Source organism: Electrophorus electricus, chromosome 21 (genome assembly GCF_013358815.1).
Source record: "Electrophorus electricus isolate fEleEle1 chromosome 21, fEleEle1.pri, whole genome shotgun sequence".
In the NCBI taxonomy this organism is placed as follows: Eukaryota; Metazoa; Chordata; class Actinopteri; order Gymnotiformes; family Gymnotidae; genus Electrophorus; species Electrophorus electricus.
The window spans coordinates 10,853,632-10,924,953 of NC_049555.1; the positions used below are offsets into that span (position 1 = coordinate 10,853,632).

At 41.2% G+C, this 71,322-nt stretch overlaps 5 protein-coding genes across 10 annotated transcripts; 3 read left to right on the top strand and 2 right to left on the bottom strand.

Moving 5' to 3' along the window:
• Positions 1-6,179: 6,179 nt before the first annotated feature.
• Positions 6,180-12,775, top strand: spi1b (Spi-1 proto-oncogene b). Of its 4 annotated transcripts, none has more exons than XM_027017680.2 (6): positions 6,180-6,521; positions 7,201-7,275; positions 7,385-7,463; positions 8,945-9,174; positions 11,538-11,688; positions 12,133-12,775. In XM_027017680.2, the coding sequence occupies exons 1-6, from the start codon at positions 6,480-6,482 to the stop codon at positions 12,444-12,446; spliced, it is 891 nt and encodes a 296-aa protein (XP_026873481.1). In that variant the 5' UTR covers positions 6,180-6,479; the 3' UTR covers positions 12,447-12,775. The 4 variants fall into 4 exon arrangements, with proteins under 4 accessions (XP_026873481.1, XP_026873482.1, XP_026873483.1 ...); XM_027017681.2 differs by having other exon boundaries at positions 8,984-9,174; XM_027017682.2 differs by lacking the exon at positions 7,201-7,275.
• A 627-nt stretch (positions 12,776-13,402) lies between these two features.
• Positions 13,403-17,871, bottom strand: si:ch73-314g15.3 (uncharacterized protein LOC368688 homolog). Of its 2 annotated transcripts, XM_027017679.2 has the most exons (13): positions 17,781-17,871; positions 17,313-17,458; positions 17,080-17,168; positions 16,751-16,869; positions 16,560-16,662; positions 16,378-16,475; positions 15,976-16,125; positions 15,450-15,617; positions 15,295-15,364; positions 15,106-15,184; positions 14,312-14,465; positions 13,984-14,088; positions 13,403-13,885 (listed from the first exon to the last, which is right to left on the bottom strand). In XM_027017679.2, exons 2-13 carry the CDS (start codon positions 17,417-17,419, stop codon positions 13,853-13,855), a joined length of 1,275 nt encoding a protein of 424 aa, XP_026873480.2. In that variant the 5' UTR covers positions 17,420-17,458; positions 17,781-17,871; the 3' UTR covers positions 13,403-13,852. The 2 variants fall into 2 exon arrangements, with proteins under 2 accessions (XP_026873480.2, XP_026873479.2); XM_027017678.2 differs by lacking the exon at positions 17,781-17,871 and having other exon boundaries at positions 17,313-17,689.
• Positions 17,872-17,898: 27 nt separating this feature from the next.
• arl14ep (ADP-ribosylation factor-like 14 effector protein) lies at positions 17,899-20,827 on the top strand. The gene is made up of 5 exons (XM_027017684.2): positions 17,899-17,988; positions 18,654-18,861; positions 19,319-19,444; positions 19,635-19,696; positions 19,921-20,827. Exons 1-5 carry the CDS (start codon positions 17,918-17,920, stop codon positions 20,147-20,149), a joined length of 696 nt encoding a protein of 231 aa, XP_026873485.2. The 5' UTR covers positions 17,899-17,917; the 3' UTR covers positions 20,150-20,827.
• Positions 20,828-21,174: 347 nt separating this feature from the next.
• fshb (follicle stimulating hormone subunit beta) lies at positions 21,175-22,914 on the bottom strand. The gene is made up of 3 exons (XM_027017695.2): positions 22,856-22,914; positions 22,447-22,620; positions 21,175-21,622 (listed from the first exon to the last, which is right to left on the bottom strand). The coding sequence occupies exons 1-3, from the start codon at positions 22,889-22,891 to the stop codon at positions 21,395-21,397; spliced, it is 438 nt and encodes a 145-aa protein (XP_026873496.1). The 5' UTR covers positions 22,892-22,914; the 3' UTR covers positions 21,175-21,394.
• Positions 22,915-27,600: 4,686 nt separating this feature from the next.
• Positions 27,601-54,984, top strand: kcna4 (potassium voltage-gated channel, shaker-related subfamily, member 4). Of its 2 annotated transcripts, XM_027017668.2 has the most exons (3): positions 27,601-30,904; positions 52,973-53,174; positions 54,459-54,984. In XM_027017668.2, the coding sequence occupies exon 1, from the start codon at positions 27,601-27,603 to the stop codon at positions 29,572-29,574; it is 1,974 nt and encodes a 657-aa protein (XP_026873469.1). In that variant the 3' UTR covers positions 29,575-30,904; positions 52,973-53,174; positions 54,459-54,984. The 2 variants fall into 2 exon arrangements, with proteins under 2 accessions (XP_026873469.1, XP_026873468.1); XM_027017667.2 differs by lacking the exon at positions 54,459-54,984 and having other exon boundaries at positions 52,973-53,885.
• The last annotated feature ends 16,338 nt before the right edge of the window (positions 54,985-71,322 follow it).

A 71,322-nucleotide genomic window follows, 5' to 3' on the forward strand; every position in this document is an offset into this window, starting at 1 on the left:
TCCTCTGACCTCTGGCCTCAACAATGCATTTTTGCCCAGAGAACTGCTGCTCTGACAGTTCCTCTTTATTCAACCCTTCTTAATAAACCCTAGAGATGGTTGTGTGTGAATATCCCTGTATATCTAAAGTTTCTGAAATACTCAGACCAGTCCGTCTAGCACCACCAACCAACAACTACACCACGTTCAAAGACACTCAAATCACATTTTCTTCCCCATTCTGCTGCTCAATTTGAAATTCAGCAGGTCATCGTGATCATGTCTATGTGGCTAAATGCTTTAAGTTGCTGCCATGTGATTGGCTGATTGGATATTTGCATTAACAAGCAGTTGAACAGGTGTACCTAATAAAGTGGCCAGTGAGTGTATGGTGAGTGTGTGTGAATATATATGTATGTGAGTGCGTGTGTGCTTTTGTGTGTGTGTGTGTGTGTGTGTGTGTGTGTGTGTGTGTGTAAGAGAGATAGATAGATAGATAGATAGATAGATAGATAGATAGATAGATAGATAGATAGATAGATAGATAGATAGATAGATAGATAGATAGATAGATAGATAGCAAAAGGAAATGTACCATAATGCACAGTTTAAAGAAAAAAAATTTGGTAACATTTAAACAGCAACCATCAGATGACTACTAGACACATGACTGGAACATCTGACTATCAGAAATAATCAATGCATGACGACTGGTGGGGATTTCAGAATTTCATCTGTCAGGAGGGTTGTGTTAATATGGATTGTTTTGATTACTGTACAACACACCACAGCTCTTTGTGATTACAGACCTAATGGATTACTGATCTCATATACATTTATTGGAATGTAATACTCTCACTTTTATTTTATGGCAATGCAGGTTTGAGCCTTATTTTGCACGTCTTTAAAGGTATAACAACAGGTAAAATGATACATCCTTAAAGATACAGTAAGCAATGGTTTTCGTTTTGGAAGTAGGTCCCATATAATTAGCTGAGCAGTAATCACATGACTGGTCATATGTTCAAAAGAGAGAAAACAGAAAACAAGGTTCACTGAGAAGACATTTGGTTTATGTGTCCAGAGCCTGCACTGGGTAAAATATTACAAAAAAGAAAGAAGAAAAGCAAACAAATCATGAGACAGATAAACAGACAATATTGTGATAATAACAGCATGCTGAAACCTTTCCCAAAATATCAACGGGTTTGCCATAAACACGACGAAGTCACAATCATAATGATCAGAGAGGAGCGCAAATTAATGGCGTGCCACACATGTTGATCTCCAGGCTTGTCTATGGTGTAAAGGCTCTCATTCACTCAGCCCTATCAGGAAGTGAATCTGAAACAGAGTACGCCACTTCTGCTTTTTTGCCGATACACAGGGCAGGCAGCTTTATTTGTGCTGGACCTACATGTGAGGCCTCTGTCATACTGAAGGTAAACAGGCAAAGCCTCCGGAGACACACAAGTTAAGAAGAGACCAGCAACGGTGGTAAAATGCAAAGATGTATGGAGATATACTAATGCTGTTTGGTTTTGGGCATATCAGGGCACTGGAGTTCCCTATTCATTGATTTGTATATCAAAACTTCATAATCTAAAGACGTTTCCTCCATGTGTATTCCCGTAACAAATTTTTGTAAAAGGTTACAATACCATTTCAGTGTATCTGATAAAGGTCTAATCTATGTCCAGGTCTGTAAAAGGATTTATGTCATTTTGGCTGGAAAAAACAAAACAAAAAAAACCTCTAACTCTTTATTTAGACATTTATTCAAACAGAGAAGTGAAAGCCCTCTCGTTTCTTTCTCTTTGTGTTCTTTGTTTTTTTTCCCTCCTCCCCGTCAGGGACACAATGAAAGCTGTTCATAGTTCTGTCTTCTTCCAAAGCCTGACAGGACTTGAAGGTCATAGTGCTTTGTTGCTTGTTTATAAAGCCTGAAATCCATTTAGTTTCATTATAAAATATTTATGACCTTTTGCTCCTGTGTTTCTACCTCAAGTGCCTTTGAGTCCTGTATGGTCCACACTCATTCCCAGACCAGTTCAATTATGTTTACCTTTAACATCTCAAGATTGCTATTATCAAATGCATTATTATGTGCATTTGAATGCTTGCTTGCATGGCATTAATGTGTATCATTAACAACAGTGAAAGGTATTAAACTTACATGCTGGACCTTGAAGTAGAATATATATTCAGTAGCTACTTATGGTGGCTACTTAATTGTTTACACTTTTCTTGTCGGTTCATTTTATAGGAACATGTACAAGCCTCAACTTGCTTGTTTGCATGTGCAATTTGTCAGCCGCCCTCGGCCTCACTCATTACTGGTCATTATCTGACCATAGGACCACCGTTGGCTGGATATTATCTGGGTGGGAGACCATTCACAGCACACCTGCATGATAGTGTCCTAATTGAGGATGTTCACCTGCTGTAAGTTTATCAGGTACAGAGTGGTCTGCCACTCAAAAAGTACCAGCCAGCAGTCGTTCTGTAATCAAAAACTAATCATTGATTAAAGGGATGAGACAAAAGTTACATGGAACCTGACAGGCTATGGACTCTATAGCCGACACTTACAAGGTGTTTTTAATAAAGTAGTTGGTAAGTGTAACTCAAACATATACCTGCTTCATTACCATTAATATTTGCCCACATAGCTTCTATTTATAATCACACTTCCTTAGAGATAAATCAACATATATGCAGCTAAATTTCCCAACTTTTGCTTTTGGTTTAATGCGTTTGAATAAAGCAAAAAAAACCCCCCCCAAAAAACGAGCAGTATGAGTGCAGCTAGCTGGCTTACGGAAAGGGCTGTACATGTTTAAGCAAGATGCGTGCCATCTTCCCACGATTGCGCCATTCCTGCACGATCTAGCAGAGACAGTGAAGCAAGAGCCAGCCAACCTGCCTGCAAACTGATGAGGCGAGGTCGTGTGGGAGGCCTGAGCCACTGTGGCTAAACATAGGATGCTTCACTCGGTATATGCTAATGAAAGCTCCTTGTCTGGGGGGGGGGGGGGGGGGGGGGTTGCTTGGCTTACAAAACTAATAAGAAATATTTGCTTATAACCATGCAAACTGTATCACCAAAAAGCTTTTCGTTATGCAAAGATGCTTCTTATATGCCAAGCTCTGTGTGGTACATGTAAATCTCAGTTGTGTCTGTGGTCCTCTTGAAATAACAGGAGGGGGCAAAATAGCTTGCATAGCACACATACAGTGTATTAATACTTTGGGAAAACTGTAAATGTCATCAGATTCCGTCCGGCTGTGCATGCAGCTGTGGCTTCGATTGTACGTGGTTACCGTAGCTTGCCAGAACCAGGACAATAGATGTTAACACAATTAAAACCTTTATTGTTTGGTACAGTTAACCCTTTTCCCAGCCAAAGAAAGGTTTTGTCATATAGATTAAATTATATTGACCAAAAATACACAAATAACCAAACTAGGAAGCAGCAGGCCGCACTCTAGTGTGCAACTGACTAAAGAAAAAAAATCTCACACACAAACGTGCGCATGCATGTGCAACTACTTACATGGAAATGGAAGAAATTTGTCAAGTCACCAGACTTTGTTAAGATGTTGGATATGTTATAGTATGTTCTGATCTATAACTGCCCTTGACCCTAGGTTCCTACAACAACATGGCCCTCCCTTGCTTTGATTTTGGTTCTTTTTTATTATAAAGAGTGACTTTGCAAGATTGAGATGAGCACAATTAACTATGAATGTGTTTGGACCCATTTATAGCCTCCAAGCACTGATAAGTTTGTCATGACCCCTCCTTATTTGGAATCATTTGAACCATTGAAGTTTGTTTGTCATATTTTCCTGTGTAAGCATGCAAGTATTTGTAAAAATAGAGTCTAAGCATTTTTAAAGTTCATCAGTATTCCTTGCATTCCTTGTTTATAATGCTAAGTTTGCTTAGCATTCATCATTTTTACACCAATCATCATATTTGCTTGACTCGTGATGTGGGTTTGGATGCTGAGATATATACTTTGCCATGCAAAACTGAAAGATCCAAAAATCTTTGCACACATAAGAACAAACGTAAGCGTGCGCACACAGAGAGAGAGAGAGAAAGAGAGAGAATTTTAATAGTAATGTTTACCCTTAGCACATGGTCAATCTCTATAAGTGGGAAATGTCTCGTATGTCCACCACTTTGTAAACAATCCTTAGTTGACATTATCTGCTTGGCCTGTTTCATAACTAAAATGACAAATTTACATAAATTCTTTATATGTTTGTGAACTGGTCAAAGAGGGATGGGGAAAATCTGTTACCTTTATCTCGCTCATTAAAACAAACCCAAAAATTAAGAGTGATGGCAAGAGATGAGAAGAGCAACCAAAGATTTAATTCATTTCCACAATAGCACAATGCTTGTCAGATTTTTAATCCTTTCAAGAGAAACCAACATTTCACAGGCATGGAAATCCTGATAACTTAGAAATTGTGATTTCTGAAGGCAAACCCTCACTCACTCTAACGTGAAAATTTTTGTCACCAAAGGCAAATTCGCTAAGTGCTAGGCCACGTATAAAATATAATTCATGCATTGATTACATATTATACAGGTTCACAAAGATTTAAAATATTCTGAAGAGAATTTAAAAAAATTAATAAGCATCTAATCTATTTCCAGGTTAGAAAACAACTTGAATGACAAAAATGTGTCTTTCTTTTTTAAGCCAATATTTTCCATCAGGCTTGTTCAATTGTATATACAGAGTTTGTGCTTTTACAACACTCCAAACACACCCTTAACACTTTAGCAGATTTTGTCAGATTTTGACAAAATGATGAGCACGATGAGCTGCCTTAGAGTCACTTTTCATTATCGTTATTTTTGTTTTGTGTTATTTAGGAAACATTTGAAATAGAAATGCTTGAAAGATAACATTTATGTGACAAAATTAGACAAAGTAACTATAGATGAATCATTTCCTATTACAGTTCCAAAAAATAAAATGGCCTTTGTTTTAGAAGCATCTGAAGTCCCTTGTACTGGTTTAATTACATTTCTCATTCCCTGGTAATTTCCGCAGTGCTGTGGAATCGTACCGTGGCTTCCATGAAAGTTCTGTTTCTGATGACCTTATGCTTTGTGCTTACCGCTGACACAGAGAAGCTCAGTCTCTTTTTCACCCGCTTGCAAGATTCTGAGAAAAAATTTCTTTATGTGATTATCATTTTAAAACCTATTTTTTAAATTGGTTATTCCATCACTGAAACGTAATTTAGCCCTGACATGTTAGGTATTTACCTGGAGTCTGCCAAAGATATATTATGAATTAAAAAATCTATAATGAGTCTGAGTTTGAACACATAAAGGTATAAGGTGCATGTCAGGTTTCATGATAGCCTTGTGAAATGACCTCATACCCAGTTGGTTTGGATTTGTGTCTACATTGCCTTTTTGCAGTACATTGGGTTGAGTAGCCAGGAAGTTGGGTCTCAAAAAAGACCCCCTACATTAAAAGACATGTTATCTGCTGTCCCTGCTTGCCTTAGTTGAACTGATATGAGTGGCCACTATCTTTGAGATAGTCCATCATCAGCAACCAAAAAAGGCAGTGGGTTCGAAATTCAGTTCCGGCTTGAAGCCAAAACTGACTTTACTTTTGGGAAGTGTGTTTTTGTCAAAAGTTACTGATAGGTCAACTAGCCCCTGATCATCTGGGTAGATTATTGTAAAATATGCAAAAATATGTTGTGCCTGATTAAGATTATTGATTATTTCCTTATTTGTGCTATAATGTCATCACATTTATGCTGATTTAAAGATTTTAAAATTCCTTTCCCACTGGCCCTAGTCATGAATAAATATATGTCATTAATAATTAATTTAATTTTGTTTTATTTTGAATTGTCTTGCAAAAAAAATCTAACAGACAAATTCTTAATAGATTGTGGCTTTCAAGATCCGTTTGAGGGTTACTTTGGGGAATGGTTTGCAAAATGGAGAAATTAGAGGAATCCTAAAGTAATCTAAAGTGGCACCAATTATTCCTTAATCCTGCATTAAGTTTATGGAATTGCAGGCAGTATGGAGGTGGACAGGAAGAGCGGGGTCGGCTGAGTCGTCTCTGATTGGCTATTGGGGGAGGTGACACTCAGTGTCTGTTCTAACTGAGTAGTTATAATCCCCACCTGACATCACCCTGAAATCAGGAACCAGCAGCAGGCACACACACAGCCAAAAATAAAGAGGTAACAAACAGAAAGCTCTATCCTTTTGTCACGGTCGCTGTTAGGCTAAGTTGCCACTTGCAGTGTATCCAGGCTTGGTTTCTTTCTTGGGCCCTGGGAAATAGCTGTGCGGCCCCCACTGGATAAGGTGTGTGTGATCTTTGGTTTCATTTGGTAAGAGGAAATTTAGAGTTGTGCAATGGCTCGGGGACAGTTTTGAAAGCCATTGAGAAAGCGTTAGCACAAAGAGCTAGAGTACGTGAAGCGGAGAAGACTCCATGTTGCCTTCATTCAGAATGGAGGGGTACATCATCCCACCTGTAAGTATTCCCCATCTTCAGTGTGTGTGTGTGTGTGTTGTATATGTGTATGTTTGTGTGTCTGTGTAATATCACGCCACCACCATGTTATATCGTAAAAATTCAAAGACTCAGGGTCTTGCGGGTTTCCTGAGAATGGCCATACTCGTCCATATGTGTTAATTTTACGGTCATAGTACAGTAATATTTCAAATATTAACTTTGAAAGATGATTAAAACAATCACTATTGCAATGGGAGGCCAATCATTTCTCCTGTACAGCATCATCAAGTTGGGAGTTTGGCTATTACTCCTAAACAATTAAAGAGCTCTTTCACCCTCAGTAAAACACAAAGTTGGGCTGAAGAGTTTAAACTTGACATGGGTATGTCATGTAGATTAATTTCATAATTATTTTAACCAACTGCAGACTTTAGATACATTTACCTTTACGTTTTTCTGGGTTTTCTGCTGCTGCTTTGACTCAAAATTTGATTTTGAAGTCTAAAGTCACAAATTTACTGTATCAACTTTAGTGGATTATGAGAAAATTAATAAATCAGGTAAAATGTATCATTTAGGATAGCATGGGTGGTGCCTCTGTGTAATTAAATTTACCACACACCACAATTGAATCCATTAATTGAATTGTTCTCCAAAATATATTGAATTACTGAAATATAATTTCTATGTGTAATAGAAAATAACCTGGACTGGCTGGATGTCACAGACACCTTCTGAATTTAAAGATTACTGGGCACTTGTAAACAAAGATGTGAGGCTTTTCTCATACTGCATACTGCATTCAAAATATTGCATTGAACTTTGGGGCTGACCTCAGTTTTCATTTAAATTGGTCAAACCTCTCTCTTGACAATTCACAGCCAACGGAAGAAATGATCTATGAACCTGACATCTATCGACCTGAATATCCTTACATTATTGAAGGAGAAGCCCAAAGTGGTGAGATGCTGTCTTTTTGAACATTGCTTCATCTGTGCATATGTATTGATCTACTGCCTAAATTATTACACGACTCAAAACTGCTCTATACCTTTGGAGATAACAAGATAATGTTTTTTGTTTTTAAACTGATTAAAACCCTTTCAAAATAGCATACTGCTTTGACACATTTTGAGGCCCTTATTGACACCATCTTGGTAGAATGAACTAACGGTTTGAAATCACACCCAGGGCAGCTGGGAATAAACTTGAAGGGGGCGTTAGAAAAGTTAGCGGGTGGAACCAGGCAAGTGACCCAGCACAAAGCAGGAAACAGATGCCTCTTTTTGACAGGCAAGAAAATTACAGACGTAGAACGGCAAATATCCCCAAGGGTCCATCGCCTAAAAGTGTCCAACTAGTCCACAGAGTGATCAGCCTGAGCAAACGCTGAAGATAAATAGCATCGATGTGTGGGTACGACTCAGGAGTGACATGAAGTGAATGATGGCCCAGTTCTCTGTGCGGTACATGATCATAGGGACATTGCTGCGTCTCATTGGTGGAGCTATGTGAGACTGATTTTGGTGTGTGTTTAGTAAATTGGGCACTTGTACCACCTGCATTTGTGCAGTGTTATGTAACTGAAAAAAAGACCTCATGTATTGCTTACTTTCTTTAAGTCTCAGATATGCTAACTGCAGCAACCAAAAAGCAAAACTACACCACATCAGTCACACCACATCACAGCAATAGATGGCATCTGCTGTACCCAAGGCTTGCATGCTTTGGAAGTCGTATCATTAGGGAGAAAGTTGATTTTCATTCACATCATTTAATTCTCTTGAATGAATTGGTATGCTGAAAAGTATGGTGTGCTGTCCCTAAATGTGACTGTATGATTACCGCCATTTTTGTGTCTGGCACAGTTATAATTCACTTATTATTTAGCACTGCTTTTCACTTGTTATTCAGCATTATACTTGTGCTTCATGTATGCAGTAACTATTTGACCAGCGCAGCTTGTGTTTACCTAAACATTTTAGCAAGTTTTCTTATTTAATTTTAAGGGGTTTCCTCCACAACGCGTCCTAGAGTTCAATCTGCTACAGACATTTAACAAATGTTTGAAGGTTCATTTTAATCCATCCAGTAGTTCTTTGCCAGATGAGTTGTTTGTCTTATTTTGCTTTTATGGTGACCATATTAATGTAGAGTGCAGTCTCAAAAGTACTCTCAAAAGCAGGAATTCTTGATTCCAGCTGTGGGAAAAACAAAAACAGAGACACAACTGGGCCATCTGTAGGATTGATACTATTCACAACTGCTGAAGGAAATGGTGGTGCGAACAGGAAACAAGAAAGTGTGATGCATGTAGGTTGGTTTTGTTAAAAAAAAAAAGTACATAGCATCTTTTTCACAATATAAAATGGATAACTGAATAAGCAGACATGGTTTGTACTATCTGGCTACTAGCAGCAACATTGTTTTGTATGTGATAGATAAGATGGCATTTGCTGACTCCGGACACTTGTATCTAGACCATGCTTGGGAGTATAACCCGCACCACGTCCACCCTGCGGACTTCGAGAATCTCACGGAGAGCCACTTCACGGAACTCCAGAGTGTGCAGCAGGTCCACCCATCTGGTATGCGACCCGGCGACATTGAATCCAACCACTTTTTCGACCCCAGTCTGCCCGGATCCCACCTGACCCTCACCAGTCCACAGGTGAGACTTTCCCGACCACTCCCATCCTCAAAAGCAAAGGACAGGGTTCCAGAGGAAGCAATGTAGCACATCACCATAAAGCAGGAAGCAGTAGCAAGGGCGAGTCATTAGATGGTTGGACTCCCAGTCCAGGGAGCAAGTGCTAATGTGAATACAAAAATGTCTCCATGTGTGAGTTGGCAGATGCTTCATGTAATTCAAAAGTTCAAAATTTTGTTAAAAAAAACCCCGCTATCACATGCTGATATTTTCCGTGGAAATACACAGTTAGGAATTTTCATAATTTAATGTGTGGGACTTTGACATAAGGGTGTTTGATGCAGTTGAACAGATTCCGTGGATCCAGTGCAGGCTGAAGCTTCACTGTGACTGAAACAGTTCAGTCGCTCAGCCGCACAGCTAGCGTGGAGGACAGAGAGTGCATCTGTAGACAGACTGTTTCTCAACGCAGGCTCATCCTGACCAGTGCTCACCACTGTCACCACAGGAGCAAGCCTGCGCACTCACCAACCGCCACTGCCCCCCCACCCTGCCCCCACTTACACAAACACAACCGCTCCTTATTGTGACACACGCAGATGTGCTTGGACACGCGGAGAAGCACATGTTCAGGAACGACCACACCATCAGACGACGCACACGTGAAATACGCACGCGCGCACACGCACACACACACACGCACACAACCTGAGCAGATAATTCAATTAATACTAAATTTAAATTACTGGATTAATATTTATATTATTTGGAGTTTCCTTTATGATTCTATTCAATCATCCTTGCCTCATAAATTACATGACTGCCAATTTGTATGATTGATATCAGATTCATAATATGTTAATGTTATAAACAAGAGTGTGACAGCAGAAAACAAACAAATGGAAGGTTTTTTTTTGGTGCTTTTGCCTAAACAGGAAACATGAAATGCACATAGTCAACTAACAGGCAAAATGCAGAGCAGCTAGTGAAAGTGAGCTCAGGGTTAGAATGGGAACCAGGTTAGAGAGTGACTGTGATTGGATCCTCTCTGTTTGAGTGGACGTCTTACTCTGGCCCTAACCACAGTACAGGCTATAGAAAAGAACACTTTTCCTCTCAGCAGGGCTGTGGGTCCACTGCAGGAAAGGGGAGGCTGATTTACTGTCTCCCATGTCACATGAGACCGCTCCTGCACACGGCCAAATCGGGCAGAAACAGCAACTCGCTCTGAAAATAATATTCTTTTGTTGGTCTTATCTGATCTCTGTTGTGGTCCAGAATACTGTGTGCCGTTGGCCAATGGACTCAGTTCAGCCCATTTGTGTGAATTCACAAAACTGTAAAGCACAAATTGAGTTTTCTATTTTTACCCCCTCCGTTTCTTTTTTTATGGGTGCTGTGTGGATATAAATGTAGCAGAAAAGGCAGGGCAAACGGTCGTCTGAGCTATCACATGATTCAACATATCAGTGTGAACTCAAGTCCCAGCTGGTGCTAAAACGGAGATGCCATTCCAGTTTGTCAGCCACAGATGCTGCTCAGCAACACCCAGAGGCCCAGTGTTTAGAAACCACTGGTTCCTACCATCACAATTTTGCATCTTCTCTTGCATGTTCACATGAAGATTACCTGACACAGGGATTTCCTTGACTTGGCTACAACACAGGCTGGGCTGCAGTTAGGTATGATGACTTCAGCTGAACTTGTACTGTCAGAACTGTCCACATAGCTGTGCCATCACTTAGGATGGTGTTTTCAGTCGCGTTCGGTGCAATTGACATGACATAAGAGGAAAATACAGTGATGTGACTGTCCTCATTTTTCCTTTCTGTATTTTTCCCCCATTGTTTTTAAAGCTCACACCCTGCTCTCATGTGCTGATATTTTCCCTGGAAATTCACAACTATGAATTTGCCTTATTCAAAGTGTGGGACTCCGGCTTAAGGGAGTTTGTTACAGTTCAAATAATCTTTGTTCATTTTAAGTTCTCACATTTTAAATGGAAGCAATACCAGATAAGCTCTGTGGCAAAACAGTAAGACTGAAATAGTATTTAGAGAAGATCATACTCTTCCTCAGTGGTCTATAGTGGTAAGAGAGAAACTTCCTCTTTTGCTATTTAGTATGCGTAAGATGTCTTGAAATAATGGCGCCTAGCCACCTGTTGATAGAAGCATAGTTGGTTTTTTTTGTACCACACTGACTCAGACTCCACTGAAGATGAGTCAAATGTCAAGTGCTGTTACAGTAAAGATTATAAATGAATGAGGAGGGTAAATGCAATGACTAGCTATCTTTATGCCCCACATACCAAACAGTTCCAATGCTTCAGCGTTTTAGATGACTCCCTTCCCCCAGGATAAAGTGCTGTTGCTATCCCGCAGATTCCGTACTTGCCCCGGCCACCGGTGTGCTACCCCCCGAGCATGCAGCCTTCGGATGATGATGACCCCGGTAGCCGCAGCCCGCCGCTGGAAGTGTCCGACGAGGAGTGCATGAGGGACCACATCTCCTCCACCACAGGAGCAGAGCACGGTGAGGAGCCTCCCTTGGTCACGGGGCAAGCAGGGAGGGCTGGAGCTGGTCATTCCCTTTTAACGCTCAGTGTGGTGTCAGTGCAGTGCCCTTTTGTGTGGTGCCCTTTGATCTCTACTGTGCTCACCAGCACAAACATGCAGAAAACCAATTACTGGAAAATGCCCCTGAATAACTTCCTCGTAAGGTGAATTCTTATAAATAATGATCATCCAAAAAATACCATGATGTGCATGCACATACACTATAAATGGTGCATTGCCTCCTCAAATATCAGTGTCACATTAATGGACAAAATACCTAATAACACCAAAAAAATAAAGAGGAACATTGTGAAAGATCACCTTTCTAATAAGCAACCATATCTCACACTGTGACCTTGCCAAACATTCCCCCCAAACATTTTTTTTTTCGTTTGTTTTTCTTTTCTTTCCTTTTGCCTAGGAAACAAGAAGAAGATTCGCCTGTATCAGTTCCTGCTGGACCTTCTGCGAAACGGAGACATGAAGGACAGCATCTGGTGGGTGGACAGAGAAAAGGGAACTTTCCAGTTCTCTTCCAAACACAAAGAGGCATTGGCCCACCGCTGGGGGGTGCAGAAGGGTAACCGTAAGAAGATGACCTACCAGAAGATGGCTAGGGCATTGAGAAACTACGGCAAGACTGGAGAGGTCAAGAAGATCAAGAAGAAGCTCACATACCAGTTCAGTGGCGAGGTGCTGGGAAAGACCCACCTAGAGAGGAAGGTGTACTTGTGAAGAGAAGAAAGAAAGAATGAAAAAGAGAAAGAAAAGAAAGAACAAAACATTTTGGCAAGAACGGATGGCCTCTGCTTTTCTCGTTTGGACTTGGAGCATTAGAAACTCTGGTTGACTGATTTTTAGAGTTTTTCTTTTTTATACTATCCTTGCATTAATGAATTGAACTTTCAGCCCTGAGGTCTTGTGTCCATTTCAGCATTTGCCACAGATGAAAACAGGGTCTGTACATACTCACGGGGCAGAGACATGAACGAAACGCACTGTACTAATTGATACTTTAACGTAAGCATCAGGTGGCTTCTAAAATTAAATGGACTGGATCCTGAGCAGGGGCAGTTGTTAACTTCTTTACCAAACACAGGGGGGAGAGAAAAATCACAAAAATACAAAAGCAGAAGTGAAAACAAATGACACAGGCTCACGCTGTATGGAAAATACGGCTGTCTCTCGTCTGGCCAACACACACACACACACACACACAGACATTTAGTCTCTTTCTTTACTCTCCCATCCAGGGTTGGGTTTTGAAAAAACAAAAACAAACAAAAAAAACTCTTAATAAAATGAAATCTAATAGGGACTGGATTTTATCTGAACAATGGTTTCATATTCATAATGTATTATCAGCCTTTTGGGATTTTGGCTCTGTATGGTATTGTATTGTATTGTCTTTGAGCTTTATAGCAGCAGTGAATGAGTTTCTATAGACATTCTGTTGCTTACTCCTGAACTTCATCTTGACAATCTGAAAAAAAAAACCCCATCATAGTCACACAGAAGAATAAACATCTTAATCATAAGAGCAGATAATCATTTGGGATAAAGTTCTTGGCACACCTACAATATGAAATCCAACTCTATTACAGCAATCTGCCATGTTAACTATAGACAGACGTTTTTCACGCTTGCTTGACTCACCAGCACCCCTGGCAGTACAAAGAATTAACTGAAAGTAATATTTTCCATAATCTTTATTTTGCCTGTATAGTGATCTTTGAGGGTATTTGGAAAACGGTTTGAAATCTACTTCACATTTCACAATGCCTAAAAACAATGAACACTATAACACTATAGTATTTATTAGACCATATTATATATTTTGCATACAATCGATAATCAATTTTTTTGAGAAAAAAAATATGGCTTTTCAAAAACGTCCATTGATAAGAAATTTCTCTGAATATCATGCATGCATTTGTTGTTTAAAAATATCCAAGATGATAAAATTTACATAGCATATTTAATGGGGAAAAAAATTGGGGGCACATAAATAAACAACAACAACCAGGCAAGTAAACAACATCACTGTAATGGAAATGATGGCAGAGTGAATGTACGCTGGACATGAGGGATGGAGTGAAGAAGCTCTGCGCTGCGGTTGAAGTGCTGGTGGAGGTCTTCAGTCAGTTGGAGGGCTTAACAAGTGGAACATACCACTGCAGACAAAAAAATCTGATAATTACCAATGCTCTAAAAAATCTGATCAAACGAAGTGGCCCATAAGAATAGTGAAGTACAGTAGTAACACTTTTACCTCCTCAGTCATCCCTGCTGACTTCCGCCCCTCTGCGTTGAACGGGGGCTTCAAATAACCTTTGAAGTGCAACTTAACCAGGTCATGGAAAGTCGTCAAGCAATCCTGGAAAAACCAGCACAGCAATAGCCAGGACTGATCTCGGCACGCTGTGGTGACAATCCACTCAAAATGTCCCTATGGCTCAACTGAAACGTATCAGTGGAAAACATTTTTATTTATCCAGCATGCAAGACTGGAACGCAGGCCGTGAACGCCACCGGCCTAGCCGAGGAGGACAGCCCCCCCACTGAGGCGAAACCCAGACGGGCACTAACGTGACTCCTACCCGCCCCTCGCTGGAGCAGATGTAGCTGAACCAGCGGAGTCCTGCAGCCACATGCGTGATCTCGTCGGCGTAGATCACCTCCAGAACCTTCACAGATGCTGTATCCCCCTGTGCAGCAAAGCGGGACAGCGTCTGAGGGTGTACGTCCAAGCCCCTTCAAAAAACAAAAAACAAAAACCTTTAAAAAACACCTAATTGGTTCACACAGAACCTTCATGGAACCACTAATAAATGAATATGAAAATCAAAAGTTTATTTTTAATTATTTTTGGTACACCTAATATTAATTTAACTATAAATGATTTATTACAAATGAGATGTATAATTACATACTTCAGCGCATCTGTTGACACCCTCCACCCTGTTCATCAATAGTCAGTTTCTGATCACAGCAGTAATGATCACAGCAGACATGGTAGTGGCATCGTTGTAGGTGCTGTGCTGGGTCAACTGCTGGGGTTTTTGCACCCGTTACTGTCACTGGTGGGTTGGCAGTGGTCCACTACCCAAAACTGCTAACAACTATCCTATGGTCAAAAACTGAACACTACTGAAGGGTTAGTTGAAGGATAACACAAAAGGTGCATGACAACAGATTGACTTTAGTCTGTAGCTATACACCTACAAAATGTTATTAATAAATAAATAATAAAAGCAGTGGTGTGTGTATATAGGCAGAGGTATTGCTAGACATCTGATATATTGAGGACTGGCTTGTCTTGAAGTGAAATACATTATTACTGACCAATTCCTCAGTACATTTATTCTGAATGCTAATGTGTTCTGTGCTATACCTAGCCTCGTGGACCATGTGCACTATTGCCAGTCTAGCCAGAACGTCCTGGGAAGTTTCTGTTGCCGACTGCCACAGACCTGTAGCGAAAAAATAAAAAAAATAAAATAAATAAATAAATAAAAAAGACAATAAAAATAGTCATTGTCGGCTTCACTGACCAAATATGGGGAATTAACATGAAACATACCGTTATGTACTGGAAGGGCACCAAAAGAACTACCAAGTTCCTCTATCCTTTGTTCTAATAAATCATAATGCTGTCAGAAGAAAAAAAAAAAAGATCATCATACTGTCATATACTAGTACATTATCATAATGTTTCAATAAAGCCAAGAGACAAACTTTGGCCTCATCCCCAGCTACTTTGACAAAGTCACTGAAGAACTGCCGTGGAAGTGAGTCACCAGAACCAAGTGTTACTGTAGAGAATCGAGCGATCACATCCCATGACAGATCAATAGCCCACTGCTCGATGTTGGCCAAAGAATGAAGCAAAGCGATCCTGCTTGCCTGTAAATGAGAGAGCAAAAATTACGAGGATTTTCAGTGTTTTGTAATATGAAGAGGTGGAGCTTAGCTGCCAGAGTTATAGAGTAACTGCATACAGGGTGAAAAGTGAACAGTCAGCTTTAAATGTCTGTACAGAATTGTTACAACTACAGGATAAAGGCAGTTTGTGAAGCAACAGAGTCCTGCAGTGAAGGTGAACCTACTAAACAGTTGGTTTAAATGTGTGTCCTATAACAACACTGACATGTGAAAAGGGAAGTTTTCACCTAATTAATCTACCCCCACATGCTCAGTGAGAGCATGTGTACCTGAGTGCCTAATAAAACTACCCCGCCATGCTCAGTGAGGGCAGGTATACCTGAGTGCCTCCTTTGCCACGTTTAATTTTGCCCGGCTCCACCACGGTCAGATTGTCCATCCTACTTGGCTGAGCTGGCGGAGTGCACTCACCGATCTCTGTTATTTTCCCAGTGTCCCACCAACCTTGCACTTGCCTGGTCAAGACCACCTGAGGTGCAGAAAGACAGAGCTGAGGGAATTACAGTACATGGTGATACTGACTGTCTGAGTGAAGCACTGAACATGTATGCATGCTTTTATATCTGTGGGAATTAAATAAACAAATAAACAAATAAATAAAAAATTAATAATAATTATATATATATATATATATATATATATATATATATATATATATATATAAATATGCATTAATGTTCTAAAAAACAAAACAAAACAACTACTAATGAAAAAATATAACCTTTTCTTGTGGGTCTGGAGTACACAGGACTTTTGTAGCCCAAAAACAGAGTGTATTTTCTGAAGATGCTGAATTTATTTCCACTGGTAATGAAGTATCTAGGAGAGGTTTGCAAACAAAGAAAAACTGGATAACATGAATCCATAGTCAAGGTATATTTTTACATGTTTGTTCTCACTCACCTTGGCTTGCTCCCTTCTTTGCTGGAATAGGGTAGAGGGTCAAGGTATGCTGAGTGTTAATATATATCTTTCCATCCGTTACTCTGACATTGTAGACGTGATTCTGAGGTCAAGAATACAAAACGAAAGAGGAAAGCACTTTGCAAACAGTTCACTACTGGTACACAGTGAGCTTCGTTACTGCACGATACCTGCAGTCCTGTGGAAGAGGAACCTGTCTCCAGGCTAAATTCAAAACAGTGCCAGGGACATATCAATGCCAGCCTGCCATTGCCCAGGTCCTCGATGTCTCCTTGATCAAGTGGCCCTCCTGTCCAAGCAAAGCAAACCAATAAACAAATGAAAATAAAACACAAACAAAAGACCTGCATCACGCAAGCTATGGCAGGACAAGACACACATTAACTACGTGTAGTAACACCCGTGATTTCCTTCTGTCAGTAACAAAATGTAGTTATACAACTACAATGACAATAGTCTTATCACTGCACACCCACCCCCTACCCTACCCTCGACAAACCTTCATGTGGGCATGATGAATCCATAGCCCAAAACCGTCCGTCGTCCGAGCGCACAAGAACGATGTGTTGTCCATCTTCTGAGTACAACCTTAAAGAGATTTTTCAGAGCATGAGAAAAAAAAAACAATACAGTATTTTTATGTTCCCTGTCCTATTTCGAAGATGACAAAATGAAAGATATGCACCCGCTCAAAACTGCATGCTTTTATTCATGTTTTCAAAAACATCTTACTTCGTGCATGGGGTCTTGAATTTCGATGCGTCTCCAATACACTGCCAGTTTCTGGCCCTTACAACGTCTTTAAGGGCCTCAACTAAATCTTCCTCAAAACGATCCATTAAGAACCTCAGAAGGTTACCATCTTAAGGTCCATACTCCTTATTATTTTAAAAATATAAAGTAAATGAAACAGTTCACGCATTCAGAATTTCTCACGTTTTACTTCCGCTCAAATGCATCCTCTCCTATTCCAAAATAAAAGTCGTTTACACACTTGTATTTATAGAAATACACATTTCTGCTTATATTTATAAGTTAGGCTAATGAAATATTGAAGCACTTTTGGAGTCATCTTGTGTTTATTTTTCTAGGCGCCAGGACATCTTGGCTAAACCATAACCCAGCTATCAATGCGAGCTTAATCTTTTGATATTAAGTCCAGCCGCTAGAGGGTATCCACTGTTTAAAAGAAACACCGACCTCATTTTGTTCATGCTGATAATGGGACATTTCGGTCCGCTTCTTCATTTGTATTAAAATATCTCCTTGATAAATGGATGTTTAACTGGACTGATCGCCTTCAGAATCCTCTGTCTTGAAAATAACGCCTTGACATCATGCCAATTGCTTGCTCAGCGCTTGGATGCACAAATCGATTTATTAAAGGCTCTGAGATCCGCTTTTACAGGTAAGTATTGCTTAGGAAATATAGACTAATAGTAATGAATAAGTCTGTAAATCTGCTAGTTTTTAGTTAGGGTTAGAGGAGACTGCTGTAAGAAGCTTATTATAAATATGTATTTAGCTAGCTATAGACTCTGCTAAACCTGATACAGTGTCGCAGTTTTATTACGTAGGCCGTCATAAGTTTTCTGCTAGCCAAAAAGATATCAGACGTCTATTACCCAGATAACCGGCTCGTATTACACGCGTAACCTCACAGAAAGAGATTTTTGTTCGCTACGAGCTCAGTTTGGGTAAATATATGGAACCAGTCAAGTCAACAGCCGTGCCCCAAATTTACTTTTTAGTTTTTCTGCTATTCAAGTTAGCCTGTTTAGATACCTGGCCAAACTGTTCATTAGATATGGCACGTTAATTGCTAAATAAGAAAAATGAAAACACCAAAGCTGCTTACAGTCCACTTTGTTCCCCCGCGATTTGGTTAAGAAACCTCACTAACGCTGTCATTTTCTACGTGCTTAACAGTGCTTAACATCATGCTCTATAGTCAATGCATTAACCTTAGTTGCAGAAATTAATAATCAAATAACAACAAAGTCTCCAATGGGTCGGCTTGCAGGAAAAGCATTTTTAAGGCCTAACCATGACCCTGTTGTTTATTTTCTGCAGATTCCCTATCAGCAAGCCCCAGTTAGCCGAGCAGTGGGTGCGAAGCCTTGGCAGAAAGAACTTTGCTCCAACTACCAACTCCTGTCTGTGCTCAGAGCACTTCCAGCCTGACTGCTTTCGTGATTACAATGGAAAACAGTTCTTGAGGGAGGACGCTGTGCCCACTATTTTCACGAACTGGCCCAAGGCAGGGGGAGATGGTGCTAAGGTTTGTGCCAGAACAGGCCATAATAAAACACCCACACATCACTGTGTATCATAGTGCTGTGAACTTGACTTGTTGTTATTGGTTCGCTACATATAAATGTCTTTTGTAACTTGTAAATGTAGGGTGCTCTGTTTTTGTGTTACAATTTACTTGGTAATAAGCTTCAGTGTTTACACTCAAGTAACAGTAAGGAAGTTTTGAAAGTAATTTCACGATTACTCTATTTAATCTCTATTTAGGAAGGATCTGGGCATCATATGTCAAATATTAGATGACTAAGAGCATTTTTACTGCTTTACTAAATAGAGGTTTATTAAATAGAGATTGCTATGCTTCTTTATCAGGCTGTATCTATTTATCTTGTTCTTCACATCATTCACAATTAACTTCATGATTACATGCTGTGAGAATTAATCTGTAGCTAAATGCTGTTGACAAGACTTGCATTTCCTTATAGATCGAGTTACGTAAGAACAGAGGATTGGGGACAAAAGAAGAATCTAATCGCCCTGCTTCAATTTCAGAGGGATCCAAACAATTACCAAAGGAGAGGAGACAAACCACAAGAGAGACCAGCCTTAAGGTATCATGCACTTGGCTCTCTAAGTAAATGTTTGAATTAACTTCGTTTGCTTGTAACATTACAACCTTTCACATGTTATTTATGCATTACAATATTTCAATAAAATCAATTTCAATAAAATTGATATTCAGTTCCTTAAAAAATCATGGGATTATAATCACATTTTGAAAGGTTAAGTGTGCTTTTACAGGGAAGAACCATAAATGATGGCTACAAGAGACGTGGAGGGGCAAAACTCTCATCTGGTGACAGGTATCAGACTTGAATTCATGTATTCACATAGTCTATATTTTTTATAAATAATCTTTTGGATCTAAACCATGCAGAAGAGTTGGGGTGCAGTACCTTCAGGATCATTTTTACCTTATTATGTAATCGCATCTGCACAAGGAGAATTGTTGCAGGTGGTATTTTTGGGTGGTTGCCACTACTGTGGAATGCAGCCCAGTGATGGTACATGTTCTCTCACCCTGCAGACAAAGCATGGCGGCTAAGAGCAAGGTGTACGACAGCCGCGGGCTCCTGATCTCATGTGGCCGGGACCTGTGCGACTGCCTGGACGTGGACTGCATGGGATGCTTCTACCCATGCCCCCACTGTACCTCCCGCAAGTGTGGCGTGGAGTGTCGCTGCGACCGCAAGTGGCTGTATGAGCAGGTGGAGGTGGAGGGTGGGGAGATCATCCGGAACAAGTTTGCTGGCTGACGGGGCGCTGATGATGTAGAGGCGTGTTTAGGGAGGGCGTGCTGACTGAGGACTAACTTCAAGAATGTAAATCTTGAGGTGCAACTCTCTTAGGTCATCAATTTAACCATCTGGATTATACAATGTCAACTTTTTTTGTTTTGTTTTGTTTTGTTTTATTATAGACTAAAAAGGTATGAAGTGACTGTAAAGCCCAAATGGTCATCAAGGGACACCGATGCTTTTTTCTATTATTGCTTGGACCTGAGCCAAGTTTCCCAAAGGTGTCTTGAAGCAAAGACCATCATAACATGGTAGAGGGAAATCACTTTAATACTCTGCATGTAATGAGATCTTAACACTATGATGCCATTGGGAGTCTGTTAATTCCTCATCGTACTGGATGGATTTGGATCTGGTCTTCCTGGCCTCACTTGCCTTTGAGCGAGAGCTGTTTCATTGACAGTGAGGAGATGATTATGCTTCATTATGTCCTTCATACCTGATAGACCAGCAGTTTGTAGTTTGTGATTGCTCTTTTAATGCCCATTCAAACATGCAGCAGTTACTGTGTTGTCCGGGTTGTAAAATCTGCTTTGTAACATTGAATGTGAAGTTCAGGGGTTATGCATTCAGGGAAGCCCAGTGCTTTTTCACTGAAATGTTTGTTCATTAAAGTTTTTTGTTTCATTATTATTACATTGTGTAGCTAATTGTGTTCACATGTATATTGCTGCTGGTCGTTCAGCTATACCACAGATACAGCATTTGAAATTCATGTTGATTCATTGCTAATTTGATTATGCAAAACAAGCTCAGTTCATGGGTTCTGTTCTTTGGAGTAAATCCAGTATGCTTGTGGAAAGGAATTTCATAATTGGTCTCCAAAGAACAATTATAAGCTGTGGTAAACACACACGGATTTCTCATGCAGTGCAAATTAATTTGTGTGTGCTCACAGGTCAGCATGCCTGCGTGTGTGCGTCTGTGTGTGTGTGTGTGTGTACTGGCTGGCAGCAGCTGGTGTGTTACAGAAACAAATGGGAAATGCAAATGCTGTTTTAATGAAGCAGGGTTTTTACATGCTTAGGTAACGCAGAGCCATGGCCTCCATGATGAGTACGGTCACACAGGCACAACACTACCTGCAGAACATTGCAGAAACTCAAGCGTAAGAGACATGCATCCTGTTTGCAGTCAGGGGTCTGAAGAGGACACTCGTCCTTTTAAATCATTACAAAGGTGTTTTCTAACTTGGCCAGCGGCTCAGTAGTGTGTGTGAGCGAGGCAGCTGCTGTGCTGTGTGCTGAGGGCACCGCAGTCAGTGCTGTCTGTATCGCATTGGCTGCACTCGCAGCTCACGGCCACAGGGTAGGTGAAGGACGAGTCCAGCCCCGGTGGGCAGCCTGGCAGCTCCACCGTCTCGTACCTCCACTCCCGGAAGTTGCACGTGTTCTGGAAGTATGGCGCCACAGGGCTACGGTATGCTCTCTCCTGCCGAACGAACAGCGGCACATGAAATGTTGTCAAGCAGTCCGGAAAAGAGTTCAACATGTATTTATTCTTAGTTATCATTGAATGTAATATTAGAATTACAAATCCCAAGGGTATGTTATGTATCTATCATTGAGTGTCTTTACTTGAATACTATTCTAATTGGTGCTTATGTGGTGCATCTGGTGGGGATTTGCTTAACCCAAAGGGCAGGGCATTTATGATTTATTAGCTGAACTAGAGCCATGCGTGCTCAAGTCTAAGCCTGGAGATTGATCACTGCAGAGTTTAGCTCCAATAAACCTGGGTCTAATATTATAGATCTAACGAAGACTTTGATGACTGAACTCTACAAACCATCAGATATCCAGATCCATAGCTGAGCACCTCTACTCTAAAGCATTTCATACTTAAATATACACTGGGTATAAATATACTGTGTATATTTTGCTTTCAGTTAAAGTAGAGAGCAAAAATACATCCCTGAAAAAAAGGTACCGGTTTTGTGAATGAATTCTACGTTTATGTTATTTGGCAGATGTTCCAAAGTGACTTACATATTTATCAGTATGACCCTCTGGGTATCAAATTCATAAACCTTAGAGTGTTGCAAGTACATTGCTCTATATAGTTTACCAGATAAGATGCAGGAGTAAATAATGGTAATTTATGCAAATATAATTACTGTAGTATTACAATAACAACATAAAGTTTTATAACTACTTTATGATGTTATTCTATACATTATCAGTATATTTCCAATCCAAGTTTAACTAGATTTTTTAGTATAGTGGCAAGCCCATAGGCTGAGGGCTGTATTCTACCTGTGTCTGGCAGAGGCCAGCGCAGGACATGGTGCTGATGGTGAAGCAGCTTCCACACTCCTCGCTCTCCACGGTGATGGAGATGTTGGTGAGGTCACAGCAGGCCTTGCATTCTGACTCCGCCCCCACCAGTACAGGCAACAACATCAACAGGGCAATTACAAGCATCCTCGCCTGAGAAATAGCAAACACATAAAATGCCAGTATACCAGTATATTCAGCAAATACTGTACATTTAACTAGTTTCTTAATCTTTCTAAATGTTCATACAAACTGACTGAAGCTGAGCTAGCTCAATCAGCAAATTTTAATACTTTAACCAATTAACTATCCTTCTAAGAAGAGCACATATTGCAAGCAAAATGACACATTAAAGTGAGACCAAAAGCTGTGCTGAGGTTAGCCTTACCTGCTGGAGATTCCGTCGTATTCTGTCTGTCTTCATTCCGCATCTTACTTATACTCTCCTGTCAAGCCAAACGCCCACTGGAGGCTCCAGCCTTATCTTCCTATCATATTCCATTTAGGTTGTGATGGCAGTGAACGTCCATTCTGTGGAGGTGGGCCTTAATCCCTAAATCCCCACAGCCTTGGCATTCAGCGTCTGGACTGATAAATGTTTAGTCTGAATCAGATTGGCAGGTCTGGGCTTCAAGGTCAAACCAACGCCACAATGGACAGGCCCATTTGATCCACAGTTACATTCTGTAAGATGGTGAATGCAGACAACATGATCGGGATGGGTGCCAGAGTAATCTTAAAGATGTGTATAGCTAGATAATGCAGTTTCATGCAGGTTAATTTCCATGCTTGATTGGAGCTGTCCAAAAAGCTGCTTCAGACACAGCGAGCATTTGGAATAAGCTCCTTAAGAAGGACCTGGTCAGTATAAATACTCAGCATTGATTTCAAAGACTTCCAGACACACTGCCCCACTAAACAGGCGCATCAAATGGCCACAGATTGACCTCCTGTCAGTCATGCCTTTTCCCAGGTTTATAGTGAACATCTGTAATCATACTCCCTCCAGTCAATTTCACAGTGAAATTGTATCAGATTCACATGGCCAGGCAGAACTCAATTTGATCACAATCAGAAGTTTATCTCTAAAGAAATTTTAAATAAGTAAAAACAAGTGAGTTCACACATTTCTCCAGCAATTGTAAAACTTCCCCTAAACCCAAATTAAACATAACTTCTTATTAATTATTCTAGGGCAGAGCAGTTTTTTTTAATTTTATGTATTTATTTTTTAAGCATTTCCAACTATTGAACGACCACATCAAGCAGCAACATCCAAACAAAGATATTCATCAGACTTTTTTCTATGAAATATATGTTACAACACCTTCAAACTTGCATTTTACATTTTAACAAAACTAAAAAATAGTCAACGAAGGCATTAGCAGTGAAGAGGCCAGCTCCTCTAGGCCTCTCTGTCCTCATTATCAGGTCTTAGCAGGTCTGGAACAGGAAGTGATGAGAATAGGATCAGCCAGTACGCTTGCTAAGAGAAACACTGCTCCAGGTTTAGTGGTTTGGAGGAAGATTTCAAGATAAACTCTTCAAGAATAAGAATGAAGAGGCTATGCTGGCAATTTCATAAAGGGCTCAGGGTTAGCAGGTTGCAACTGAGCACACATCTTTATTGAAAGTATGTATAAGACAATCCTTGTAAGACCTCAGAATGCTAATGAGTAATAATCTCTAGATTACTGCATTCTGACATCAGTTCTTACATCAAATGTTTATGTTGAAGCTTTAGAGTTTGATGCCTTGCCTTGCTAGTGGACTGCTGTGTTTGTCCCCACAATAATTCATATTCTACTGGTTTGTACTTATACTGGTTTGGCATGACTGTTTCATAACTATTGATACATTAAAAAAAGAATCTGTCACATATGTATGCAAGGTACACAAATATTTATTTTCCGAATTTGTAAAGATTCCAATTAGCTCTCAGTAATCATTGATAATGTGTCCATTTAGAGTGAAATACTGCCCCCTGTGTTTTGTTCAGTACACTGCAGCTCTTACGGTCCACCACAGGCCTATTATGGCCAAATCCAGCAGAAGCCCCCCCCCCCCCCCCCCCCCCCCCCGCTAAGGCCAAACGTATAATATTTATTGCTACTTTGCAGCAAGGAATATCCTGTTCAACTACAGTTATTAGTTCTACATGAACAGTGCTAAAATTACATGTCTGAAACAGTGTGATGTGCCACTGGAGACATATTTGGTATTGTAGAAGACTTAGTATTAAATCCTTCTCATTACCAAAGGCAATGTTTTTTATTTCATTATTTTTGCCATAACCATTAATAAGACTACTGAGCTACGTCTTTGTTCCTAGGCCATGGAGTATGAAATATTTACTGGGTGACAGAAAGATCATTCACTACTGTGAATAATTTCTCTGAGTGAATGTTTTGTATCTTAAATGGTATAGTCTCTTTGGTCGGTTCATCATCTTGCTCTGTGAACAGACAAGGCAGGCTGAGGGCATACTGGAATACGCTACCTGCAGTTTTTTTTCCCCCTAATTGAGCCAAAGATCATATAAAAACAAAGTAAACCTGCGCTTCCTAGCCTAGTGACAGAAACTATTGATATTTAGACAATATAGTATTGCCTTCAATATGACTTTTTTTTTTTTTTTTTTTTTTTTTAGATTTGCAACACATCAACTGAATTTCATGGTTTTATCAGACATACTTAATAGACAAAGAAGACTGATGAAGCCTCATTATTTAGCTCCGGGAATAGACATATTGGATTTTGATGACAACCCCATTATCCCTGTTGTATTACGGCACTGTTACAGACTACTTAGTTATAAACAAGACATAAGCAACAATGTAGCACTTATTTAATGAATATATAATTCATCTTCTAATGCTGCTTATAACATAAAACCCATACAAGTGTGCAGTAGACCAACAGATGCCCTTAAATGTAGTATTGTCCTTATTTATTTGTAATTAACAGTTCCTGGCCAGATAGTAAATGGGGTGTTTCATGCCACGAGTGTCTTCTTTTGAGAGACCACGAGTGTCTTCATTTTCACTATCAGGCTGTACATTTTGCATGCAAGTTTTTAAATAATATGCATATATACTGGCTTGTTTTTTTCATTAAGTATTAAACATATCGTTTAACATATTGGTTGGAAATGTTCGTTGCGGATGAAAATGTTCATATTTGGAATGACATCTTAAATATTAAAAGATATTAACACGCGGTCAAACAGTGAATATTTTTGTTTTAATATATATTATGTACCAGTATAACTTCTATCATGTAAGCGATGGTTTCATTTAAATGCTCTCGCAGACGTACAGAACCTGTCCGTTTGGAGCTATAGACCGGACTATTCCTCGCTTGACCGGTCCAGCCCTCCGGTGTCCGGTGGCGATGAACGGGATGTCAACAGATGCATGTGCTGATGTGCTAAAGTTTTCGGATTGCAGCATGACGGCGAAAGCGCAGTGACCTGCAGTAGCCACTGGGGGATGATCAAGGTCTGTCGGCGCTGCGCAACTTGCTCGTCGCGGCGGCGCGGAGCTGCTCAGCAACACACGCACAATGGTAAACGGGCGAGAGCGAGCGGCAGACAGATGCGTGGTGCGTTGACTTACCTAAGGCTATTTCACATGTCATCATTAAACTTTTATTCCTCGTGATTTCAAAGCTGCTCTTTTGATTTATCCAAGCCTGCTGTGTCCGCCGAGTGGCAACACCTGCTTTTTCGGCGTCAGTGAGTCTTTGCTTCCTGCAGCGGTGCATGGTTTTTGTGGAGGGGGTGATGTGCAGGTGATGAGAGATCCTGTTGAATTGAGACACCACGGCGAGACGCAGCCAGAAAGTGTCATCCCTCGAACGCGATAAAACTCGACTGCTAAGGTGACATGTTCTCCGGTTGGCTGCGTCGAGTGTTTTTAGGACTCCCGGAGCAAGCGGGAATTTTTTTTGGCAAACCTGGAATTTATATCCTCAGCTATCTCTTGCATATTGTGGTGGAGGTGGAAACTGAGAAGACATTCTCTCGTCTTTTCTCATGTAAGTCACCAGAACGAATAGGAGGTGGGGTGCGTGAGTGCGGGCTTGGAAATATTGCGTGTGAACGAGTGTTTATGATTTATTGCCTAGGGATTTTCGTTCAATAATAAGCGTTATCTAGCGTTCTCTCCTGTTGCCATGTGTGTGTGTGTGTGTGTGTATGTGTGTGTATGTGTGTGTGTGTGTGTGTGTGTGTGTGTATGTATGTATGTATATATATATATATATATATATATATGTATGTATATATATATATATATATATATATATATATATATATATATGTGTGTGTGTGTGTGTGTGTGTGTGTGTGTGTATTATTATTATTGCTGTTCTTGCAGAGAGCGTTTTAAAATCCTGATATGTGTTTATCGTATTTTATGATTACGTGTATTGACAATGGTGTCTTTATGTAGTGTCAATTCAAGTATCTTATTTTGGGGGGGGGGGTGGTGGTGGTGAATTGCCTACGAGGAGGACTCTGTTGAACGCGTGTTGTCTGTAACATGTACGTTTGTTTTCTGCCCTTTGCAGCTGTTGCTGGCGTCAAAAGAATTCAGTGATTCATTCATAGCCACTGGAGGGGCAGAGGACAGCGCGGCGGTCCCCCTCCCTCACTCCAAAGATGGAAACAACACATCTCTAACTGGCTTAACGTCTCTCCCTCCCGCCAGGGAGACGTTATCCGTGATCCACTGATTATCTTATGGAGAACTTTAAAGAAAGCCTGTGCTTTTTGACACCGAAGCAACACCAAAGGACGCAGGTTCCATAACCTCTGCGCACCTGAAACTGATGATGTCATTTGGTAGGTGTTAACACCTCATGGATCCATCAGCATACAACTCGGTTTAATGTACTTTATGTTTAAAGCAAAGACCATACAATGAAATTCCATCTGGAAAATCTCCGTGCATATTGTGAGTTCCTGCCTCTGTGGTTTTACAGCTTCCAAAAGTGTCACTAATGCTGTTATTCAAGCGCCACTACTGCACTTAACAAAAACTCACTTTTTTTTTTTTTTTTAAAGTAAGTGGTGTTTACCAAATAACCCTGTCGAACTATTCGGCCATAAACTACGAATAGTCATACAAAATGGAGTTTGCTATGGTTGGCGCGGATAGCAGCGGGTGCAACACCCACCTGCCATACGGATATGTCCAAGCTCGCGCCAGGGAGAGGGAGCGCGAAAGGGAAAGGCAGTCGCGAGCAGCGGCAGCGGCCGAAGCCGGAGCAGTTGGAGAAGGAGGTGGATCCAGTGGCCATCCGTACAACCAGCAGTGTCAGACTCGCACCGCCTCCTCCTCCAATGCCAACAACAGTAGCGGCGGAACCGTCTCGCGCCCCTCCTCCTCTCAGCAGCCGCAGCAGCAGCAGCACCACGAGCCACAGCAGCAACTTCTCCGAGAGCGGAAAAAGCAAAGAGACGCTGGGCGCTGGAGACGCAACCGCGCGGCTCTAGGCGGGGACCTGCGCCATTCGGAGTTGGCGCTTCTCGGGTCCGAGGAGGACATTATGTTAGAAGAAGACGAAGCGGAAGGCGAGGAGGAAGAGGACGACAGGGGAAGTAAGAGATCAAGTTTTGTCTATAACATGGATGATGAGGAGACAGTTTCTCTCACAGACAAACGTCCACAGTCTGGATATGAAAATGTTTACAGTGAGTATGGCTGCTCTGAAAGGGTTGTCATCAACGTGTCTGGCTTGAAGTTTGAAACTCAACTGAAGACTCTTGCCCAGTTCCCAGACACTCTTTTGGGGGATCCTGAAAAGCGAATCAGGTACTTCGACCCTCTACGGAACGAATACTTTTTTGACAGGAATAGACCAAGCTTTGACGCCATTCTATATTTCTACCAGTCAGGTGGACGCTTAAAGAGACCGGTCAATGTACCTTTTGACATTTTTTCCGAGGAGGTAAAGTTCTATGAACTTGGTGAAGAGGCAATGCTCAAGTTCCGAGAGGATGAGGGATTTGTGAAAGAGGAGGAAAAACCGCTGCCCGAAGACGAATTCAAACGTCAAATTTGGCTGTTGTTCGAGTATCCAGAAAGCTCAAGCCCAGCTAGAGGCATTGCAGTTGTGTCAGTCCTGGTTATTGTGATATCAATAGTCATCTTCTGTTTGGAGACACTACCAGAATTCAGGGACGAGAAAGAATTCCTCAGCCCAGGTAATAATTCGACACGTGCAGACAATGGGTTTACACCCTTCAACGACCCGTTCTTTATTGTGGAGACTGTGTGCATAATTTGGTTCTCTTTTGAGATAATTGTCCGTTTTTTTGCCAGCCCGAGCAAAGCTGCTTTCTTTAAAAACATTATGAACTCCATAGACATTGTTTCCATATTGCCTTATTTCATTACCCTCGGAACAGACCTTGCACAGCAACAAGGCAACGGGCAACAGGCAATGAGTTTTGCAATTCTGAGAATAATACGACTGGTGAGAGTATTCCGGATCTTTAAACTTTCCCGGCACTCAAAAGGACTCCAGATACTGGGACATACATTGCGCGCCAGCATGCGAGAACTGGCACTGCTCATTTTCTTCCTAGTCATCGGCGTCATCCTGTTCTCGAGCGCCGTGTACTTCGCAGAGGCAGACGAACCAACGTCCCACTTCACGAGCATTCCAGACGCTTTTTGGTGGGCTGTAGTAACCATGACCACGGTTGGTTACGGTGACATGAAGCCCATAACAGTCGGCGGAAAGATAGTGGGGTCGCTATGCGCCATAGCCGGGGTTCTTACCATTGCGCTTCCAGTTCCTGTTATCGTCTCCAACTTTAATTACTTCTACCACAGGGAGACCGACAACGAGGATCAGACTCCCGCTGTTGAATACCCGCCGCCAGGATGCCCATATTTCCCGGATTTCCTGAGAAAGTTCAAAGGATCTCCGTCCGGGTCCTCACTTGGTGACAAGGCTGCCGAGTATATGGAGATGGAGGAAGGTGTCACGGAATCTCTTTGTGGTGTTGACAAGCAGAGTCCGAGTAGAGGGAATGGTACTGACATAGGCAGGAGAAACAGCACACAATCAAGAACCCTACAGACAGATGTATGATTATAAATAACAAATTGTTAACCTTCTGTAGAGGTTTTCGTGAAGATGATTGCACAACTCACTTATCAGCACACATGCACGTACGAGTGCGCTCCTTGCGCATTTGGACACTATCTCTCACATACACCGCGCACACGTATAATTTCATACGGACCTAAGCTGAAACATTTTTGCAGTGTGGCTCCTTTTGTAGAGAAACATATCCTGTAATCAAGTGACAGGCAACGCAAAAATCACCAGCTTTACGTAACATGGGAAGGTGTGGCCCATCTATACTGTACACAGAATTTAACTATTCTCGGTTCTAGGAACGGAAAAATAAGTATTTCGCATAGGCACTTTATGAGTTACATTTGTCAGTAATTGTTGAAAGGAGAAGCGAACTGTTATCGTACGGCTGTTATGCAATAAAGTTTAAGTCATTTGCACTATCATCAAATATGTTAGTCTCCCAGTTTAAAGCAGAGTACCAGACACGCACCTTTGATGGAGAAAGCGAGGGAGAGAGAGAGAGAACTTAATAACTACTTAGTAACTTTGCTATGACCAACCATACAACTGTTACGAAATGAATGAACAGTTAAACCATTTCTCACATGCTAACTTTAGTCAGTAAACTAATTTCACAGTAGCATCCTGCGCCGCTGAAGGCTAGTACACCATTACGAAATGTATTAAGAGTACAGAAAACAAATATGCCTACAAATAGCTGTGGCAGCGTACCAGTGTGAGCTCTACACTCAGACCACGCTCAGTACCCACACATCGGTAAAACTACTACATAAGCATAGAGTTAATAAAGTCGGAGTTATTCACTTCTTTTCTGAGCGTTGAACAAATCAGTCATCTCGGCGTTTTAACATTACACTACAGTTTCTTTCCATCATCGAAACGACTACCATAACACGTCACACCAAGTATGGCATTATTAAGAGTTTTTATTAGCGTAGATGTCACACCCTGGAGAGCTAGGCCCCAAAATACCGGTTTTGCATTGTATCACAAAGTAAACATCGTGCACAACAGTGTCTCTGGCGCCATGGCTAAAAGAACAGTTCTGTCATTTGTGTTCAAGCGCTGTCATGGGAATATATTCTTTAAAAGGGAATGCTTCATGCACCTGTTTACTGTCCGTCCCTTTAACCAATTGACAATGCATCCCTTTACAAGAAATCTGACGGAAACCTACATCAGAACAGCTCTCATGGAAACGTGAACTGCCTTCCCGTTTGTCCGGTGGTGGACTTCTGCACGTACCTACGCTCCAGTGGGGAACTGGTCTTCCTGGAAAGGGCGAGGACCACCTGGCAAAAGTAGTACATTTGATCAGGTAAGCAGTTTGAATAGACCATAAATCACAGTTTCAGTTACGCTAGAATATAACCTGCATTATTTATGCTCACGCTTTGACGTGACAAGCTGTTTACACATGTGCGCAGATGTTTACGGGTGCGCGCACGTTTCAGTCGTTCCTTGGAGAAGTCTTACACGCGCTGTTGGGGAAACAGTTGCTTTATTGTGGGTGGGCACTAAAGACGCACAAGAAACCCAAGTAACATAAAAGAGAAACTTGAGACGTTTACAAGAACATTATAAATCGCTAGTTAATTTCTAGATGAACCAGCAAGCAGCAATGTACCAAACAGGCCACTAAGATTTGGAGAAACATTTTTTAATGTGAACAATATCTTTACTGTGACAGGTTACCCTGATAGGCTAATTATTCCTGCCTAATTAAATGTACTGATCTTGCTGTATAGTTGTTACCATCTCCTAGTAGACTGGCTCTAGCTGTTACCATTTCGTAGCAGACAGGATGATTAAATGTAAACTCAAGTAAAGCTATCTTTTGTCATTAATAAGACATGCACTCTGTAGATAATTCTATCCGTGCCTTTGTAAAATCTGCTGCTCATCAGATGTTTTCTTGGTGCTTGTACTCCAGATTATAAATATATAGAGATACTGCAAACTTGTGTAAAAACACTAGCACACAGACTGTTTAATGTACATTATTAAATCCTACATTCCTGTACAACCCAAAAAGTCTGTTAATAACTTTCAGGGTGGACTATTCCTTCATGGATAACAGTTTTATCAAATGTCTACTTAAATTGTCTACTTACACATTTGGTTTATGATAGGAATTATATAATGTAATCAAATCACAGAGGTAATGTTGTACTCTTGTTAAACGAGAGGCTTTACTTGAAAAAAATCTCCTTGAGTGGAATCTCCTTAATAATTTACTAAAGAGGCATCTCTCAAGAATTCACAGGAAGCAAGACACTCATAACCCACTTTAATAATAAAAAAAAAGTTGATAGGTGTACAATTACAGGCTGCAGCCCATCTGCTGGCATACACAGTTTGTCAGGCAACCCTAATCCCATTAATTAACTGGTCAGTCATGATAACAATCACTGTGGACCAAAGTGGATGGCTCAGAATCTGACTGTTAGTGGACTGCTAGAGGAGGGCTAACCCAAGCTAAGCATGCAACAGATGTGCTGTAGACTCTAACTGTAGACTTGCTGTTGTTGATGAGTGTTGGAATGCATCGTCGACAATGAGTTGTTAAGTTCCTTTGCTAAGGCAAATTTGTGAATGCAACAGTGACTTATTTAAGAGAGTCCATTACATAGGAGCAGTAATGGACAGTGGCTAAGCATTCAGTCATTACAGTCTATGATTGATGCAGTGAGTCTTCAGCAATGGTGCATGATAAGATTTTAAGATTATCACCAGAGTTTGCACAGTTACATGCATGCAATGTGCAAGCAAATATAGAGCAGCCTATGTAGCAGTCTTGATGACATATTTAACTTTATAAATTGTGTATTTATGATATATAGATGCCCTGTTCAGTATCAACTAATGTAATTCTGCTTGACAGCAGCCTTCTAGCAAGCAGGTTTTGAACTCTTTCTTCCCAGAGGTGTTGCCCCTGGACTGCCATAGGCCATTATGACAAACACTATTTACATCAATTTGTGTTTATAAGGGGTGAAATGACAGCCTAATGTTAGAGAAGGGTAAATGTTGACATCAGTCTGGATGACGTTAGGATGGCTCCATGTCTTGGCTTTAACCTCTATCAATCTTCCTTTCTCAGGGCCAGTGCTTTGCTTTATGGTAGCGACCTGCTGTGGTTTTCAGTTCATCAGGTTTCAGCATTAATCACAGATTTAATCTCGGGCCTGTGCTGTTCAGGAGCGTGTAAAAGCAAGTGCATGGTGGATTAGCAAAGTGGCCACAAGAATACCAGGGCAGCATGGCCCCTGCTTTTCCTGGTTGTCTTCCTTCTCTTTTTTCTCTCAGCATGTCCCCCTTCTCTCTTTTTTGGCTGCTTTAATGTGCACTGAGTAAGTCAGGTTCTCTAGGACTCAGATGTATCCATCCATCTGTGTGCAGCCTCCTTCAGCTTCATGCATGGCCATGACTCATACGTCAACTCACTGGACAACAAAGACCATGAGCTCCCACATATGTGCACAGAGCACACAGATGTATTTACGTCCAAACAGAGATGGGTTGGCTGGAGTAGATACATCACTGAGAATGTCTTTGATCATTAGGGGATTAATGTTTGATCAAGTAATAAAGTGAATTATAGACTAAATTGTCCATACTTTAAGTGGTACTCTACGAATGTGGTTGTTTTCCTTGGTCTCTTGAACTGGTCTGTTGAGCTTAGGTGCAGATTCTTTTTTCTTTTTCCCTCTCGTTCTCTTTCTGACAGTAAAGCCTCTTAATTAGGCTCAAAATCTTCTCTTTCACACACAGATTCAGTGAAACTCCTAATTTAAAGATGAGTCATAAACGCTTCTATGTTAGTTGTGATAAACTCAATGAAGGTCAAAGATTATTTATATAAAACACACGTTACCACTTTACTGCAGGTAAACAAAATTGAACACACTACAATATTTGAACATTGCACTGTACTAATGATGATCTTCATAGCAGCTGCTCAATGATACACTAAGAAAATGACAAATAGGAAATATGGAAAGTGGATGGGGAGTAGGTGGGAGTGTTGCTCATAGCAGTACTGCAGTGAAGTATTCACCAGGAAGTTTTTCCCCTGAAGTAAAGTTTAGAAGCTGTATAAAAAATTAAACATCTAATGATGGCTTTCATAGAGCGCTGCCGCTAGCGCTAACAGAAATTAAATGTTTAGCAGCTAAAGGCTGCATGGCTACACTTACTCAACAGCAGTGTTAAAGTCTCACTAGCGAGTCAACACAGTGTACAGAATGATACAGACTCTGCTCTGTGTCCTACTATAATTTTGGGGAGCGCATCACTTTGGGAGTTCGTATGTGTAACAACAACAAAAAATAAACACTATTTTTGTTTGGCTAGGTATTTTATGAAAATGGATTTAGAAACATTAAGCTATGAAAATATATGCCTTATTAAAGATGCTAAATTAATTAGGTTGGTCATAACATTTTCCAAAAAAAATTTAATTTATAATGAGAATGAAAATCCTCCAGTAGCTCTTTTTAGTTCCCTTTGAATCCCTTTCCCCATTAAACATCTCCTCCAGTGACCTGATATCAACAATAATAAACCAAAATACTAGAAACCACTCTGTGCCATTTCCCAGGCACACAACAAGTTGCACTGCACCACAGCGCAGCACAGAATGTCACCTTGAGTCACTTGTGGATCAATACTGAACGGCTGTGGGTCTATACTGACAGATCCCATAACAATGATTAGCTCCCTCTTAACACTGACCCAAATGTCAGTATCTAGCTTAGCATTTGAACTGAGGAGGGGGTCAAAGCCCACATAATTTAGCACTCATCCAACATCACGGCTCTTTTCAGTGCATTAATTAATTGATATGCGTGCTGTCCACTGGGGCAGTCTGATACAGCAGCATAACATCACTGTTCAAAGCCCTGGTAAATTAGCACTGTTCCTGCACATACATCTAGCTCATCTGATAATAGGGAAATAAACAATCAAGTGGATTAGGTATTTTGTTTGTATGACATCTGTATAGCTTGTACTAATAATTTCACTCTCACTTACACGCACATCGATCCTGTCTGTGCCTAAACCACTTTGCCACAAATCATATCTATGGCTGAAACCTGACAGTAAACTGCTAAAGAAGCACTCTCACTGACTCAATTCATAGCAGTTTAAGTATTTTTTTGAAATTGGAAATCATTTGTCACCTGTAAAAAAACTAATCCCACATAAAACTCTTATCTTGTCAGTGTGATTGGTGTAGTGTGTGCATTGCAATGATGAATTTTGGATATTAACTTATCTGTTGGTTTCTTAATTCTGTTACAGTAAATAAACACCAGTAATTGGGCCATGTGGGCTTGACTCCAGTGTTGTATGCACTGTAATCATATATTGACTTTTATTAAAATTTTGATCAATTCAAATGTTTAAACTGTTTTTCAACAACTCATGTTCATATTTTCTGATGTTCCATGTTTTGTCCAAGTAAATGGCCACTGCCAATTACATGTGTAAAGCAGGCTGTATGATATTACACAGCAACCAACCTAAAATATAAATACTGGTAAATTATGGCATTTTATATGTAGCTTTAGTTAAATGTGGATTGTGTGTAAAATAACAATGTATTAAACAGCAATAGTATTTTATATAGCTATAATATAATTACTATAATAGCCTGGCTATTATTGAAGTAATCTGTATCATTGTCCATTATAGTACAATAAAAATAACAAGTACAGGTACAAATCAAAAGCTTTTAGCTTTAAACTGTAACTGAAGTTTAAATATTCAGATTGTTTCAGTAATTAAGCAAGTGTAATTAAATGTCACTGTTATAGTCAACCATTACATATACAACTGATATTTTAATAAACTTGACACACTGAACAATCAATATTTAACAATCACAATCAAAATCCTTTTTGTGTCTTGCAATTTATGGAACAGTATCCACAGTATATATCACATGAGTAGAGTTCCTACATGATCCAGTGTTTTCCATCTGTAACGTAGATAAGGGGTGGACCGAGTCTGCAGGGGCAGGCCATGATAAAGGGGTGTGCCGTAGCAAAGTCTGTGTGGGATGAGCTACGGTAAAGGGGTGTGCCATAGCAAAGTCTCTGTGGGATGAGCTACGGTAAAGGGGTGTGCCATAGCAAAGTCTCTGTGGGATGAGCTACGGTAAAGGGGTGTGCCGTAGCAAAGTCTGTGTGGGATGAGCTACGGTAAAGGGGTGTGCCGTAGCAAAGTCTCTGTGGGATGAGCTACGGTAAAGGGGTGTGCGGTAGCAAAGTCTCTGTGGGATGAGCTACGTTAAAGGGGTGTGCCGTAGCAAAGTCTGTGTGGGATGAGCTATGGTAAAGGGGTGTGCCGTAGCAAGATGAGCTATGGTAAAGGGGTGTGCCGTAGCAAAGTCTGTGTGGGATGAGCTACGGTAAAGGGGTGTGCCGTAGCAAAGTCTCTGTGGGATGAGCTACGGTAAAGGGGTGTGCCGTAGCAAAGTCTGTGTGGGATGAGCTACGGTAAAGGGGTGTGCCGTAGCAAAGTCTCTGTGGGATGAGCTACGGTAAAGGGGTGTGCCGTAGCAAAGTCTGTGTGGGATGAGCTATGGTAAAGGGGTGTGCCGTAGCAAAGTCTGTGTGAGATGAGCTATGGTAAAGGGGTGTGCCGTAGCAAAGTCTCTGTGGGATGAGCTACGGTAAAGGGGTGTGCCATAGCAAAGTCTGTGTGGGATAAGATACGGTAAAGGGGTGTGCCGTAGCAAAGTCTGTGTGGGATGAGCTACGGTAAAGGGGTGTGCCATAGCAAAGTCTGTGTGGGATAAGATACGGTAAAGGGGTGTGCCATAGAAAACCTCTGGCACTGCAACCTGACCCTTTTCCATGTGGTTGGTGCAGCTGAGAACTTTTCAGTTCATTTGGTTTGGACAAAGACCAGGAGTCTTTTTTTGGTGTAAATAGGCTGTAAATGACAAGGTTTAGGGAGAGACATATTTCTCTGACTGATTTAGAAGTCTTTACAGTAGGTTCTTTCAGGCTCCAGCCAAGTTGGCAAAGTTTACAAAGTCATATTTTCCTGGTGTACAGTTATAGCCATTATACAGGAGAACTTCTGCACAGTCCTCACTACCCTAAGGAGAGCTTATAAATCAGTCTGCTGTTAAGAGTCACAAAAGAATGGGTGGCAGGTTTTGATTCATCATGACAGTCGCAAAGACCAAACACAATTATCATTTAAATCCCAGTATTCTTCTGAACTATTACAAGTAAGAGAGGCAGTATTTCATATTGCAGGGCCATTACTTAGGAGATGGATTAGATGCTATATCTTACCATTTTCCTTGCCCTGTTACACACTAAACATTTTAAGTCTTATGAGGTTAAACACCGATGAGCTGAGTGGCCAACATAGTATAGCATTAATAATATTACACTGTTTTTGCTCTTTTACACTATATACTAAGCAAAGTAATCTGTAATAATGTAACAAAGTAATATGTAATAATCTTTTCATGGTTTTGAGCCAAATTAAATTTCCCTCAAAATTCAATTCTCATATCAATGGCAGGAGAAAAATCTGTCTGGGTCTTCTATTCATCTTCGAAAAAGTTCATTTTCCCTTTCGGCACTGTGACCATGTACTAGATGTCATAGCTTACATCTGAATGTATTCATCTGTGTGTGTCCTTCACGTCAGTATGGTCTCGCTCTCTCTCAGACACACACACACACACACCAAGTTCCTCCAGGGCCTTCTAACGTGCCTGCACTCCAGGGCTGAGGAGGTCAGGGTGTGCGTGCTGCTGAGTAATCCCATCTTGTTACTTCATGTCACTTGCTGCGGATGCCTAATGCACACAAGCAGAGGAAGCGTCACGGGGTGCAGGCGGCCCTGAACCCTGTGATGAGGGCCCTAATCTCAGCCACCTCCGAAGAGGCACCCCTCAACTCCAGCCCCTACGGCCCTCCTGGTGCTCGGCATATCCTGCCTGGCTTTTCTGGCTGTGTGCATAACACCACCTCGGGCTGCAGTGCTTCCCTGTCCATCTTCTCATGCAGAACAGGTCGCACGTGCTGAGACGCATTTTGCTTTCCCGCTCATGTCAGCCTCCAGCGACTGACCTGCAGCTGTACTTTAAAAATGTGTTACACAGTGCGGTACAGTAAAATATCATGGCAAAATGGCCAGCTGGTGTTTGTTTTTGAGATGCTTCTTGCTCGTGTCGGTTTCGGCTCACTGGCAAAGCGCACCGCAGAAAGCTCAGCCTGGAGCACATGCTTATTAAATTGAACTGGAAATGGAGTGGATATAAAACAGTTTTTTGACTGTTTCCCTGAAAATGATTGATGTCCCCGGACTGGCGTAGATTCATTCAGAAAATTGCTAGTTATCAGGCTTCTGTCAAATACCAATCTGGCCCTCAGATTTGCATAAGGGATGTTTCAGGATATGTACGTCCCCAGACCAACCATACATGGAAGACTTCTCCCTAAACATACTTTGAACCAGCAATATATACAGTGTAGTGTGACAGGTGTCATATGGAAACACTTGATTTGGTGTAACTGGGCAACAGTGCTCTCCTCTGTCTCATGCTGTCCTTTTCTTTAACAATAGGAGATTGTGATGTCTAGGGATAGTTGTGATGACATCGCTTCGCATCTGAGCCTCCTAGGCAGCCTCAAAGCTCATGAGTACAAAAACACATTTGCACGCGCACGCACACGCACACACACACGCACACACACACACGCGCACACACACACAAACTGCTGAGCTCTAAAGCCTGCATGTTGCTGCACATACAGCTCCATGGCACAAATTTTCTTAATGAGGGACGACATGCATTTACATGTCCCCTATTATCCAAAGTCTACCAAACATGGCTAATTAATGGCACTGTGAGAGAGGGAGTGAAGTGAGGAAGAAAGAGCTCTGCAAAGCTCCACTCATGTGAAAGCCTCACAGCCTGGGACCGGCAAGCTCACTCAGACGTCTCCTTCTCTCTCCCTCGTGAGCAGAGACATCTTTATCTTTTATAAAGAGATGACTTTATTTACAGGGACAATTCTCCTCCTCAAAAATGTTTACATTCGGTGGGTGTAATTGGCCCTCCTTACTGCCCCCAGAGAGTGGGATGGGATGCTGTACATTTAGATGGTTGGAAATAACCTTCACTTCCTGTCTATCTGCTGGGACAAGGGACATGGGACAGGGGTGTGGCTCCCTGGAAGCCCCACCCCCCAGTCCTCAACACCAACCTTCTGGCACAACAAAAGCCTTAATCTCATGTTCTGTCATATTTATGTGTGTCACTTGTTATCATGATAACCTGTTGTCAGATGTGCAGTTCTTTGGGCCTCCCTTTGGTGCAGATTTGAAGTTGAATACTGAAAATATTATTTTATTTCAGCACTGATATGCCAGGGGCTGCTGTGAGCTCATTTATGCTTTGATTTACTGGAGCTGCCATATATGTATACTGACCAATACCAGCCACCTGAGAATATAAATACTGTACTCTGAGATGGCTGTCATGATTTAATTGATTTCTTAGATGGATAATAGCTATTCTCTAGACTCTGAATAGTATGAACAGGTCAGAGGCAAAAAAAATGACCTCCCCCACCGACATTTATAGCTACGTGAACAATAAAAAGGAACACTTTCCTGCTGGCTGCAGCTGCTTCAGTCCAAACAGTCCAAAAATGCACATTTTCATAATATATTGTTTCTACCAGCTAGCAAATAACAAGTGCGAAATTATTTAAAACCTCATCAGGTTCTCTCTCTCCCTCCCACTTTCTCTCTCTCTCTCTTATAGTCAGACAGACCTAAAGGAATGCAGGAAGCTGATCAATCTCCCCTCTATTCTCGTTCCAGGGACAGGGATAAAGTTAGACTCTCTCTCTCTCTCTCTCTCTCTCTCTCTCTCTCTCTCTCTCTCTCTCTCTCTCTCTCTCTCTCTCACTCTCACTCACTCACTCACTCACTCACTCACTCACTCACTTTCTCTCTGTTTCTGGCCTGCGGCATGCATCATCAGCTGGGAGAGAGAACACAAGTGTTTGTGATAAATGTTACGGTTGCCATGGAAACCCTGAGCTGAAATATCTGATAAACTATACTTGTTTTTAGCTATTCTCCAAGTATGCTTCGAAGGCTTGTGTGTGTCAGACCAAGAGGGAGAAAGAAAAAAAAGAAAGTGAAAGAGCAAAGAACGAAGTGTTAAGAGTAAGGTTATGGATGACAGAAAAACAGAGTTTAGCCTTACATATTTAGAGCAATTTTTGCTCTTACAGTTGCTCCCTATTTGGAAATGATGTGTTAATGTTACCGGGGACACACTTTTATCCAAACACAGACAGAGAGAATAACAGTAATCTTTATCTGTTTCTCTCTCTGCTATAACTCTGTCTCCCAGTTAAGCACGTGTGCATTGTTGCTCCAGGGGTTTACATATTCATTGCAGGGCAGTGTTCGCCCCGAGGCAGCTTGTGAATTCCACGTTCCAGTCCCAGAGGCTTTGCTATATGCTACATGGGGAGCACTTAAGCTCTGCGCAGTGGCTCACCTCTTGAGTGAAGCTCCGTTGGCCTTCTGCTCCCCTCCACCCATGGCACATGGATTTGGACAAGTCTCTCCTTGTGGATTAAATAATGCTAAGCATTGCTCTGACCCTTTGCACTGCTAACTGCAGATGTGTGGGTGTGTGTCTGTGTACTTCATTGTCTCACACAATATATTTGAAGCACTAGATTTTTATATTAATACCTGTTAAAGAGAAATTATTAGCATACATACACACACACACACACACACACACACACACACACACACACACACACACACACACACACACACACATACATACATACATATATATAAACCGGTCCCTCCTCCTGCAAATTCAGAAGCACTTTGCTCCCAATATATATATATATATATATATATATATACATATCTATCTATCTCTCTCTCTCTCTCTCTCTCTATATATATATATATATAGGGAGCAAAGTGCTTCTGAATTTGCAGGAGGAGGGACTGGTTTATATATATATATATATATATATATAGATATAGATATAGATATAGATATATATATATATATATATATATATATATACATATATATATATATATATATATATATATATATATATATATATATATATATATATAAACTGGTCCCTCCTCCTGCAAATTCAGAAGCACTGAATATATACATATATTATATATACATATATTTACATACATACACACACACACAAGTTACAACGTATGAGTACACCCTCACTTAAATGTCAAATTATTCAAAACTGTATCACCTCTTAACAAAGTTGACAAATATTCTTTCTCTTATGCACAAAGATAAATATTTTAGAAAGACTATTGAAAATACAGGCCCTGAGGTAGAAACTCCAATGCAACATAAGTGAATATACCTTTGATCATTGACATCCAAGTTAGAAAACCTGTGATCACTGAAAGAAAACTGAGTACATCTGTGTTTTCCAATTAGACTAATTGCTTAAACAGCAGAGCTTTCTCAATTTTGGAGCTGTGGGCTGTTTCTATGTGCATGTCTGTATCATGGCTCCACATGGTAAATAATTGCCAGAGGTGTTGAAAAATCTGATTTTGAATCTTCACAAAGATAGAAAAGGATTCAGGAAGATCTCTCACTAATTAGCAATCAGTTGAAAGACAGTTGCAGCGGTAATCAGGAGGTATAACAAGCTGTAGTACCACAAACTGAAACTGTAGAGGTTGTGCCCTTAAAATGACGCCACAGACAGTGTGCTACTTGCAGAGTCTAGGTCTGAAAAACAGAGGGGCACAGATGAAAATCAATTAAATCAATGAAAGTCAGAGTTTCTGTGACAGTTCAGAAAATGTGAAGGACATTGCATAAAGTCAGTCTCTGTGGACGGCATCCAAGAAAAAAAAAACTTGCTTGCTCTTTGGCACAAAACTGCAAGATTAAACTTTGCATGAAACATGAACATGGTAAGAAGCCTGATGAGTATTGGGAGCACATTCTTTGGTGAGATGAATCCAAGATAAATTTGTTTGGCTTGGATGGACTACAGCATGTTTGGCATAAACATGGCCAGGACTACCACAGTGAATGCACAATCTTGACATGAGGGGAGGAGTGTGATGATATGGGTCTGCATGAGTGTAAAAGGTGTTGGGGAGATGACATTTATAGATGGTACCATGAATGCCTGTGGATATACCAAAATACTGGCTGACCAGATGAATCCCAGGCACCAGAAGCTTGACAGAAGAGGAATATTCCAGAAGATAATAATCCAAAACTCACTGCCAAAATCCAAGAGTTTCTAAAGAACAAAAAATTGAAACCTATCACCTGCCTCAGTATGCCACCTGACTTGAATCTAATATAACCCCTTTGGGGTATTTTAAAATGAAAGGTAGGGCAAGACCACCTCTCCACCAAAGAGCAGCTGAGAAAAATTGTCTCTGATGAATGGCAGAACATCTCTCCAGAACTATTGAACAAAAAAAAAAGATTTGAACCTGGTGTACTGAATTTTGTAATGAAAAACCTTAGTAATGAAAGGTACAGTGACTTTTGTTGTATTGAGTTCCTACTGTGTCGCCTGTATTTTTAATATGGGAAATCTAAACCATTAGTTTTTAATTTTACATAAGAACAAATACCTTACTGTTCAACTCAGAATTAATGAATTAATGCTATTACCGTAAAATGATCCAGTTTTGATTCTCATATATATATATATATATATATATATATATATATATATATATATATATATATATATATATATATATATATTGTGTGTGTGTGTGTGTGTGTGTGTGGGATTGGGCTTCTAGATTTAGCTCTTTCTCATGTAATGCCTTTGCTTCTGTTAGCTGCACTGTGGCCAGTGTTGCTCTTCAGCTGTTTCCTCCCCTTTGTTGGCTGCATGTCTTTCATCTACCACCTGGCAGGCCATAGCTTGGATTACATTCGGGTGAAGGTGGAAAAATGGCCGGGATGGGGACCTGCTGTAGACTGATCACAAGAGGCAAGTGCATCGCCTGTGCAACGCCCATGTCTGTAGCAGACTTTGTGGAGCTGTGGCCACTTCACTTTGGCATTATGAAATGTAATGTCTTGGTTGTGTTTTTTTTTATTGATATTATTATGATATGTGAAGACAGTGCTTGCAATTACAGATTCTAACTAGCTATTAATGGTCTTTCTCCATGCTTTGTTGCTCCACTTTCTGCTTCATATTAGGAGCAAGTCCTTTCATGGCCAGTACTAGACAGTGTAGTACACTGTGCCTCAAGCATAGCTCGCTTTGCGACTATGAACACAGTAAAATGCAGTTTGCAGTGTGATATGGAAACCAGCGCAGAATTGTTTGCAGAAGGAGAGGAATGCAAGGAAGGAAGCTATGATACAATGTCTTTAGTATGAAACATTTGATCAAAACCTGTTGATAATGGAGCACGCACATCCGGCTTTCCCTTTAGAGGTTAACATTTCAGAACTTTCTTTTTTTGTTTGCTCCACGCATGCACAGTGGATGCTGTCACTAGGTGTAGGAGCACAGCTTTATTTTATTATTGTTATTTTATGAGCATGACAGCTAATATAAGTTATTATATAGCTTAGGGTCTGCGAGTCACCTGTTGAACAATTCAACATTAAATGCATCAAGGTTACTAAACAAATTACAGAACTAACTACATTCACCACAGATAGTGCCAGAGAGTGTCAGGTAAAGAATTATTGGTGTGTGTGTGTGTGTGTGTGTGCATGCGCGCCAGCTTGTGTGTTTGTGTACGCATGTGTGGTTGGTGTGGGCAGAGTAAGGATTTTAAGCCTGACGTATATGTAGCTGAGCCTCTGACAGTTGAATCATTGGCTGCTTTGGAAGTGTGAGAAAATCAATGGCTTTTAAATTCACTTTGTGAACGAATATCAAAGGCTGTGGCTGTCACACCATGGCTAAGAGCAGGGTACACATGAGGCAGCGCACAGAGCTCGTCCTCTGTACACGCTGGGCTGCAGCGAGACTGAGATGTCAGTCAGCGATAAGCCTCGACTCAAGGCCACTGCTCTCACCTTCACCACGGTAGTGGCAGGCATACTCGGAGGAGAGTGGCATTTGCTCGAAACCTACCACATTACCATTCCAACGTCCATATTGAAGGACACCATCATCTGTCTCAGTGATAGTGCAGCGTCCTGCAGTCGGTGGCACATTACACAGCTGAGATTCAAACTACGCAGGATACATCTCTGCACTGCTAAGTGGGGGTTTTGTCCTCAGGGGTAAACAGTCTTTTGATGTTCATGCAATGCAAAGAGAATGTATGATGACTACTACATCCTTGTCTCATACAAGGAGATTTTGGAGCATGGCTTCACTGTGCCCTGGTTCTCAAAAGACTATGACTGTAATATGGTATGGGTTATGCCTTAAGAAACATTTTTCTCATGGCAACAATATAGATTTACATGATGTGCTCTGCTGTCTTTTCTTTCCCATGCCTTGTTTTCAGTAGCGATGGAGAAGCTTTGCAAGCAATTATCACAGGTCTTGCATCATTGAAGGTCAAACCTCTGCTCATCTCTGAGTGTCTGCTAAGCTAAACTGTGAGTGCTTCATATTCTGAATAGTGCTTTGGTCCCACATACTGTTCAGTTATTTTATCACATTCCTGGTTAGCAGTGTCTCTTTTTCAGATACCCTGAAATGAGATTTTGAGAAATGAGTTTAGAAAAAAACCCCATATTAAAGACTTCATTGCATAGATGAGTAAGTTGTGAAGGTTCAAACTATACCCAACAGGTTAATTTTGCAGCAGTCTGAAAATGTGGTAGGGGGTAGCTGATAGCAGTCAGGACCTGAAGAACCAGAGATCAGACGAAATGATGCAACACAATCGACACAGTTCCACGGTCTAACAAAGAAAATGTCAATTAAAATATGTCCTTTCCCACTTTGTAGCTTCCTCTGGACACTGAGGAATACACCTGCTTAAACTATCAGCAGTGAGATTTGTAGCTACTGAAGTAAACAGCATTCTCCTGTCATATTGTGTTATATCTTCTGCAGCAACCTGATATGTGCCTAGTTCTGTTCAGGATTTTATAGCCTATGTTTGGAACAATTGAGCCCCAGGGCCTGTATATACTAAGCAACAAATCAGTCTGTTGCTAAGAGCCTTGAGATGTCATGTTAAAAATGTGCCTTTTCTCTCCATTATATCACAGATGAATTGCCCATCACTCACAATATTAAAGGAAAGTTAGGGAGGAGATTTGAATATAATTTCTTCAGATGAATTATGGGATAAAACCCTGGACTGGGTTCTTCTTCAATTTCTGTCAGGCATAGCCTAATTCAGTTTGTACTCTGTATTTATTTAAATTTAAACTATTGTATTTTCATTAGCTTAGTTCTGGTTTAGCACCTTGGACCATAATGTTAGCTTTTAATGAAATTAAACAAAATTGTTTTAGGTGACTCAATGATTGAATTCACTCAGTGAGGCTCACCTTGTTCACTCCAGGATGCCAAGCTTGGGCCAGCACCAACATTAAACCTCGAGGTTTATCCTCACAGCCTAAACTCCCCTAAAGCCTAATGTGAACCTGCACATTAGAGTCAAGATAAACCACAGATTCAGTGACATCTACTGGTGCTTAGGGTATTTTGGAATGATACAGAAACTGAATTTAGTTTGTGTGCAGATACACATTAAAGTGTAATTTCCAGCAACACAGCGACTGTAAGAAAACACATAACTTGTTCTGGTTTGAAACTTGCGTGCTGAACTTTAACCTAATGCCAGAGTAGTAGTTCCCGCAGGACATTCTGGGACATTGTCATTTTGTGTGACGCAAACATGCCTTGTTGATCCTGTTATTAATAGTTTGTTCATGCCCCTGCAACATTCTTGGTTTACTCAGTGAACTCACTGCTTTTAAATGGGCTGTTTTTGTTAATGCTGCAACAAACCAGTACTGCTGTAAGCCCAATCTGACACTACAGCAGATGCTACTGTTCTGGCAAGGCATTTAATAGACTTAACATTGAACTGGAAGAGCCCGCCCCCCCAACCTCCCCCTCTTTGGTTATTGGATTCAGGTCATGATGCACTAGATTGTCATCCCGTAGGAGATGATTTTGTCTGATGTTTGTGTGACTTTAACCCTCACTTGATCAGTGATAGTTTACATACTGAATGTATGTGCACCATATCTATGGATCTTATACATGGTAGACATACTAAGCGATGCTTTACTTCTTTATAATATAACTGTGTACGCTTTCTAACATAACTTTGTGTTGTAATAAATTAATTAAAAATGCTGTACACGTAAAGGTAAATGTAAACTCACTATCCCTTCTTAATGGAACTGGCTTACTATAGTCCTGGCCTTAAGGTATCTAATCCTGTATGTTAGGTCAGTGATATGGAATTTATAAAACTACTATTCATTTTTTTTCCTCTATTTACTCAGAATGACATTCTTTTGTCCTCTGGCAGAATCTGGCTTCCTCAATAAATATACTGTGTAATGCATTAAGCTGAATGTTAGCTACAATATGGAGGTTGTCTGCTTGACAACAGCCAACAAGTATCTACCACTTTGAAGCTCAGTTGTACTAGATCCTCCCAATTTAATATTCCTGTATCTTACTGCTGTATGCTTTATGTTAAACCTTTAATGCAGTATTACATGCAGGAATGTTATAATTATGGCTATTCTAACTGTAATATTCTGCCTGTTTCTTTTTCCTGCGAAGTTTCTCATGGCTGTTCAGCAGGGCGTAAATGACATTAGCTGCGGCCCGTCTGGCGCATTAGCGCTGCTCCTCTCCGATCGGGATGAAGGTCAGGAGAAGCAAAAAAAAGCTACGCTGAGAGAGAGACGGGAATGGGTAGGGAATGACTGCTCCGATCAGCCGCGTAGCAGATGTGCCGGCTTGATTGATGAGGCCAAACACGCTCCATAAATCTCCGCCACGGCGAAGGGAAGCATCGGCCGCGACTCACACTCTTGCTGCTCCACTTTGGCTCCCCAACTGGCCCGCCGCTATTACCAATCACATATTGACATTTGGCTAAATCTTCAGCAGGTTGGCTGGGACCCCGTTTCAGACGAGCTGGTATTTAAGACGAGTTTGATTAGGGGATATTGCTTGGGGCTCTGGATCACGGGAATTCAGCAGACTTAATGCTGTCGTGCAGAAAAGAAATTGTGCATAGATCAAGTAGGACTGATCTCTTGCATCGATCTATCTTGTAGGCATTAAGTGAATATTGACACAGGCTGTAATTATAGACAGGTCAAAGGAAAGTTTTACAAAAATTTGGAATAATCATCAATTATTTGATTAGTCAGTTTCTAAAAGCAAGTTTCATCTGTACTGTGGCTTTCATAATTACACACACTGTATGTGCACCAGTAGTAAGTAATAGTGTACCAGAAGGAATGCTCACTAAAAAGACATTTTTGCTGTGTTGACATATATTTCAATTACAGCACTTATCAGCCACTCTTATAATTGGCTTAAAAAAAGTGATTTAATCTTGTAGTTAAAAAGACTCCTTCTTTAGTTTTCAACAACAATAACTGAAGTGGAGACTGATCCTTATTTGGTCCTTTTTAGTCTCCCACCTGTACATTCCTTTCTCATGCTAGGGGCTTGGCAGTGTTGTGCATCACCCAAGCTTGACTAGAGCTTTGCTGCAGAGGCTGGGGAACCCCTGGTGGACTCTCCTCCTCTGGACTGTTTTCACTTAAGAGTCTAGATGAGTGAGAGAAAACTGGTCTTACTTCTGTACTGTTCCTAGCTGCTGTAATATCACTGTTGCCAACCTCAGAAAAGACTACAGCCATGCTATCAAGGTACCGCCTGTGCCCCCTCATACACATGCAGCTTTTTGAAACTAGGCAATTGCTAGAACTCTCATACTCTGCTGTCTGAAAAAGCAGATTGGTCTGACATCATTCTTTATAGTGGCAAGTCACTGATGGCATCCAGGGACAGCCCTGGTAAGTAAACATGAAATAGCCTGAAATAGCCACCCTTCATCCCTAAGCTTTCTTATAATCCAAATACGATGGTGTTTATTGTATTCATGGGGCACATTTAATCGTAATACACAATATAACAAAATTTGGCAGATTTCCCCTTTTTAAATGCTGAACTTTGGGCTATTTTACTGCCATAAGAACATGCCTAAGGATTCTGTTTTAAGCACTGGCTGAAAGTGCAGTTTATCATCTTGTGAAAGTGCACATGCACTTTGAAATGCTTTCTCCAAAACTCTTGGCACTAGAGCACATTCGCTGTTTGCCTGAAATAGGGTTAGTCTGTGATAGCTGTCAGGAGGGGAGAATGTCCGGTAAATGATCACATTTATGTCTTGCTGAAATCCATGCTTTGGAGCATAAGCAATTGCAGTGCAGTTATTTTTTGCAGTTCAGCATTGATTGTAATGCTTAATGCAATGGGTAAGGTACAATTTATTATTTCTACATCTAAAAGTATAGCACCCTGCTCAATTCAAAAATAAGTTAGCTAAGAGGTCCAAATTTAGGTCTGTGGAGACTCACACTATTAACAAACTAATCTAATCAAACTGAACTGACAAATATGTTCATCATTTATATTTATAGGCTTTGGGTTAGTTATAGGGTTAGGGTCAAAGTTTGGGTAAGGGCTTTGGATATGGAATGGTTAATGTAATAATTCATATTTAATGTGATGGGTAAGTTTGATGCTAGTTGCAGTTGGCTAAATGGTAGTTGAACATCTTAAAATCATCTGCAGTGTAGAACCATCATGGTGTAACTAGGCTCCTAAACTTCAAACACACTGGGGAAAGATGTTGCACCAACTGTCTCATATCAATAAAATTGACATAGGCACTCTTGTTGTGTTACAGAAAATTAGTGAAATTGCTCCTATGATATCGCTGTTAGCATCAGATTTTTTAATGTTGCCATCGTTGGCTGAGGGCTGGTCATGTCCTCATTATGATATATCACCTCCTGGTTTCAGATAACTGCTACAGCAAGTATTATTTATAATTGCCACTGGCGACTATTAAAGGCACAGGTCTCAACAGAGACAATGAGAGGGTGTTTGGCAAGACATCAATAACTGTTGCAGCGCATGGCAGTTCAAGCCATGGTCTTCATTGCCTCTTGGACACTTCTGGTGCCCCACTGCTTGCATTTGTAATCGATTACGTACTCTCCTATAACCCTCTCTGCCCATGAACTCAGTACAGTAAGTGCCAGCTGGTAGAGATGCTCTTCACCCAGATGTGTTTGCATCATGCTATCGAGGCAGAGGAGGGCATCATTACTTTGTGTTGTGTCCTCTGCCTGGGAAAACAGGCTTAGGTCTGTGGGGAGTTCACTGAAATGAGAGTCTGGGGCATTAATAGACCTCTCCTCCATACCTGTTTGGAATGAAGATTCTGAGGATTCTGTCAAAACTCTCCGCCACATACTCCATAAGGCCTAGCGATAGAGAATGTGTGTGTGTGTGTGTGTTTGTGAGAGAGAGAGAGAGAGAGAGAGAGAGAGAGAGAGAGAGAGAGAGAGAGAGAGAGAGAGAGAGAGATGATGGCAGTTGTGAGGGTACTCGGGCATCTCTGTGAAGGATGCATCACTGAAAATTCAGACTAGATCAACAATGATAAATGATGTGGAAATTTGCAGCAGACATTTTGGAATGGCCTTGTCTGAGTATAGATAGAAGTATTGCTGTAAATATTCAATGTAAGCTGTAAATGGCAAACAAACAAACAAAAAAAACTACATGTGGATATTATTTGTATGGATTGATTTGGATTGACTTTTTCAAATGCTGTAAATTTTGTTGCAAAAGAGTAGTAATAAACATTTTATGTTTTGCAGTATTTTAGAATATGAAAGCACTGTGATATAAAAGTATTTGTAGAGTAAATTCTTGTTTAGTAAGTAATCTACTGTGCCAATCCACAGTTTATTGTTTCAGAGTATTTACAACTGTGACCCCCAGTCAGACCAGGCTTTTGTTCTTTCTAATTCCCAATACATTTTGCCCAAGTATTCCAGAGCTCTGCAGCTCTGCAGCTCTGCAAGTCTTAATTACCCACTGAATGTGTATGCAGTGCTGGCAGAGAGGAAAAGCCTAAGGAGCAGACTCAAACCCTGATCTAGGGGCATTGTGATTCTGATCAATTAAGGTGTGGGCTGGACTATCTCTTGCCATAGTTGGACTATCTCTTGAGTTCCGTTCAAGTGCAGTACGGTCCAATCAACAGAGAAGATTTGCTTATTACACTGTAAACTGGTGCATAATGATTTCTGAAGACTTGGGCCTTTGTCAGTCTACACTCATACAAATATTACAAATGGAAAAGATTCAGCACAGTGGCTTCCCTCTAGGTGTGAGCAGCCCCAAAGATCAGTGGATCAGTGCAAACAAGTGGCAAAGATGCATTGAGTGACATCTTCACATTTGCAGACATCATTTAAGCTTAACATCTACCATAAAAAGAACACTAACAAGGATGGTGTCTATGTGAGGTTAATCCAGAGAAAATGGTGCTCTTAAACAAACAAGCAAACAAAAAACATAATTGCAGTCCTAAGGTTCTGCAGTACTACAGAAAAAACACTCAAACCTCACCTCAGTTGTGAAGTATAGTGTAAGGAGGACATAGGTTTGGGGCTCATTTGATGCCCTGGAGCTTACAGTTGATGAGACTTACACTGTCAGAGCATGTGTGATCTAAAATGCAGGCGTAAATCTGCAAGAATGACTCAAACAAAAGAAATTCTGCATTCTGGAACAGCCAGGTCCTGACCTCAATCCCCCTGGGGGAGTGTAGAGTGATCTGAAGCAGGCCATTCAAGTGAGAGATCCCAAAAATATACATGAACTGAAGCAGTTTTGTATAGAGCAACGGGCCAAAACACCTCCTCACAGAAACACTGCATTGGAAAGCAGTGTTTACTAAATATAAGTTTCCATACTACTTCCATTAATAATCTTTATTGTTTAAAGAATTTGCTCCATAAAGATAAAGCAGTGTAAAATTGTGGGCATGTTTGTTAAACAACAACGCTTTATTATGAGTTAGATGAAGATTACATCTCATCTTCAGTCATTCATGCAGAAATCCAGATAATTCCAGTGGGTTTGCACATGTTTTTCTCACGGATTTTTCTCACGTTTTTCTCACGGATATGTCTAAAGGTAAAAAATGTAAAGGTGCTTTAGTTTGCCTTAATCCTGAGCCCTCGTATACTTAAAAATGTATAGACTTTTCCATTTCATGATCAAACCTCTTAGGCCAGTTACAGTATCTGTAACTTTCTATTGTACTGTACTAAATCACTGTACTCTTTTTAAAACAAAAGCAATTTCAGATATCTTTCTTTCTTCTCTCCCTCTCATGCTCAACTTCTGCCAAACAGCCCGTCTCCCGTGTACAGTGCCCCTCTGTCTCACTTTCCATGATTGTTTCTCTCATCTATTTACAAATCTATCAGCCACCAACTAATCGTGTGGGATTTTTGCTGTGAGGTGAACGGAGATTTGCTCAAGAGACTGCCTGCACTGCCTGCCTCTGCTGAAATCCGCAGCGATGTCTCCGGCTCACTGCACAGGCCCTGAGCGCTGGCCAGCTAAAATTAGCCCCAGAATCAGACAGCCTGGAAAACAAAAATTGGCTGCAATTACTGCAGAATTCCTTACTGAGTCACGTTTTGACTTACACTGTGCCAGGAAAATATGAAAAATATCGTCTAGGGTGAGGGGCAGAGGGGAAATGGCACGAGAGCACTACTGGCGAGCGAGGAACAGGAAGAAAGAGCGAGGGAAGGAGTGAGAGAATGGAAGGATAGGTAAAGGAGGGAGAGAGCCGCTGTTTGAGCGAAGGATGTTTTATTTTCCGGGCGTGGAAAGGCTGTTTGCAGTGAAGCTGTTATGGAGCAAGGTGACTCATTATATTCCGCCACGATTGGACTCTATTCCCCTCTAATAGTTATCCTTTTAAGCATCTGAAGTCCAGTATGGCCTTCAGCCTGTTTGCTTGCAGCCCACTGTTTATTTTTACTGTTTGTTTTCCTGCATTACTTCCACTTGGATGCGGTCAGCATGCGGGCAATAATGTGGAGATGCTCTGCTGTATAATTGTGTTATAAGCAATATGCTAGAACTGAACGTGAACCTTCATTCCTCTTGGGTTTAAAGTAATTGAACTGCAACCTCATGAGTTTCCTCTAAGTCTGCCACTGGCACTTTTGCCGAAACGACATTCATAAAATAAACAGTTGTACAAACAGGTGATGTATTTGGACTCAAAATCATCAGACCTTTTAGTTCTGTTGAATACATTTTTTGTTATGTTGATGCTACTGCATTTCAGATGTTAATTTGTTATAACACTGGATGACAGCCGTTGAATATGTGTTGAAATGACCAATGCTGTACGATGTATTAGAATGCTAGGTTTTGATTACTGTGCTTATGTGCTTCCACACTTCTGGCGTATTTCATAAACTGAATGAATCACAAAAAACATCACAAATCCTCCTTTAGAAACCATACTCATCTGTAATTTATAGAATTTCACACATAATACAAGAAGAGTCTACGCAGAGATACTCAATATTAGGCAAATCTCTCTCTCTCTGTCTCTTTCTCTCTGTCTGTCTCTCTCTCTCTCTCTCTCTCTCGGAGAACTGGGCCTCATTTCCTGACTGTGGACAGTGATTCTTTCTGGTTCTTTGTGTATAGTTTTATTGGCCGGTCCACTGTAACTGGTGAGGTCCAGTTAGGCATTTGGTACAGCAGTCCACGCCAGACAACCTGCTGTCAATAAGCCTATAGGTCCTCCCCAATTACTCTGGCAAATATATCATTACTGTGATTAGGTATACATCAAAGTTTGAGAGTGCTTAGAATAATTTACAAAGAATCTTTAAGTAGGAGTGGATCTGCTAGGAAAAAGTGATAGTTGTCACTTTGTTTTGTTTGTGTGTGTGTGTGTGTGTGTGTGTGTGTGTGTGTTGGGGGGGATTGTCTACTCCAGGATGTAAACACATATAGCTTGCATACTGTTTTATGGAATAAGATACACTGTTCTCACCTAACATTCCCTAAGAAGTCCTTAGTCTACACTCTATTTATTAGTGTATTTCTATATTTGAACTTTACAAATAATTTCATATGAAAATTACAAACATTTATGATCAGAAACACTACTTTTGGCAATGCATTGATTTGAAATTCAAATTTCATAAGTTTTTCATGTCCTACTGCCTGCATTCTTATACTTTTTGAAACCAATGCTTTTCTAAGCAGCCCTTGCGTGTGTTCCATTGCAGTGCAGTGTCTTGTCCATGAGAGACTATGAGTGGTCTATGATCGGAGCTCCCATACAAAGGACTTGCCATAACAACTTGTGGCAATAGGCGTCAGGGTGGACAGAAGCCTGATGGAACCCAAAGACCTGACGATGTCCTCCTGAGAGAGACCACTTCTGGACAGCGGAGGAGAGCATGGACAGTGCTGGCTCTCCCACCACCAGTAAGACAGGAAGTCCATCATCAAGCCAGATGTCACTCACTTTATTTATGTTCTGCTCCTAATGATTGCCTTAAAGACACAGTACACTACATCTCTGCGCAGAGGGATTCAGAACTTATTAAAAAAAGAGAGAAAAACACAAGGAAAAAGAAAAAAAAGCTTGGCGTGTTTTTTTTTTGGAGGTTTTTTTGGACTTTTTTTTTTCTTATGTGTGAACCTGTGTCTTGTACAAAACAGATGTGAATATTTTAATATAATAGAGAATTCTATGTTTGGTTGTAATATGGACACTTGTTTCCGTTGGGTGGGCTTGCTAATAGATTTGCAAAGCAGATAAGGCTGTGCTCTCTAGATCTCTCTCTCTCTGCAGTGTCTAGTTTTTATATCTCCTTCTGTCTGAAGTGAAACTGCAGGCCTGAAGGGCGTGAGTGTGCAAGCGGGGCGCCTGGTGTCAGCTTGCAGGTGTCCTACGGCCTTTCGTTTGCAGCACATTCAAGCAGGATCAAAACTGCCCCACTACCCTCATCATTGGACTCAGTATCACAGGCACTGCTGTCAGACAAAGAGCTAGCACATCAGTGTGTAGAGTATTGGTAGCTGCCAGTTAATATATAATTACAAACTAGCCACAAGAGATGCAAGGTGTGACAGGGTTTTTCTTGGGAGTGGAGACAGTGCGGAGGCTGGTGTAGAGCTAAAGGGTTCGAGGATGAACAGTCGTAGTGGCAGGTGTACTGGAGATCTGGGTGGGCTCGGCACATGGCAGTGGGTTTCTGGCCCCATGCCCGATGCTCAGATGGCGGCCTCAGTCTGCTGTTGGCTACACTGCTGTGCATGTGCCTACACCACAAACATCACTTTTTGCCTCATCACAACAATCTGGCTTTTAAACTTCAGAGACCAAATCAGCATGATAAGCCAGGGGCGTGAAACCTGGGTCTGGCTACAAGTACAATGCACAATAGTGAAATATGTTAATATTTCATACATTTTAGCATAGTACAGTACCTTTGGGTATTATACTATACAAGATATGACACAGTACTTGGGACTGAGGCAATTTACATGCCTACAGATAAAGTCACAAGAGGCAAAAAAAAAAAAAGGTTAAATAAAATATAATTCCATATTTGTAGATTATAACAACATGGCAAATTGTTGCATCACAAATTAATTTAAGATGACAAGTTTTGTATAGTTACACCTCTTGGAATTAGTAGTCTTACTGTCCCGGAACTGAGTTTTGACTTAGTGTTGTTTGGTTTCTGTCTGGTCCATATATAGGCATGCAGGCAGTTGCCAGTGGACGTGAAGCAAAAATCCTTTGACATGATTGGATCAGCCATTGGTGGGGGCTTGCAGAATGCATTTCCACGTCTGACTGTCATTATGAACCAAGCTGCTAGCCTAATTCATCAGAGTACTCAGAATGCTAAAAGCCTGGGAGGCTCACACTGGGCGCCTAAGACTAACGTATCAACGACAATGCTTCAGCATTGCTGTTGTACTGAGCTCTTCCAAACAGTTTAGGCTCCAATTTAATCTACGCTTTTACAACCCCATGCTGCAAATGATGCCCTCGCAGAGATGGCGGCAAATTACAGTATCACACAGCGACAGCACGACAATGATGTGCTCACACGCACTGACATGAGAACACAGTACTGCAAATTGCATCCTCATTTCACAAACGTTTTCTACATGGAGGAGAGAGTCAGAGCTGCTTGTGACTATTTACAAAACACCCTGTAAAACTTCCACCCCACAATTCTCTCTCTCTCTCACACACTCTCTCTCTCTCTCTCTCACACACTCTCTCTCTCTCACACACACACACACACACACACACTCTCTCTCTCTCTCACACACACACACACACTCTCTCTCTCTCTCTCACACACTCTCTCTCTCTCACACACACACACACACACACACACACACACACACACACTCTGCCTGACACATTCAGCCATGCATGCAGACATGAACTTATGCATACAAGCCCACATTTCTTTCTCAACCTCTCTCTCATGATCCTCTCGCACCCCCCCTCTCTCTGTCTCTCTCTCTCTCTGTCTCTCCCTCAGCTCCAACTGCACCTGCTGATATCTGCACAGAATAGAGATAAGCCTGTCAAGAGATGTTATTGAAAGGATGTGTGGAGTTTTCTTAAATGAAATATTTGGAGTGCTAGATTATATCTAAAAGGATGAAGCAGCTGCTTTGTTGTCACGAAAATGCATTCAATTCATCTGTATGCAAAGTACTTTGGAGGTGTATTATCTATTTTTTTAAATCTAGCCTTGACTCTTATATAACCAAAGCTGAATTCAAATCCGCTCTATGTTTGGGACTTTTTTCTTTGGAGATATAAACCTGGTGAGCTGCACAGAACGTCTGCATAAGATGATGTTTATTTTGATGTGTCCTATTAAGAAGTCACACTCCAGAAAGTTCTACTTTTTTGACTGTTAGACATCTCCAGCTCCCAGACCCTGTGTTTCCTTGATCTACTTGTCTCCAGCCTCTGTGTTTCTTCAACTGTCTGATCCCTAGTGGTTATTTAGCAGCCAGTGAATGCTAGATCTACCAACCTAGGATCCCCCCCGACGTTCTTGCTCTCTTGTTCTTTTTCATTCTCTTTTGTGTTTGTCTGTTTCTGATAGCTGGCCGGGCTCCCCAGCAAATGAGGTCCCGCAGAATTTTCCATCTACCTAATCCAAAATGCGCCAGTCCCCTGTTCCTGGGTGGTACGACCCACGCATGCCCTAAGCATGTGAATATGTTTGCTCAGGAGTGGATTTAGCGCTAAAGGCCGGGAATAGAGGTAAAGAGTAAGGGGCTGGGGGTTTGCACGGCTGGCTGCCATGGCGATCTGGCCGGGGCTGGAGAACCACGCCACGGGCGACGTGTCGCGTCACATGCTGTGTACCTGCGTGTGGCACAAACATGTAAATAAATACGCTAGCAAGATAATGATGTCACCACAGCACGTTGCTCTGGGCTCCTTCCGGCAGCCTGGGACGGTTTCCGTCCCAACGCAACGAGCTCCTTTCTATGCCGCGATGCAATGTGCATGTCTCTCATTGTACATCCAGTCAATAGCCAAGAATTACCAACGAACTGCAAGGGGTCTGTGTTACCATGGACACTCTTCCATTGCTGACTAGTCGGCTTGTTTTTGAGGAAGACGATGGGTTGCTATAAAGAAGTGGAGAATTACGTGATGAAACAAAGCATTGCTGTTCACACAGCACTTTTCACATTTTTGGACTGATTTGATCAGCTGATAGTTTTGTTCAGCTATAGCTTTACATGTTCAAATGATGTATGGCCTGTCACTTCTGCTAAATGATTTGAACAAAATAGAGGTAAACCATGGCGATGACGCCACTTTTTACTAGTCAGCCTTGTAAACGTTTGTATAGATGATACAACACACAATACCACCAACTCAGAGAGTTATGTCTTACTAATAGAACTCACTATCAGTATCTCAACCATAATGACCTCGTGTTTAGTGGTAATGACTGTATATATACAGCACTTGCTTAGAAAATTAAAAGCTATATCAAGCAACGTAAAACCAACATCTAAATTATAATAACATATAAAGTCTAAAAATGGTTATAATTTATGCACTACATTCTATTGTATGCGCTGTAGCATAATGACTATAATACTATAACCTATACCTGTGTGACTATATTAGGTAGACCTACAAGGTATAACTAGTGAGGAGATATTTTCCATTAGGATAAGAAGCACTCCAATGGGGCAGAGCAATCCACATGGGATACTAATACTCGGCTGCTCCCTGGTCTGTCTTGCCATGGTAACAGGAGGCAAGCCGAGCATTGCGCACTGGGGAAGATCTCTTTCAGCCGGCCGATCATTTTACTGCCTCTATCATATCATATGCCTCAGAACCCATCTATTGTCGCCTGTAGGAACAGACCAGTCCACCACAATACTTCTCGCAAGCACAACAAGGCAGAAAAGCCTCTGCTCCAGCTGAAAAGCCGCGTTTGGTTGCCGACACACGCAAGGACCCCCGCCGACGTCCCTGCCCACCACTCCCGGGGCTGATGGCATTGTGTGTTGTGTCATCTCGAGAGTTTGGTCACTCACACAGAATATGGCACAGGCCAAGGTGTGCACGGTGCCCTGAGCGCCGGGGAGTGTATAATATGGTCAGCCGGACATATCCAGGCGTACCGTTCTTCATGTGCGTTTAGGACAGTCTTGCCTTTTCTTATGCATGATGCTTTGTTTCTGAAAACCGTGCATCACAGTTGAAGTTGTGTGTTTGTGCTCGCACCCACTCATCCCTCTTCTTTTCTATGTGCTGCTCGGTTATATTTGGGACCCTCAGCTTTTATTTTCCACTGTTTCTTTTCTTCTCTCTTCTTTTTGGTGATCTCATCAATTGATCGTCTGAGTTTTTCTACCTTCTTATCATTTTGTAGGCAGCAATATGAGATGTGATGGAAAATGGAATTATGTGCAATGTTTAAATAAAAAAAACCATAATATATTAAATAAAAAACAAACGGTACCCTATTGTCTTTCTTCATTAAATAGTGTTCTTTTAATAATCTAATTAGACTAAATAATCAAATGAAGCCAGCACGTCCATGGGTTCTGTTATAACACTACATCATCCTCACACTTTTTTTTAAAAAACACAAACCTGACACATGACTGGACATGACTAGATTATCCAATAATATATTTGATAATGGTATATTTTATATTGTACACGTTGTACATGTTAATACATTTTGGTCTGTATATGTCCTCGTGTGTGTATGTGCATGTGTCTATGCGTGCATGTGCACACAGGTGTGTCTACACCACTGAGTGCATGTGTGTGTGTGTGTGTGTGTGTGCGCGCACACGAGTGTGTGTCTAATGAGAGCAAAGAGCCCCATGATGATGGGACATCTTCTCCAGCAATAGGTTTACTTTTGACACCTGATCCACTCACTTGCATAAGGTTTTAAATATTTAAAATGGATGTGCAGTATTTGCTAGACCCACGTGTGTCTTTCAGATGCCAGAGCCCCACCTAAGGCAAAAACAGCTGAGTTTCTCTCACTCTTCTCTTCTCTGCTCTCTCTTGCTCTTTCCATCTCTCTCTGTCTAAACACAAGCAATGCGGTCCTCTACAGACTGTTTGAGGGTATGGACATGCACGTGTGCTGAAAGCCTCCTTTCCCTGCACACACACACCTTACCTAAAATAAAGACACATTAATTAAGCCCAGGTTAATCTTCTAACATAGTTGGACTTCAGTGGCCAAGACACCAGTGGCTGGAGAACGAGAGTCAACAGGTAACAAAGCTTGGGTGACCTTTCTCTTTTAATTATAGGACACACTTCTCCCTCCAGGCTCTTGTATTTACTGTAAACTGCTGAAGTTGGCATGAAAAGAGGCAGACTTGTCTTTGTGTGTTTGCGTCCACCTTGGAGGTCGGTGCTGGTGGACTCTGGGAGGAGTCCACAGGGTGTAAATCAGTGTCAGGAGCTGCTATTTATACAGCAGGACCCATCAGAGCTGTCTGGAAAAGTGGGTGAACTTGCCAAAGAATCCGGAACCATCCATGCGATTTCCGTTTTGCCACTAGCCACTGTGTAACACCATTTTGTGACAGAAACAAACATCTTCTCCTGCCGAGATACAAATACATGCACATGCACACAAACATACACAGACACACACACAGAGTCCTGTGTTTTTATAGGTAAATAATCTTACTTGTACCATAAGATTTTCAGTCCTCAAGAATCAGAATTTATCTTACTGGTTTCCCATAGACTCTCTCTCTCTTCCTCTATATATATATATAAAATATATATATATAAAAATATAACATATATATATAAAATGTTATATTTTATATATTTATTTCAGAAACTTTTCACGAGGCCCTGGCAAATGGCCCCACAATGTCAACGTTTTTCTGCCACAAAGAACTAAATACACACTTGTATACACATGTAAAGACCACTCAGTATACTTATGTAAAATGTAAGCCATCCCATTCAAACCAAGCCTGTTTCAGGACAGAGCAGTGCACTTGTTCCAGTGTTTCAGCTGTGCAGCAGGTGAGCCCTGTTTACCTCTCCCACTACCGTGCAAGCGTCCTCCAGGAAACTCCATTTGACCATTATTCAAGCATACATAACTTCCCATGAATGGTAACAACAGGCATTAGGCAATATAGCGAAGTGTTAAGTAAGCTCTATGCTACAAGGGTGGGAAGCCTTGCGGGTGGCATACGAGCGCACGGCCATCTTCCAGGAATAGGTGGCATGGCTCAGAGGTGTAACATTAAACCAGAACAATAGGCCAGCACATGGTGGGCATTCTGAAGCCGTCACGCTGCCAGGATGACTGCACCCAGGGCAGCGCTTCTCAGCGCAGATCCAGTGTTGGAAACTCAACACCCCCGTGCGCTACTGTCCCCCGAAACTGGACACCCTCCAACGGCCCTGGCGCGTCCTTTCTTTGCCCCGGCTCACCATGCCCTCTTGAGCCCCTCTCTTCCCACAGCTTACCCCCGACAGAGTGCTCCCCTCAGCTCTCTAAAACGTCCCCCCCTTTCTGACGTGTGCAGCTCTGTCCGGCATGCCTGACTGACTGCTTGACTTTAGACAGCAATTCCCAAGCTGCATTGCAATGATGCCTGTGCAGCTCATTTGGTCTATATAGGCAGTAGCAAGTCCAATTAAACCAATCAACTGTTCATCAGGTGTTTGATTAACTGAGACAGGCCTGCAAATTCAGCAGTGAAGCCCTTCCTCCAGCACAAATGGGACTGACAATGCACATTTTTACATTGGCAACAGAAAATAACCTGCATTTGACACTGTATCAAATGAAAGATAGACTAACCCTAACGCTAGCTTTGATTGGTATTTAATTGCAATTGCAATGCAGTCTATTAAGTTACACATGTAGTCTTTTGTGGTTTCTCCCACTTGGTTAACTATGCCAGCTGCTAAGGTCACATTCAAAATTCTGGCAGTGTTCTAACAGAAGCCACAGTGGGAGCTGTGGCTATAGGAAAGTGAAGGGTTCCTTTTGAATAGCCTGTTCTCAACACTGAATTAGATACAGGTCTATTGAAAAAACACGTTTTGTATTAGTTTAGATGGGGTAATAGATATAGTTCTCTGATTTCATGAGAATCAGAAGGCCAGGACAGAGTTAATACATTTACTATCACCCACACTGTTAACCATTATCTCTCCTTACTGTGGCCTGAATCCTGCCCTGTCCAGTTTCAGCACTGGTGATCTTTCAATCAAGAAGCAGATGAATTGATGTTGGCATTAAACATATTTAAAATGACTCGGCGAGATGCATCTGATAGAATGAGGTAGAGGTCATTGCCCCAGTGTGTCCCCTGTCACTGTCAAGGGCTCATCATCACAGCTGTCCCTCAGTCACTATCACAGCTACAGGAGGATTAGAACCTTGGAAAGTCAAATGTCGAGGCTCAAGGAGGAAAACCTGAGCAACATACTGAGACGCATTCATTTGAACGTAGTTGAAGGTTTCATTTTTACACACGCATACAAGAAAATGTGAGAAACATTTATAATAAAACACTGACAAATAATTTCATCTTTAATTTACACATTAAGGATATGCACATTCAAAATGCACATTCAAAGCCCGAAACAGTGAAACGGTGCATGCAAAAGACAGAGATGAAGACAGAGAAGGAGAGGGTTGGAGGTCCTGGCAGGGAGCAGGAGATGGGGGCGGCTTGCGCCGAACAGGAGGTTGAAAAGCACCAGCCACAGTGCCGTGGGCTTTTAGTGCGAAGCACTCCAACCACTCAGGCCAGCTGGGGGCTTCACGCTCGACTCATAGACAGTCGGCCTCGTCACAGTCGGCTCACCCTCAATCGGCAGACGGTGGCAAAATGGAGGCGGTGATATGATGCACTGGAAGTAAGGCCCCGGGTTTGAGGGGGCGTGGTATGGGAGCTGTGGGTTGGAGCCCATATTTGAGGGCTCTGTGTGAGGGTGATGGGAGATGAGGGCTTTGGGTGAGGGTGGTGGGGGGTTAGGGCTCTGGATGAGGAAGGGGAGTATGGGAGGTGGAGGAGAAGCCTCTCAGTGAAGGAGGTGAGAGGTGAGGGTACTGGTGGACAGTGGTAGGGTGTAAGGGCTCTGGTTGAGGAAGATGTGACAGCCTGGGAGGGGACATATGGGCAGGATGCTGATGGTGAGATGCACATGAGGTGTGCAGTTAAATTTCTATTTGTTGTCATGGAAACTGCCAGTGTGAATCGTCTGGAGGAGAAAGAAACAGAAGTGGAGGAGAGGAGAGGAGAGGAGAGGAGAGGTGAGATTACATGCCATATCTCATTGGGGGAATCCCTTTTCTCTGTTTCAGGGATGAGGCACATTTATTTGATTGGAACAATGAAAACCCTGGGGCAGAAACATGCCCTAGTGCTATCCAATATAAATTTTGCCTAATTAGAAAAGTGAGTTCTTACGAAGCCAGAGCTTTGAAGGCTCAGTGTAAGTAGGTTTGAAAAATGCTTTCTGTGAAAGACTGAAGGCATTAAAGATTATCAAAGATTATTGAGATTAATTCAGATTACTGAGTAAAGCATCAATCATATACAAATGCCATCATGATGCAAATATTCAAGAATTTATGTATTCAAATAATTTACATTTCCAAAGTCATAAAATCTAGTTATGTTGAATTAATTTGTAATAAGATTACATATTAAACATTCAGGGTTATAATAAATGCATTATGATATAAGGAAGTTACTATGCACAGACACAGAAACCCTGCTACAACATACACTCATATACATATGCCCTAACCTCTCCTACAACACACACACACACACACACACACACACACACACACACACACACACACACACACACACACACACACACACACACACACACACACACACACACACATAAATAAACACACTTGGGGGGCACATATCTCCCATGGGACTTTGAGATATATGACTGTCAGGTTGTGTCAATCATCTGCTGCAGCTCTTTCCATTTGCTGGATTGCCCTTTGGACTATACAATACACCAGACCCTTTTGGAAAAGGCCTCCATTTCACACAGACACACACAAACACACACGCACACACACACACACACACATCTTACAAAGGCCTCTGCCAGTCATGCAGGCTAAAGGCTCAAGCCATCCATGCAGTGGGAGCAGGTCTGATATTTTCAGTCCTGACATCACTGACCTGGTGGTGCCCTCATCAGCCATGATGGGACACACTCAGGGGTGTGTGTGTGTGTGTGTGTGTGTGTGTATGAAGGAGTTTAAACAATCAGGTTAAATTTCTTAAATGAAGAGTGAAGATGAATATACATTTCTATTGTCACTGTAATATAATTAATGTGTTTAATACTTAATCCCAAAACAAATGCTCTGAACACCTTAAACCCATTTACAATTAATAGCTTCATACACACTCATTAGTTTTCATTTGCATCTATTTGCCATTAGAACTTTGCAAAAAACCTGCATTAAAGAAGATTTATGTTATTTTAGAGTTTTCAAGTCAGGTTCACAGTGTTTAATTATTCATTTATTTTTTGTTTATATTTAACTAGTTTATTTGTGTGTATTAATTCTAAGTTAATTGTAATTGTATTATTTCTGTATTGTATAGTGCAGATATACAGGAAATTGTTTTCACCCAGTGGGGGTACCAGTGACTGTACTGTTTAAAAATCTAGCTTGTTTACCTATTCTACATGTTCCACAAACGATGCACACATGCATGTGTGTTTGCATGTGTGCCTGTGTGTGTGTTTGTGTAGCTGTATAATCTAATGTTAAACTGCACTGCTGAAGGACTTCTCACCCCCCCCCCATTCCCCTGTGGGGCTGAGTACCTCACAGCCATGAAGCATCACACTACTCAGCCTTACAGAAAGGGGGAATAGAAAGAGAGAGACTAGCAGTTTCCTGTGGGATCTGAGTCTCTCTCTGTTAGCCTCACACTGCTGGAATACCAATTCATTCATCAAAGACTCAACTGAACACACGCACACACACCATGCACTCACACGCACACACAATGTTCCTTTTTTGCTCTCTTGAATACAAAGGCATCAGCTATGCCCATGGTATAGATGTGTCCTTTTCGTTCCATTTCTCTCTCTCTCTTTCTCTCTCTCTCTCTCTCTCTCTCTCTCTCTGTTTCTTGTGCATATTAAAATGATTGAAATCCTTTTTGATTGACTGTGCAAGCATGAACTGAAGATGTACTTATTTCTCCTCCCCCCCTCGTCTGAGAAACCCCTGCTAAAAATAGCCGCCCTTTTTCTATCATGTTTGTTTTTCTTCTCCCCCACTGACATAAATAGAATGAATTGGTTTGCAGAGAAACAAAAAGCATCCTCCAGTTTGAGAGGCAAAGTCTTTGCCTGCAAGCCAGGGTCTTTGCTGAAAACGAGCGCTGGTAATTTTAGCAAGCTTACGTAACCCTTCCTCAGTTGGAATCGTACTGATGAGGCAGAAAAGGATATTTATTTCATTCTGCACAGCTCCCATGCTAATGAATTGTGCTAGAGCCTTGAAAGTGTCACATGTGGCTGGTTAAATGACAGGCAGAGAGGAGGTGGAGCTGCTCTTCGCTGCACCCGGCTTCAGACACCACCTTCCTGATGAAGCTTGGCGACGGAGGATTCAGGAGAAGAACAAAAAGCATGAAAACAAAGCTCTTGGTGCAGGTATGGAATTGGCCTCACTGTTCAGTAGCACATTATTTATTATTATTACTTTTATCCCACAGCGATTTGTTGATTACTTGATTCCACCAGGACAGAGTGAGAGAGTGTGATTCTCTGGAGTACTGCGAGGCATCCTGTGCTGTTCAGGAACCATATAAAACATGTGCTGGGCGTAGATTGGACCATTTAAATGTAAGTGGTTCGTATTGGTTCCTCTTGGTCTGATGTAATTTGAGTGCCACCTTCTGGTTGCTCGTTGATGGAAGTAAAGGATTAGTATGATGTGCTAGGCTCCGCTGTCACATTTCATTGGTTTCATTTCAGCATTAAAACATTCCAAACCTTGGTATAGCAGGTTTTACTTTAGACACTACAGAATTCAGTGACACAGATTAGATGTTTTAATAAAAAAGAGAAACAATCAGGAAAAACAACTCTGTTGAGCTGTTGAGAAGAAAGTGTTGAAAATGGCGACACTGTTCCAGTGAGTCAAGGCGTCTTGCCAAGGTAGAATGGTGTTTGGGAAACCAGAGGAATTTCACTTTGACGAAAGTGAGCAAAACTTTGAAGCCTACTTGGAAAGGCTAGAGCAATCATTTTGAAGCACATGGACTTAATCCAATGGATAGGAAGAGAAAGGCTGTATTTCTCACTGTGGTGGGCAAGAAAGTTTGCTAATGTACTCATGCGTGCCAATGGAACAGACAGACAAGTCAAACAAGGACCTGGTTGACCTGTTCTAAACACACTATAGGACTAACCTTATTAGTGAACCTCAAAGGAGAGTCAACCTGTGAGTTGCATAAAGTTGGCTGCGATGTGAAATTGGGGAAACTTTAGGTGCAGTGGAACGGGGCACAAACTTACAACTGAATCTTGAGAGAATCGGAATGCTGAGAATGCAAAAAGAAAGGGCACAGCACCACAGCTTGTCAGGGGGGCAACAGGGAAAGACCAAGTGGACAAGCATCTGGATGTCACAATAAAGTCCAATTCTGCTCCGTAGTGCAAGGCCAGTGGAACCAGCAATGCTTTACAATTATAGGTGGAAGGATATTGCCAATAGTCAGGGGCACAAGATACAGGTACTCCTGGCCATGATTCAGGTGGCACTGTTGGCAATTAGCTCTTTGATTTAGAGACAGGTAGAGGTCTTAAGTAAATAGTGTCCGAGTTCAAATGGAAGTAGACATTTAGAGCAGCTCTCTCTATAATATCAGAAAGGTTATGCAAACGCTGGTTTAGGTCTGCAAAACCACCAAAAGGTCCACCAAATAGTGTCTTAAAGACATTGACATCTAAAGACCTACATGTCTACAAAGATCTACAAGACCTTTTCCAAAGGATAATGGGCCAGATTCTTCAGGGCCTAGAGGGGTAATTTGTTACTTAGATGACATCTGGATAACTGGTAGAGAAAAAAAAGAAAGAAAAACCTTGAAGAGGTATTTAAGAGGTTACAACCTCACAATCTCAAGGTCTAAGGAGACAAACTACATTTGTTATGTAGGGTACGTCATAGATGCTACAGGTATCCACCCAAAGAGAGTTAAAATCAATGCTACCGAAAAAGGAACTGTATCAAATGTAACAGCCTTAGATTTGATGGAACAAGGCTAGACATGATTAGGTCATGTCTAGCCTTACTCAACTATTATGGAAGGTTTATTCCTAATCTGTCCACAATAATCCAACATATGATAGCCCTGTTATGCAAATAATCAAAATGGATGTGGTCAAATTAATGTTATTGGACATTTGAAGAAGCTAAGAGACACTAACAATCTATGGACATTATAGTCATTATATATTCATATATATTCATTATAAGCCTGAGTTATTTTGTCATGTGAAGCACCTCCTGTAGGAATATGGGTGGTCATTTTTAACAGAATGAAAGATGCAAGTTAGCAACTGCTTTAACATCTAGAATGCTGACAAAACCAGAACAGAAATACTCTCAAATAGAGAAGGAGGCACTGGTGTCATGAAATTCCAGGAATACCTTTATGGTAGAAAGTTCATTTTTCTGACAGATCACAAGCTGTTGCTTAAAATTCTTGGATCCAAGACAGGTGTCCCTGTTCTTGCAGCGGCCAGAATGCAGGGACAGGCTCTAATCCCAGCAGTGTATACTTATGAACTACAGTACAAAACATCACACAAGCATAGTAACACTGGCACATTTTGCAGGTTACCTGTAATCCTGTAAAGATGTAGTGTCAAAACCAGTATACACTCACTGTAAAAGACACTGCAAATGAAACTGAGATCCTGTTGAAGGAGATTATAAAGATTGTAATGTCAGGATGCACAAAACATGTATAAGATGAAAGGTTAAAGCCATATTTTCAAAGTAGGTTACTTACCTTGGAAGATGACTGTATTGTCTGTGGTTTACATGTGGCAATACCTGAGAAACTGCAGGGAAGAGTGTTATTGAAATTACATGAAAGCTACTGGGGGATAGCAATGCAATGATAATACAAATACAGCTTGAGCCAAACATTTTATGGGCTTCCTATCCAAATTCTGTGGTCGAAAGCACATGGTGTATATCACCAAGCCAACTGTGCTGGGACTAGTAATACATTTTCCTACTGAACAGTCATGATGAAACACACTGCCTCTATATTGTGTGTTCAAGCATGCTGGCAGGATGGAGAGTTTTCACCTCGGGATAAAAAAATCACCGTTGGCACTGCACCAACCTGCCTTGGGGGTGGGGGTATCTCGGTCTTGTTTACAACAGGTACATCATCTGTGCCTTGGCATCCTTACCTCATATGTCTTCCACCCACTCTAATCCACAGATACCCCACCAAACTGCCACAAAATTGCCCTCAGTACTCAGAATAATTCAACGGAGCCTTCTTTGTCAATTTTGGGATTTTTTTGGCCATATATGTATAATCTGTTTTCACTCTGTGTAACAATCCTAAACAGTTTTGTGAATTGAAAACAGTTACAAGTTGCCATTTCATATAGTCTTAATGCTTTCTCCCACCCTCTCTGTACTAACATATTTGTAATATTCATGAATCCAACAGCAATTGATCTGTGATGATAAAGTGGGTTTATGCTATTGGGTCATTTAGGGAAGCAGGCCAGAGGAGAAGAGTCAATAAGGTATAATGGGGTCATTGTAATCAAATGAAACTGTCTAGCAGACAGAATAATGCATTACTTTGAAAGTTCCACTTTCAAGTCTGGTACCTGCATTTTCAAAATGTCTTTGCCATTACTGAACAAAGATGATGCAATTGTCTTGTTTGCAAGTAAATATATTAAAGTAATAATTATATTCTTTGAAAAGCAGAATAAGAAACAAGCAATGAGAAAATGTACAAGAATAAAAAAGGAAAATCAGTTTATGTATTATGAGCAGTGACCCAATAGAAGAAGTGCCACAAATAAGCAGGAGCCAGCAGGCTGTTCTTACAGAAGGCCGGGAGGGCAAAGGTGATTTTCCATTTCTTCTTCCTAGAGCCTAAGAGGTGAAAGGCATAAAGACCCGCTGGGCCAGAGCAGGCAGCCTATTTGCCAGTGATAAACTCAATGCCTCAGCAATGCATCTCACCTACAGAAGGGAAAAGATCTGCCAGCAGACCAGTCGATAAACAGTCAATAACAATCAGCATGTATAAAGGCATGCAGGGCTTCAAAGTGGTCTTTTAAATTTGCCACGTACCTTGTGAAACAGCCAAAGGACTGTCCAATGTGTACACTTAAATATGCTTAAATCTGCAGTGCAACCTAGAAAAAAATGCTTAAAAGGTTTTTCACATTTAACTCAAACCAGGAAAAATACTTTGTAATGAAATCTTTTCACTGAGTGTCACACACAATCATAACCTTGAGCCGTATGCAAAATTAGAGGAAGCTCCATTTATTTAATCAAAACTGGAAAACTTCCTTTAAGTGCAATTACTTCCCAATCTGTGATATTTTCAATCATGGGCTCTTCAAACTGCCTTGTAGCTATGATTTCTTCCACGGCAAATCCATAATTTAATAAGTGATTCCAAACCAAGATTCCCCAGAATCTATGTGGCTAAACTAAATGAGTGAATTACTACAGAAGTAAATGATAATACAAAATCATAAACATATCAAAGGTTTATGCCCTCTTTAAAAAGGTCATATGAACATTCTCTCAAAACACACCATGGTTTATTGGCAACATATGTGTTTTCCCTTTGGAAGCAGGTGTACTTATGAATTTTTTCACTCAATCCCATTCGAGGTGAATAATCCAAGGAAACAAGCACCATGACACAGCATCTAAATGATGTATCTGGATGCCTACCAGGCCAGGGCACTCAACTAAGTGGGCAAGAACTGAAGAAAACTATTGATATCACACATAAACAATACCGAACCCCCATTTATCTATGCTTTGTTTCACAGAGTGTCAAGTGACATCTGGAAAAGTTTTACTCTGAAGCGATCATGACTACATATTGTGTTTTATGTACACAAAGTATTCCTTTGTATCTGTAAAAATGTAAACAAATTTTATACTAACAGTGATGACAATCTGACAAGACTACCACTTGAGTTTTATATTAATTGCGTCATTTTACTTAACCTTTAATAGACAGCTACACCTGTTTAGGTTAAAGGACAACTTTAACTATTGCTACGATGCTGATACGTGAGAGGTGACTGCAATCTGACACGGCCTAATGTGCACGGGCTGGGAGCCAGGCCGACCGTATAAGAAAAGGTTCATTCTAATCTGAGCTTCGTCTCACAGATCCCATGTCTCAAGTGTTCCTAGGTAGCAAGGAAGTGCCTTGCCGTGAGCCCAAGACCCAGCGGGAGTCTTTGCTGAGGCTCTTGCCGAGTCGGTGGGGCCTGGTGAGGAGAAGAGGGGAGAGAAGGAGAGAGAAGGAGAGAGACGGCGCGAGTCTTGGCACGGGACGCAGATGGTGAGGCGTCTTCTACCCAGCAGTCTCCCCTTGGGCTCCTGCCAGCAAAGCTAACAGAGATGCCAACTGTTCCATCGTGGACGCCACAAGTGAGCTTTCTCAGCCACCCCCACGCACACACACACACACACACACACACACACACACGCAAACACACACACACACACACACACACACACACACACACACACACACACACACACACACACACACACACACGCAAACACACACACACACACACACACACACACACACACACACACACACGCAAACACACACAAGCAATAATGAAAGCTGTGAAATTCATATTCTATTTGTGTATTGGGGGGTTGGGGTGGACATGAAGCTGTTTATTATGAGAACTATTTTTGATGCTGGGCCATATGGAATAACAAAACAGGGTGACACCTATGGGTTACTGGTTCTGTGGACCTGGAGTAGCAGGAAAGGCTGCAAGACAATGTGGGTGCAGCTCAAATTTACAGTGCATGTTACTTGATGATGTGGCAACTCAGTATCACACTTTTGTTTGTGATACAAGGCATTTTCTTCAAGCAGCAAATATTGTATTGTGTATACAGTATAAACAGTATTCAGTGCATATATAAAGTTTTGAGACACTTTCAGGTTTTCCACATATTGGTATGTATCAGGTTCAACTTCAAATGGATTCGACTCATTTGTCTCATCATTTGGCTGACACTTTTATCCAAAGCAACTCACAATTTTGACTGAGTACAACTTGAGCAATTGAGGGTTAAGGGTCTTGCTCAGGGGCCCAACAATGGAAACCTGGCAGTAACGGGGCTTGAACCAGCAACAAGTCAAGCACTTTAATCACTGAGCTACCACTGCCCATCTAATCCAAAATACTCCACAAAGCAAAAGCAAAAGTAGACAAAACAAAAGTTGCTCTTTGTAGATTTTTGGAAATGTCTTACAAATAAAGGACTGAAATGTTAGTTTTCCATTAGTATTCAGACCCTTTGTTCTGACACTTGTCATTGAGCTCTTTTGCATCGTACTTCTAACAATGGTCCATTAAATATGTCTACAACACTTGGGTCCACCTGTGTGTAACTGAATTGATTGGATATAATTAGGAAAGGCCAACACTTGTCTATGTAAGTCCTCACAGATGATGGCGTTTGTCAGAGTAAAAACTAAGCCATGAAGTTGCAAGAATTGTCAGTAGACCTGTGAGATAAGACTGTGTCAGATCTGGGGAAGAACACAAGAACATTTCTTCACACACGAATGTTCTCAAAATGGAAGAAGTTTGGAACCAACACCAGTCTCCCTAAATCTAGCTGCCCATTCAAACTGAGTAATCCAGTACAAAGCAGATAAGCACACACCCAATGGTCACTGTGAATGAGATCTAGAGTTCCTTTGTGGAGATGGTAGAACCTCCCATAAAGATCTTCTGCAGTGCAGCATAATCTGGCCTTTATGATAGTCAAATGGAAGCCATTCCTCACTAAAAGGCACATTGGAGCATACTTGGAGCTTGCCAAAAAGAATCTGAAGAACTCTCAGACCATAAAAAGCTAAATCTGGTCTGATGGCATACAATATGAACTACTTGGCTACAAACAGGCATGTATAGATGAGACCAAACATTGTGCATCACATGATGAATCCCAGTAGTCATTGACAGTGGTGTTAGCACCATGAAGTGGAGACGTTTTTCTCTGTGATAGAGAAGGGTGGGTGACGTTTTCCAGAATGCCCATATCTAGGTGGGGGGAAAGGTTTGCATTTCAAAAAGACAACAACCTGACTGCCAAGAAAACACCAGAGTGGCTTCAGGAAAACTATGAAAGTCCTGGAGTGGTACTGCCAGGGTCTGGCCCTGAACCCAACCTGAAAAGACCTAAAAATGGCTGTGCACTGATGTTCCGTATTCAGTCTGGCTGAGCTTCAGTGATTCTGCCAAGAGGAATGGGAAAAACCTTCAACAGAAAGGGGTGCCAAGCTTATAGGGTCATTCCCAAAAAGACTTGAGACTGTCACTGCTGCCAAAAGTGCTTTAGCCAAGTACCAAGTAAAGGGTCTCAACAAATATTTAAATGGAATATTTCTTTTTTATTATTTAATAAATTTACAAAACATTCCAAAATTCTATTTTTACTTTGCCAATATGGAGTATTGAATGCAAATTGATGAGAAAAAAAAGTTTTGAGACAACTGTGGAAAACTATGAAAGGGTCTGAAAACTGTCTACCCAAAAATAATCTTGTCATTTAATAATATAATTCAGTGCTTTGCTGACTCTCATTTTGTCAGTATTTCTCACTGTGTCCTAAGCACACTGGAGTGTCTTTGTCAAGTGTTATGTTGTTGGAACCAGATGGCACCTTTGTCTTTTATGACACTCCTTCCACTCTTATCATTAACCTTAATTAACAGTATCTGACCTGAGCAACAATCACTGCAGACTCATCCC

Bases quoted from the DNA above. Each gene is read 5' to 3' on its own strand.
- fshb (XM_027017695.2), bottom strand. From the start codon at position 22,891: ATGAAGACAGACAGAATACGACGGAATCTCCAGCAG. The intron at 22,621-22,855 runs GTAAGGCTAACC...GCTATTTCTCAG, and splicing joins TACGACGGAATCTCCAGCAG to GCGAGGATGCTTGTAATTGC. The intron at 21,623-22,446 runs GTAGAATACAGC...TTCGTTCGGCAG, and splicing joins CTGGCCTCTGCCAGACACAG to GAGAGAGCATACCGTAGCCC.
- arl14ep (XM_027017684.2), top strand. From the start codon at position 17,918: ATGCCAATTGCTTGCTCAGCGCTTGGATGCACAAATCGATTTATTAAA. The intron at 18,862-19,318 runs GTTTGTGCCAGA...ATTTCCTTATAG, and splicing joins CAGGGGGAGATGGTGCTAAG to ATCGAGTTACGTAAGAACAG. The intron at 19,697-19,920 runs GTATCAGACTTG...CTCACCCTGCAG, and splicing joins AAACTCTCATCTGGTGACAG to ACAAAGCATGGCGGCTAAGA.
- si:ch73-314g15.3 (XM_027017679.2), bottom strand. From the start codon at position 17,419: ATGGATCGTTTTGAGGAAGATTTAGTTGAGGCCCTTAAAGACGTTGTA. The intron at 15,185-15,294 runs GTATGTTTCATG...TTTTCGCTACAG, and splicing joins TGCCCTTCCAGTACATAACG to GTCTGTGGCAGTCGGCAACA. The intron at 13,886-13,983 runs GTAAAAGTGTTA...TTTTGTCTGCAG, and splicing joins CAGCAGGGATGACTGAGGAG to TGGTATGTTCCACTTGTTAA.
- spi1b (XM_027017680.2), top strand. From the start codon at position 6,480: ATGTTGCCTTCATTCAGAATGGAGGGGTACATCATCCCACCT. The intron at 7,464-8,944 runs GTGAGATGCTGT...TGTATGTGATAG, and splicing joins TGAAGGAGAAGCCCAAAGTG to ATAAGATGGCATTTGCTGAC. The intron at 11,689-12,132 runs GTGAGGAGCCTC...CCTTTTGCCTAG, and splicing joins CACCACAGGAGCAGAGCACG to GAAACAAGAAGAAGATTCGC.
- kcna4 (XM_027017668.2), top strand. From the start codon at position 27,601: ATGGAGTTTGCTATGGTTGGCGCGGATAGCAGCGGGTGCAACACCCAC.